Genomic DNA, 72,089 nt, shown 5'->3' with positions numbered 1-72,089 from the left:
AACCAATTAATGGCCATTGTGATCAAATTTTACCTCAGATGAAATTCTGGCAGTGCCAGAAGATTTGACGGACAGTCCTGCAGTGTGACTTCTCCTACGACATCCGTCAGACCAAAAACCAATAGGAGCGCCGAACCTGATACCACAATTAGTGAGACAACAACAAACCACTTGCTCCAAACACGTTTTTTTTTTTTTCTTTCCAGTTTTCTTTCCAGTAAAGCCATGATCAAAATCATTGCTAGAGATTATTTTTGTTTGCTAGCTACCATTTCTATCCCGCATGTATGCAGCTCAATCACCGAACGTGTCACGGATTGATGATGTAAAACTCTGGACGAGTCTTCTTGTGTGTGTCAGACTTTACTGCTGTATAGTCTGCTGTGATCCTACAGTGTAAGATGGCTTACAGCGGGCATTATGTTCATACACTGTGACAAGCAATAGTCATAAAGGACTATTATAAATCATACAGTGTGCAGCCAGCTTAACACCAGGTTTTGTTGGATCCATGTGTTAACCCCTTTGGATTGTTTGGCCAGTGTGAACATTCCAGTTTCCTATCATTCTCAATCCAACAGCCAACTTGATAATGTTTGAAATTTTGCCATTTTTCTTGAGCCAGTATGAGCCAGCCTTACACATTTGAGTAATGTTCGTTTTGCCATGGCTGTTGCAGATGACTGTGGATCAAATTACCCCGCCTCCCTGATCTCTGAAGGATACAACTGATTCCCGTCAGAAAGATGGCTATCGGTGATGTGTCTCCATTAGCTCTATAGCAAGCTCTGGGACGGTTGTCTCCCTCTGGGCGTCTCTGGGGCAGAGCTCAGAGTTGGCTCACAGACAACACCAGACAGCCAAGAGGGGATTGTGCCACTGCCATGCCAACCGTCTCTGCCAACTGAGCCTTCTCGCTGCCAGGCTCCTGTCACACAGCAGATACGTATGGCCTGCACAGCCTCATTCCTCACAGGCAGGCCAGAGCCCAACATTGCCAGGGCTAATTGACGGCAGGGTCTCCCAGCTGCCTCACGTAGATAGAATTGTGTGTGAAAACTAGGAAAATCTGAGAAACATAAGCTTTTAAGTGTTCTTTGTGATTTGCATTCATAGACTCGTGATGTAATTTGTACCTAGATACAAAACAGCTGCTAGTTATATGCTACAACTAATCCTGTAGAATATGGAATGACAATATATTGCAGGTAATAAGAGTAATTTAAGATATGCTTAACTCAACTTATATTATCAGCACATATATCATTTTATCATGGCGGTCACTTATCTAAATCACTTATCAGAGCCCTGCCTTAAAAACGTTGCAGATTGGAGCATGTATCAAACTGCCAAAGTCACATGATTTCAGTAAACGAGGCTTCGTTACGTCATAAGTGTTTTGAAATTTCAATGATTCACCACTGGGAGGCTTGACTTTGGCAGTTTGATACACGCTCCTGATACACGTTTGATTTGAAACAAAAGATTCGTAAAGCTTCCCATATGGAATGTTCTGTAAAGTTTGTCTGAGTTAGTAACAGAAACCAAAAGGAGGCAGGGCTTAGTGAAGGATCAATTGTATTACAGTTATATAATAAAAATAAATATTACATAATGTTTTGTTTAACTACACTTTGACTAGTAAATCTGTACAATGGCAAGGATATATTGATATAGATATAAAAACACTGGATGACATTTATGGATGACATTTATTACAAGATGGTGTTGCACCACATCTGCCCATTTTCTCCTAATCTACTCATTTCTCATGCACTGCTTTCAGGTTATCAATATATGCACAGTTTTCATGGCAAATCTGGGACAAAATGGCATTAATCTCATTACTGTGTCACAAATGGCTGCTAAATTCAAACAAATGTTTTCTGACCACTGTGGTTTTATGAACTGAAAAAGCCAACGCGACTGTATTCACAGTCATGAAACTGGCCAAGAAACTTTTCTATGATTAAGCGCTTCCATTTGGCTTCTCATCTGCCGTGACATGCTGAGGATGTATTTTTAGTACTCTGTGGGTTTGATGTGACCGATTAATGAAGGCCTGTGATGCCAGGGCATTTTCAACACTCTGCCAGTGCACTCTGTTTGGAACGCCTGCATAAATAATGGGAACATCGTGTTCAACAAATAGCCTGGTGCCAAAATACACTCATACATAGTAAATTATCCTGAAATACAGACAGCTCTAAACTTCACCATACCAGGGCCCTTGAAATCACAGTTGTGAAATGGCATTACTTCCACATTTGTAGTTCACTCACTAAAAGAACTCCCATGCTAATTGCATAGCTGTTGGATTGTTTCAGACTAGTGAGGCAGATCATGGATCATCTGACAGGATCCATCTGGATGGTTATGCGTTTGTAACATGTACACTTGCAGCAATGCCACAGAAGAACCATTTTGGGTTCCCCAAAGAACATTTGAGCAAACAATTCTTAAAAGAACCATGTGTGTAGAACATTTTAATAATCTGAACAACGTTTTTCCTTTTTAGAACCTTTTATGCATTGGTTCTTCATTGAATCATAAATGCCAATAAAGAACCGTTATGTGTCAGAGTGTATGATGTATTTTATACCTAAATACAAAACAGCTGCTAGTTATGTTGCAACCAGTCTTGTAGAATGCGGAATGACAATATATTGCAGTTAATAACAGTAGTTTGAGATATGTTTCACTCAGGTCACTGTAATTTTGCCAAGTAAGATGTCTTTTGTTGATCCTGGAACAACATTCCTGACCAAAAACCCTATCCCTACCCCTAAACCTAACCCTATACACACAAATTATTCACGTATCATTTCCCTCAGATTTTAGGGATAAGAATGGTGTAGAAGCCCCTAACCCTTATTGTAAGCCTAAACTAGACATTAACTATAAACCTATCCCTCAAATCTGATTGGATGATTGGAATTTTATTCCAGGATGTTGATCCAGGAACATGTTCTACTTGGTGAAATAACGTACACCATTTCACTCACCTTATATAATCAGCACATATCTTTATGTCATGAAAAATACTTGATACTCCACTCAGCCCTGCCTTAAAAACATTACAGATCCATTCTTTATTAGCAACTGTTGCCATTCGCCATTTTAAAAAAAAATCAGAAATATCTGTGGAGCAACCGTGTGTTTGGATCGTTTTAAACACATTTTTTTTTCCAAATTCCAAATTATCCAAAAATGTGATAAAATGTTGAGTCATGTATAATACTGATACAAGGTATCCAAACATAATACAAGTAGTATTTTTTTTTTTTCTTTTCCAAATTTTTAAAGAACTTTTCCTGCAGGCTTTCTGTTGTATGAGAAATAGTGTGCTTGCATACTCACTTGTGGCACCCTAAACATCCAAACAGCCCAATGTGTTTTTACACAAGAGAATACCCAGCGGGGACAGAGATTGTCTGTTCCCACAGGCTGAAGCTCTTCACAAGTGCCCATGTTTCCCCAGGAGACCCTGCAGATGGAAGAGGTGGGGTCAAAGGACCACTGCTACACGCTTACGTCATTGAATGAGTATACTAACACCATTAGCTAGATCAATCATGCATGACAGCCTATTAGATCATGCCAATTTCTGCATGGGTTTTTCAGTTCAACCTCATGCTCACTTTTTGCCTTGCTGGGGGAAAAAGTGCTTAAAACAGCCTAAGGTTGTTTGTTGGTCTTTGCTAGTTTAAGATAAGCTGGTCTTTGGGTATTGTAGATGGCATATCTGCCTGGTTGACAGCTGACATGGGCCTAGAACTCATCTAAAACCAGCAAAATAGACCAACTAACCACCTTAGGTTGGTTTAAGCTGTTTTTTGCCTTGTCACTCAAGACTACACTGTGCACATCAACCAGACCATTATGTCAAATCTTGGCTTGTCGTGGTAGACCTTAATCTCATTCCTATACAGACTTTTTCCACACATTCTCAAGGGTCTCTGACCGCTTCGAAAATCTCAGACCGCTTCGAACCTGCGGTCATCAATCACCCCACAGCCAGACAAGCAGAATATCAGAGCTTGAATGTGTGACCAGCCCTCTCTTCTCTCACCCCTGACCCCCTTCTCCCTGCCAGCAGGGTGATGCAGGGAGAGATGGAGATCACTGAGTGTCTCTAACAGTCCCTGAGGAGCGGATAAACATCCCTGTGTGGGTCTCTGTTCTGAGCTTTCTCTGGCTTAGCAGCCGGACCCCGTGAGCCCCATGAGTAAGAGAGGGGTTTGTAAGGATATGAGAGTCAGGCTACATGGTGTCCACTCTCTGGACTAGAAATGAGCAGTGGAGTTTTTGAGTTTTTGTTTCAAGTATATCAGTAGGTCTCCACACCAGCTATTAATCAGAAGCAAAAACTATTACTGTAGTTATTGTGGCATAGGTTTTCTTAGCCCAACAAGCTCTTGACATTAGAGAGGTAAATATGTATGTATGTGTATATATGTGTGTAACGGTACACAAACATGGCAGTTCGGTACATACCTCGCTAATATAGTGCATATACGAAGTTCATTTCTCTAGTGAACCAACATGCTGTTGACACTAAATACCTGAGGTAAATATAATGCTACATGAGATATTATTCTCAAGATGTGTTATTGATGTCTTTACAGTCTTTCCGCAGTTTAAACACTGGTCGAGAGATTGTCTCTTCTTCTTCTGCGCTTTTTACTGGTAGCAAATAGCGTTGCATTACTGCGCGCCCCCTTCTGGATTGGAGTGTGGGTCGCTTGTGACTGACTGTATTCGTTGTGTGACTGCATGAACCTGTTAGGGACGAATACATGTACTGTTACACCCCTAATATATATGTATGTATCTGTATGCAGGATAGGTTAAAAATATTGATTTCTCGATTTTAATTCATTCATTCTCATTTTGATGAACCAATATCCCAATAATTATAGTCTTTTAGTCTATGCTGTTTTCAGTTGATCCATGAAGAAAATGTTGCTGTGCCTCCCATTCAATAAATTGTAATAAGCTTTGTGCTTTGTTACTTTTGAAAAGTCTCAGCTTTCAAATTCTGTAAATTTTATTACAAAACTCAAACAATACATGTATATTTATTGTCAATTTTTTATTTATACAATAATTAAGTAAATACAAAAAATTACAGCTAGGCCTATATATTTATATTTATATATATATATATATATATATATATATATATATATAAAATAAACAAGTACATATTATACAGTTCCACATATGATACGATAAATCAGTACATATAAATGCTATAATATATATTGTATCATTTATTTATTATTATATTTATTAGATGTATTCACTCTATTCTACCTTATACAAAAAAGTACATAAATGCCATTTTCTTTATTTATTTAGAAAGTGTAGTAAAAAAGCTAACGTAAAAATGAAAAAGGGATATGGGAATGGGATAAGGTCGGTAAAGTATACAACTGAAAATATAGTATAATAACAGAACAGTTGGTGTTATTGACACTCTTCTTAGTATCAGTAAAGTGCTCTGGTGAAATAGTTGGTAGAAAAACAAGGTGCCATAGTGCTAATAGAATATTGGCTCAAATTAAGATTGTAGTAACACTTTATTTTGATGGTCCCCTTTAGACATTCTGTTGACTATATGTAACGTTGCACCTACATATCAACTACCAGGCTTTAGAGTATTAGTAGACTGTCTGCTTAATATCTGCTAACACTTTATTTTGATGCTCCCCTAACAGGCATTCTACTGACTATAAGTAACTTTGCAAGTACATATCAACTTATTCTACCAAACCCTAACCCTACCAGTCTACTAATACTCTAATGAGAGTTAGTTTACTTGTAGGTGCAATGTTACTTATAATCAACAGAATATTTAAAGGGGACCATCAAAATAAAGTGTATCCAAGATTTTGACATTTTGGATATTTTTGAGCTGCATCTTACACTTTTATGTCAGTGTGATTTAATTATTTAGATAGATAGACCTAATAGTTTAGTATAGTGTAATATTATTTGGGACGTTCATTCCAGATGAATAATAGCTATATGTGTGGTTAAACTGTATAAAAGCAGCACCCAAATGCTGTCAAGAAATTGATGTTTTCACTTGAACTTTCACTCGAAATGTTCTTTAATCTTGTGCATTCTGCTCTCATTTGTATAAACTCATCGGTACAAGTCTTAAATGATGCAGATGAAATTTCCAATTTTACTCTGACAAACCCTGATTTGACTTTATTTTTTATATCGCTGTGTACGCACAGTATGTAAATAAGAACCTTTCTGTTTAAAGCCATTTCGCTGCACCACAGCATCTTTTTCCCCATCTCGGAGATGACATGTCAGAACCTTAATTTGCACCTCCAAAATATTCTATCAGCACCATGGCACGGTGTTTTTCTGAATGTCATGTAGGAGCCAAGACGAAATGTGCAGCTAATTATGGGGGAATATGCAGCAGTCCAACGTGTAGTTAGCGTGGTTGGGCTGTAGGAATAGATTCAGACAGCCAAATCCATCACCAGCCATCTGGTTACCTTAGCGCCATTACTGCTCTGACATGTTCTGCTCGGGACCTGTCAGCACCAATTGTGTAGCCCTCAGTCAGACAGAGCAGCTCATTTGACCAAGCAATTTTTAATTTGCACAGCACCCAGCATTTGACGGAATATCACTGCTTTTTTATCGTTCTGTCTCGCTGTGTTTTTTTCTGACAATTAGATGGAAACTCAGAAGAGTACGTCTGGTTCAAAATGGTGATTCAAAATAAAACACTACTACACACAGACGCTGGCAGATATCTTCTGAATGGTAATGTCTCGTTCATTTGTGTGGAAGTAAATTGCAAGTTACACTGAAAGTGCAGTTTGTAAACAAACAGCTCCCTCAGGACTGAAGTCTGAGCTTGTGTATTGAAGTTATTTGTACCATGCAACTTAAATGTTCTCTAAAATCTATGTTTTCAGAATCAAAGAACAATCTAATGTTTCAGTCTGTTACTGTTGACTCTCTTACAATCTTGCTTTAGACTTACAACTATACATTAGATAACACTGAAATTAGCCTACCAGAACTAGCCATCCTTGCTAATAAAAACAGCTTAAATCAGCCTAAGTGGCTTTCCAGGCCAGTTAGACTGGTCTGTTTTAATGGTTTTAAAGGGGTTCAGGTACTTGTCAGCTGGCCAGGTTGGGACACCAGCTAAACCAGCTGAATATCAGCTTGACCAGGCTGGGAGACCAGCTAAACTAGCCTAAACTAGCAACTAACTATATTTGTTATAACTTTAGCTATGGTTTCTCACATTATTTATCACTGGGTTTTTATTTACTTATTTATTTCATAAAAATATAAAATCTTCCCATTTTAATATTTAAAATCAGTTATTGCTCTTTCAATAGCAGAGTTAATGAAGCATTAGCATCACAGCTAAATTTAATGTTAGTGTGATCCAATCCTTTATCTGCTTTTACTACATAAAATGTCTATTTGACAACAGCTATATTTGTCTTTAATTATAAATATATTCATAGTTTGAAATGACACATTATCATATTTTAATTATATAGCAGAAACAAGTTTGCTTGTCTGTTCTTTGACCAAAGCCTTGTGTGTTTTTACACATACTGGCTCTCACGGCAAATCTGGCCTTATCTACCCACACTGTGTTTATAATGGAATCTAAGAGAGCGTCTCATGACAGGCGAGAGACAGGGACTGATATAGTTGCTTAATCAGGCATCAAAGTCCCACGCACTCCCTCCCAAACCTCAGCTGTCATATTGTAGTCGTTATCTTTCACATTGTCTTTGCACATTAATATTGTATTTGTCATTAACCAGTTACTGTAGACAAATGTTAAAAGGGTGGTACTCCTCTATCAGACAAGAACACAAGCTACTTTAAATATACAGCGATTAATTAAAGGTTTGTGTTAATTAATGAAACTGAAAAGAGTCCCTACGACTCTTAACATGTCTTATGTAAATTCTGTGTTGCACTTTGGTACATGTGCTATAAATCATAGACTGCACAGCTTTGGTTTCATGGGGTTACGTCATCCCATGCTGTCAGATGGCTTCCAGTTCTTAATTATGAAGTTATAACACCTCCGTCTTTTGTCTTCGTGCCTCCGTAATGAACCCCGCTGCTTGATTCATTGTCAATAGTGTGACAGAACAATAGAGGAGCCTTCACAGAGAGACAGCAAAGACCCACTGTTCTTCTTACATTGATTCACAGTGTTAATTTAGGCCTAGCAGAGGAACATTAAGCCTGCTGTACGTTACTCAATACGGTACACGAAAGCACATTAAAGTAATTACAGCCTTTAAGCGAGAATGGAGAGATCAAACCAGGATGTATGAATCTGCATTTATATCATGGCCATATTGACCCTTGTGTAAATTCAGTGACTCAGCGTCTCTGGTATTTTACTGAGAATATACTACGCTACTATTTTCTTCAGGAAAGAGTAACAAGGTGAAAATCACTGTCATTTGGGTGTTTCTTTAATTATGACCACTTTTGGCCCTGTGCACATTTAGAAAATAAACTCTTAAAGCATTTTTCACACTCTCCTGTGATTCATGTATAACAATGTGCAACAGTGGACATAAATCACAGGAAAATTTGTTTTTCTTTTTTTTTCTTTTCAGAAAGTGATAAATTCCCACAGTGTCATCGCCACCACATTTCAAATTATGTATTGTTTAATAGCATTCTGTGATGGTAAAGGTTAATTTTTTAAAGCCTTTTTTTTAAAAAAAAAAAGATTTACACAATTTAATTAATAGTAAAATTCCATGAAATTGAATTGAATTATCCTTATATATATTAATTGAATAATCAGTTATTCAATTAAAATACAAAACGTAATTTCAAAACGTAAAAAAAGTAATTTTACTATTTATTAAATTGAGTAAATCTTTAAAAAAGTGTAAATACACAATTAAATATTTTCACTTTTTTTGCATAATTTGACAATTGCAGTTTGAATTTGAAAACGCTTTATTATTGGCAAAATTGTTTGTGATCAAAATTATGCCTTTTTTGTTTTGTGTTTTGTTTTGTTTTGTTTCGTTTGGTTGTTTTGTTTTACCCATGATTGTCTGGGACATGGGTAAAATTATAAAATCTGTACATTTGGCAAATATAAATGATGAGTGCATAGTAAAAAGTTTCCAAGTCAGTTTTGTATGACCTTCATACAACATGTAAAAAAAAAAAAGTTGTTTGTTTTAGCAAAAAATCAATCCCTGGGAAATTAAAGTCTCCAAAGTTGAAGAAACACCGCTTTATGTTTCTAAGATCATAGAGTGTAAGGGCCGGTTCACACACAACAGCAAAAACGTGAGATGCGGGTCAGTAGAACAAAAAAAAAGGTCTGGAGATGCATTTTTTAAAAACTGAACTTATTTTAACTTGAGTGCTGCGTTTTAAAAATGCCATGTCATGCTCGAGACACTGCAAAAGACACAAGACACGAACGCAACGGTTAAAGACATCCGTCTAGATTGTATTTATCTAGAGTGTATTACATTTAAATAATGGAAAAGTAGCGCAGTGGAATGGAAAAACGTGTTCTGTGTGATCGGCATCTAAGGAGGCCCTTATGGTGCTGCCATGAGGAAGTTTCTGTGAATAAATGTAATTGCCTATATTGTAATTACAAATCTGGGCAGTAGCAGGGCTATAAACTAAGCATTGAGACAATGATGAGACTGAGAATAGGTGATAGAATTTGGTGTGTGCTGAATTGACAGGATGTGTGTTGCACTCATATGTTCTGTTTTCTTCATGGACCACATAACAAGCCACGCTAAAAAAATCCCAATGTACCCTTTCAAAGGATCCTCTTTATAGGGTAGGTCATAGTTTTTGGTGCAAAGTATAAACAGGTTTCACACTCCACACTTAGATGACATTAACACACATGGACATGCTCAGAGATGTTTCCGCTATCTTCCGCTTTATCTTTGTATCATATGGAAAGATCATCAGCATATATAGATTTAAACAGACACAAAAAATTTCTGCTAACACAAACATAAGTAAACATAGATTCATATAGCAATCATATGAATGATATACAATCACTCAAAGGCACACGCACTCACACAGAATAGCTGATTTGATTAAGTCTCAAGCCCCCATTATTATGTTAGGTAGGTGGTGTAGAATTTCAATGATAATCCATAATGCATGACCAGCTCTGTTGCCGTGGAAACATAAATTCAAGGTTACCGGCTTGCAGACACATAACGGGCTGCTCCAAGGAGGCGCTGCTCAAAATTCCGCTCATGGAGGTGGAGCATCAATCAAACTGTCGCAGATTGCAAAGTACTCATAATCAGATGGAATGCCTCAGAGAGAGAGAGAGAGAGCTCATATGTTTGGGAATATGTAGACAAACAACATCGCTCTACATAAGTAGGAGGGGGGGAAAAAAGACTACACAGTGTTCTCCGTAGACACTGTCCATCCACAAACACCTACAGCTTTGGAATTGGTCAATTTGAGGCAATATCACAGTTTTTTTTTTTTTTTTTTTTTCATTTCCAGGCGACTTGCTCTCACTTTATTTGCCGTTATCTTGCTCAGGCAGGCTGGGATGTGACCTGAGCCTTCTGCTGTGGGGGGATGATGGAAATCAATGCTCCGTAAGCCAGCCACGGGCCCCCTGCAGAGAGTGAGAGAGAGAGAAAGAGCTCTCTTTGGGCCATGACTAGGCCCGGGCGGACTGTTTTTCACATTTTCTGCACTGATTGTGGAGCAAATGTTCACAATTACTGATTTGAATATGATAAAATGTGTTAAACAGAGCTGGAAGTACTACAGGCTTGCTGACTATAGTAATCAAACATAATCAAATTAGCCAAATTATTTAATAAACAAACATGCAATGGGTGATTTCTGTATGCAGTCCCGTATAGGCCTAGTCAAGACTTTTCAGTTCTTTCTGCAAATTTGTCTCAGACCTGTAGTCATTTTACCCTCTACATGCAGGACACCAGACCAAAAAAAAAAAAGAAAAAAGATTTAAAAAAAATTGGTCCTGTGACAAATTTTATTTTATTAGGTGATAAATTGCTTGATAAAGATGGTTGTTCAGAAGTGCTTCATTTCATTATGTCATAGCTTCTTACTTAAGCTTTTAACCACAGTCACTGGTATATAGTACATTATTATGATGATTTAAATCAGGGATTCCCAAACTATTTTGTCAGCTGAACCCTTTTGCCCTAAAATATTTACTTGAAGTTCCCACTGAAATTTTAGGTTAATATTTCAGTAATTTAACATCACATCAAGGTTCTCTGATGTTGGTTACAAGAACACATGACTTGCAGATAAACAACTAAAATACCTATTTCTTCTTTTTAAGAAAATGTTTTATTTTGGTTGTATTATTTTTAAATTGTTTATTTTAATTTTGCATTTTTATGACTTAATTGTTAGCTGTTCATCAACTCACAAACCTTCTGCAGTTCCCTTATGATCCTCCTGGGAAACTGATTTAAATTATATAAACTTGTTTATATATCCATATAGAACCCAGTTAGGTAAATCTTGCTGTGTTTAGTTTTAGTACTTTCCAATTTGATCGTTACTCCTAGTGATATATAACAATATCACTCGGTTTTCTAACAGTATTGTCTGACATATAGATTTTGTCATCCAAACAAACTTTCCCTTATAGATTAAATTTTGGAACTGGACCTAAACAATAGGGATGTCACGGTAAGGAAATTTTCACACCAGTATATAAACTTGTGATAACACCGGTATTAACGATTACACCATATGCTATGGGATTAGATATTGTAGGCTATATAATTTGCCAGCATCAGGGAGCGCTATCACTATGGTAGGGTATTGAAATCGAATTTGCGGTTACGCGTATATGCCTATAATTTGCAGGCATCAGGGAGCCACTATCAATATGCAGAGTACTGAAATTGCTTTTGAATGCGCACTCACTTTTTACTTTTGCTTTCGAATTCGTTTTAATTTTTATAAAAAAGCAAAACGACAGTGAGGACGGTGCCGCGGTGCCCGAGTAATGTAATTGGTATAACAGCGTGTAACACAGACTACCACAGCAAGCCTACTAAGCAATATCCAATTGTCTTTTTTTTTTTTAAATATTTTATTACTTTTGGAATTTGAGTCATTAATTTATGCAACAAAATTCTGTTGTGAATATGCTTTTTTAATGTCCCTCTTCTCCTGGTTCTCTAAAAAGAACCGCTTAGTAAGAGTCAATTGTTTGTGAATCGGACATCATGGCTCATGCTGTGTTTGCTGAAATGGAAATAATGACAGGGAATTAAGGGCAGTGAATCATTCGCAATGAATGTTTAGAAATGGTTTCATTCACACAGGTCATCACAAAATGTAGGGTAGGCTACGTTTTACTTTTCAAAAGAATAACATTTCAACTGAGTGGATTCTTCAGTTGTAAAATGGTCTAATTCCCAGTATTTCCCCAGCATGAGACATTGGCACATAATTTGTGGCATTTATGTATATGGCAGTGTTTTACACGATTGTAGAAACTAAGGTTCTTTCTCACACATTCTCTCTTCATTTAATTCCTTTTTCACTCTCACACACATGCTGCATCTGTCTGGGAAGGACTTCAGTAGTAGTCATTGAGAGGAGCTGGTCTGGCTCCCAGAACTGTGATTGTGTTCAAGAGGGGGGATTTTGTTCCGTATTTCTTTCAACATATCAGGTTTCTTTTAAGCAGGTCTGTGAGGGAGGCGGGGCTTTGCAGATGGTAAATATATATGTATGGTCATACATGTATATGGACCTGATACCTGACCTACATACCTGATCCCAGATCCATGAAGATTTCTCACTACCACTTGTTCATGGTTGAGTTTTTGAAACTGAAAAGACCTGAACCTGGTGGTCTAAAGCCATTGTGAACATGTTTCGATTATTTGGAGGGAATCTGGCATGAGGAATTCAGGTGGTGTGCTGAGAGACCGTGACTGTATCCTGAATTTGTATTCATAAGGTTGTAAATCCAGGGCAATAGGGGTCAGCTCACTCAATTGGTCAGTGGTCTCTCTTGATAAAACAGAGTCTGATGAGAGCCTCATGGTCTGTCACATTGTTTCTTTTTTATCAGAAACTGAAAGGGAAAAAAAACATTGGTTGTGGCTCGTTTCTCTCCATAAATATTGAACATATAGTAGTGGATAAGACTGGCCTGGCCTGCTTCACAGCAGATAAGCTAAGAAAGAATTGTGCAAGCATTTGGAGGGTCCCATTTGCATGATGTACAGTGGGAATTGTCTCTACGGCTTGAGGAGAGAAAACAAAATAAATCCGCATTTGATCATATCTTCAATAAGGAACCGTTTCCGAATCAAATCAAAGAGCTGAGCACAGAACTCTTGTGAAGAAGTGACGCTCTTATCGTAACGTGAGCTCTAATGTGTGCAGGTTTCCCTAATGCTCATTTTTCTTTGGATGATTTACGAGATGATCAGCCAGTGATGTTGTTTATCCAAAACTCATTTTATGCATTTGTAAAGAAAAATATGATGCCTTCTTGATATTATTTGTCAACCCTACTTGCCACTTACTTATTCACCATTCTGGATGGTTATTTTCACACTCCAAGGTCATATAAGACAAATGCTGACATACACACCTTTACTCATAATTGAATTGAGTAAAATATGATGTAATAAAAGCATACAGTTGGTAGTTTGTGATCTAAAATTGTTCCATTTTCAGTATGTACAAAAAAATGAATAACATAAATATCGCATAAATTAAAAAAGCATCACATTTTCATGTGCTATATAAAATTAAACAGCCTAAAGTGCCTCAAAAATATTTCATTCACAGTCAGGATCAGGTTGTGAGTGCATGTTTGTGTGCTTAGCCACCTGGAGTAACTGTGGAGTCATAAAATAATTGGCAACTACTGTTATGAGTATGTGTTCGGTTGTTTACAGCTAGAAATTGTAATTGCATTATATTTGCTAGACAGGATTAGAAGTTTCTTTAAAGTTCTTTAGTATTTTTTTTTATCTGATTATAAAAATACAGGGTGTTTTTTGTTGAAATGTTTGCGCATAAAAATAGTTAAAACAGTAGTATTGTGAGATATTATTACAATTTTAAAAAAAGGTTTTCTATTTACTCCCTTTGGTGCTCAAGAAAGAGTTATTATTATCAATGTTGATATTTGTCCTACTTAATATTGTTTTATTTTTCCAGGATTTTTTTTTATGAACAGAAAGTTCAAAAGAACAGCAGAATATCTAATAGAAATAGAAATATTGAACTAATTTTTAATGATTTTTACACAGTTATTGAACAGAACTGAATCAACACTGAACTAGGTATGTGACGGTATCACATTTTCATGTTGCGATAATTGCTGAAGCTTTTATCACGGTATACGGTATTATCACGATATTGAAATAAGTTGCAAAAAATAATTTGTTATAGTATAACAGGTTTAAGAACCCCTTATAACAAAAAGTACTGAACATTTAAATACAATAACGCAATACACAAAAAAAAATCAAGTAAAATGTTTTAAACAGATTAAAGTGCAAAAGAATTATAAAGAACAGGTAACGCTTTATAATAAGGTCTCATTATTTAGCATTATTTAGCAAAGTATTAACTAAGATTAAGAATGAGCAATAGCTACATTTATTACAGAAGGTATTATTTTTGTTAATGTTAGTTAAAATACAACTGATCATTGTTAGTTTTAGCTCATGTCACTAAGTGTTACTGAACAATAACAAATAATCAGAACATTTTCAATCATTATAGGGCATGTTGTAGTCCAGATTAAAATATAAAAATGTTTAAGTTTGAAAATAAATAGCCTTTTAAGACTTTAAGTATTAAGTATTTGGTGCTGTGATGGACAATATTGCAAATACAAAAAACTGAATGGCTATTTGAAGCATTTTAAATAATGTTCAGTAGCATAACTGCTTTGTTTATGGGTTTCCGGGGTAACCGTTGCATTTCTGCTGTTCCATCAGCGCCCTCTGCTGTCAGAGAGTGAACGTGCACTTTCATTCAGTGCGTCTCCTTCGCTCCTTCCACCATGTGCTTCTCATGTTGGGCTTGTTTACATCTAAGTGCGCGTCAATTTGACGCAGCATACAGCGGTGTTGTGCATTTTATACGGTTGATGGGGAAATTATTCTTAAAATGTATTATAAAAATTTGAATAATTCGTATTAAATAATTATTCACGGTATTTTGAAGTGCCCACGATAACAATATCGTTCATATTTATTATCGTGATATATCGCATTACCGAATATCGGCACATGTCTTCACTGAACTGACCTCAGCTAAACAATGACACGATTTTCTTTTTAGAGCTGCTTTACAGCAAAAGTGACCTCGGTTTGCATCATTGAATCATTATTTTCCTGTTTATCATTGTAAAGCTGCTTTGAAACAATCTTTATTGTATATAGTGCGCTGTATAAATAAAGGTGACTTGACTTGCAACATTATAAATGTTTACTGTCACATTTGATCAGTTTAATGCATTTCTTTTTAAAAAATGTACTGACCCCTTTATATATAACATTTAATACAATTATAATGATCTTATTGGCTATAGTTGTTCAAAAACTGTGAGCTCTTCATACACCACTTGTCTTCTGTTGTACCGATTTAAAAGGCTTTGGCAGGAGTGCTCAGGGATAGGCTTAACAAAGTTCAGTGTGGTGTGCGTCTGAGTGCATGCTGGCATTGTGCTCACCAGGACCCCTCTGCAGGACACTGAGCTCACGAGGCCACAATTGATTGTTTGCTTGGCACAATGCCTGGAGTTACCTCGCCTGTTTCACGAGATATGACTAAGCATGCCCACTGAATTGATATCAAATATTTATTCACCACCTCACAGTAATTAAGCGAGTATGTGTGTGTCTATGAAGGACTGACACGTCAGGTTTGAAAAAGCTGAATGCATACGTGGTTTATCTGTCACCTGCAGCTGCTCTTTTTTCCCCCAAATGTATATGCATGTATCTGACCAGCAGGAGAGGCCTTTGATAGCTGTGGATTTCATTAGTACAAACTTGATTTCCTCAGGGGTATTTCCTTCCTGCTTGCAAATTGATCCAGCGAGCTTTCAAGAAGGCAGGAGGCCAATCAAACCGGTCAGAATCAGAGTGGCCGCATGTGGACGCAGCTCGTGTTCCAGAACTTTCTGGAGACAAGCTTTGATAGGTCACTTCTGTGAGAGTCGTAATAGTGGTAAAGCAGAAGGAGCTGGATTCAAAATTTTTGATTGATGACTTTCCGATGCAGCCTGGAATCATAAATCACAGCATGTTTGTTCATTTGGCCAGAGGAGAACTGGCTCTTGACTGAGCCTTTTTTGTTGTTGTTTTTTTTACCCATTTCTGTCACTTGATGGAGTATAGGTTTCTTGCCATTGTCGCCATTTAGCTTGCTTAGTTGGGGTTTGAAAGACACTTAAAGGGTTAGTTCACCCAAAAATGAAAATTCTGTCATTTATTACTCACCCTCATGTCGTTCCACACCCATAAGACCTTCATTCATCTTCGGAACACAAATTGAGATATTTTTTATCAAATCTGATGGCTCAGTGAGGCCTCCATTGCCAGCAAGATAATTAACACTTTCAATGCCCAGAAAGCTACTAAAGACACATTTAAAACAGTTCATGTGACTACAGTGGTTCAACCTTAATGTTATGAAGCGACGAGAATACTTTTTATGCGGCAAAAAAAAAACGAAATAACGACTTTATTTAACAATATCTAGTGATGAGCGATTTCAAAACACTGCTTCATGAAGCTTCGAAGCTTTACGAATCTTTTATTTCGAATCAGTGGTTCGGAGCGTGTATCAAACTGCCAAAGTCACGCCCCCAGTGGTGAACCATTGAAATTTCGAAACACTTATGACGTAACAAAGCCTCGTTTACTGAAAACATGACTTTGGCAGTTTGATACTTGCACCGAACCACTGATTCGAAACAAAAGATTCATAAAGTTCATGAAGCAGTGTTTTGAAATCGCCCATCACTAGATATTGTTGAATAAAGTCGTTATTTTGTTTTTTTTGGGCCGCACAAAAAGTATTCTCGTCGCTTCATAACATTAAGGTTGAATCACTGTAGTCATATGAACTGTTTTAAATATGTCTTTAGTAGCTTTCTGGGCATCTGAAAGTGTTAAATGTCTTGCTGGCAATGGAGGCCTCACCGAGCCATCCGATTTGATCAAAAATATCTTTATTTGTGTTCCGAAGATGAACGAAGGTCTTACGGGTGTGGAATGACATGAGGGTGAGTAATTAATGACAGAATTTTCATTTTGAGTGAACTAACCCTTTAATATTATTGATTTGACTGCACTGACACTGTCGGATAAGGACAACTCTTGAAGTGAATTGAGTTGGATGATGGCACTGTTTTCTTCTGTAGAACTGCTTTATAGCTGAATCGGATTTATTTCATAGTTGATGAATTTTGCAACATCGACACTGTTACTGAACTGAATTGAATCATTATTGAACTGACTCATGCTGAGTAACGACACTATTGCGTTCTGAACTTGATTCATAATTATTGAACTGAACTGAATCAACACTGAACTGCCTTGAGCTGAATAATAACACTATTGTCTTTTAAGGGCTGCTTTACAGCAGAATTAGAATTTCTCATATTTGATGACTTTCGCATCATCGATTCTGTTATTTTTCTGTTTATTAGTGCGAAGCTGCTTTGAAACGATCTGTATTGTATAAGCGCTAAAGATGACTTGTCTTGGCTATAGAGACTTTAGGTTTTAGACCCTTCTATCCACCTGCTCCTATTTCTTTTTCTTTTTCCACATGAGCAATGAAGACAGTGCCTTTTTTATTTGCGCTCTCAGTTCTGTTTGCATTTCTTATTACCATTCAGATAAGTGAATCCCAAGGCAAAGCTTTGGCCTTTGGTGCTATCATTCAAGTCATTCTCTAGGTGTTTATCTATGCCCCCTCCTCCAGAACTGAATTGAAGCACCAGCAGAGCCCAAGCCACTTTTTGTATGCACAGCCATTATTAAGGTGACAAGATACCATCTCTCCAGTGGGGGGTCTGGAAGAGGCCAGGGCGAAATGGATGAGCCATTCCCTGAGTGTTTTGCAAATGAATGCACCCCGGAAGGCTTCTAGGATAGCCAAGGTTCAATCCCCCACCCCACCCTTCTGTCCTCAGCTCTTTCTGCTACATTGTGCTTCTATATGGTAACTATAAGACAGTGGTCAGCATTTTTTAAGCACAATCCTACTGCTTATCCACATTCGCACTGTTCCTCAGGGCCAGTTTATTTATGAGGTTTTGGGTACATCATTGTTTTCAGAGTCCGCTTCTGTAAAACAACGCAAATATATAAATGCTGTGATGGTGGATGGGATTAACTGATCATTTGCATGTCTTTAAAACCAAATTCTTTTTAACACATTGAAAATGCAAATCCCTGGCATATATTTAATGGGTGATATTCCTCTCTGACTCTAAATAATATATGTAATGCTCATGGGAGTAACTCATGACATATTATGTAACTTCTGGCCTACTTTTGCCTCAACATGCAAGTGACTGGTAATTAACAAGTTCCAGACTGGACAGTTTTCCTGAAGTATAGAAACAATCTACAGAATTTTATTTTTTATTTTATTTTATTTTATTTTAATTGAGTGGCACTGTTAGTAGATATTCTCTGTAGTACTTGCTTTTTAATTAAATTTGTTAATTACATTTTTTTTTTTTAGATAAAAGAGACAACTACTACAGGGAGAATCTTGAAAAAGAGCAGTCCACTAGATAGTGCGCACAAACTCTTTCCGCAATGAATAAAATGAATAAAAACATTTTGGATTAATAAACCTAAAAATATATATAAATAACTGCAGAAAGGCCACACTGCAGATTCACATGTCGGCAAATCAAATTAAATTGGCTAAATTGCCTGTGCGAGCAAGCTTTAACTAGTCTACAGCGCAACATGATGCACCAAAAAAAAACAATCAAAAATTAATTAACAGAATTAAATTAGAACAGAATATACCGTTCTAATAAATTAATACTAATAATAATAAAATGAAATAGCCATAATCAAGTCACAAGTGCAAAATGCCTAAAGTGCAGGAGAACATATATTCAAAACACAAGCCACAAATAGTTAAATTAGATAACCCAGAGTGATCAGTAAATAAATTAAAATTAAAGAAATTATTAAAATAACAAAAGTATAGGCAGAATTGCCAACTTTGTCTTTTTAACTGCAGAGACAATAAACGCTAAACTGGAGTGGCAGTCTTTTTAAGTTAAACATTCACAGCATCCAAAAATCAAATTAGAACTGGCTGAAATGTTTTGAAAATCACTTGTACCCTACCTGATTGAGAGAAAAAAATCCAGTCTTTCACACGATCTGCCTGTGTCTGCTTGAGTCTTTTCAAATAGCACGCTAGTCAACTCGTTAATGTTTGCCGGCAGAAGTGCGCCGCAATGTCTGTCGTTGTTGAGTGGTAGGGCATGAACTGGCACAACTTGCATCTTACTTTTTTTGGATCTTTTACAATTTCAAAGTGCATCCAATTCTACTCTTTAGATTTTCTTATTCCAGACATTGTTAAAGATTTAATCCCTGCCGCCAAGATGCTCCTCTGTCAGTCACGGATCATGGAAAGTGAAACTTAAATCTGTCACAGGGGTGGTTGGATTTATTCACGCACATTAAAAATATTTATTAAAAGATTCTTTCTTTTCACATTTTTATTTATAGCATTATCATAATAGGCTGTATATTAACTTGTATATAAACTGGTAGGTCTGTGTAAAATCAGATATTGAACACCCCTATATCTCGTCTCATAACACCTCTGCGAAGATTCGACCGTGAGATTGGTAGTCGAATCAGGCTCCTCCTATCGAAGCATCAAATCGTCGACTATTCAGGGTCACCCCTAAAGGAATTCATGTAAAAATTAATTATTTTTATTAAAATAATGCATTGATGGTCATTTTAGTGGGTCTAAAGGAACAAAACACAATTGCTCAACAAAAAATTGCACAAATCATTTACACTAACCTACAATATTTCTGTAAAGTCCTATTAACTGGCTAAAAATTAAATACAATAAATGAGATTACACACCTAGAAGGTTCAAGTGCCTAATATGAGGCCCACAAAACATCTTAAACCCCTGAAGCAAGATCCAGATGTTTAACGAAGCAGAAACCTAGCCTAAGGTAATGGCCAGCTGTTGATAGTAGATACATTCTGATAGACAGAGTGTGAAAACAGAGAGGGGTGACTGGTCAGAACGAACCTCTTTTCTTTTTCCCCAGCTTCTGTAACAGATGGCTGGCCTGAGGTGTGGATTTTTGCAAAGCCTGTCTCGCTTTCCCTCACTCAACAGGATTGTTATATCTTCACAGCTAAAACCTCCCCAAAAACAGTTGGATGGACACTTAAAACTGAAAAACAGCTAGTGTTTGGCATCAACACATGTGGTGAGATTTTTTTTTTTTATATAGATAATCCAACCTCTTTAGTTCAAACACACTTATAACAAACCCAAAACGTGTGTCAGTTCATTTCCATTCCACCTTTGATCCATCCTGTAAAAGTTCAGCAAGTAATTAATGATACTCTGGCCCATGGAAGGTCACACAAAACATGTCAGAGAGCCAGAGGCTTCCTACCGGGAGAAACTAAATCACCTGCATCCCAGACATGAACCTAACCTAACCCCTTCTTCAGGGCTTTACTGCACACTAATAATCACCGGCATCAAAGGCACGCCGCCTCTCAGATTGTAATGTCTCTCTAATGACTTTTAAAGGGTCTTTTTATGCTTATTTTACAGTTGCCTGTTGATGTTCAAGCATGCAGAGTTTTTAAAACAGCCTGCGCTGTTTTACGGGATGCGTAATGACAGTTTTTGAACTTCCTTCTCTGTTTTGGGTAGTTATTCTGTGTGTTTGTGTGGAGATATGCAGGTCTGTTACAGGAAGAGTCTCAGAGGAGGCCAGAGCGGAGATCCAGGTGATGACAGGCATGATATCAGCTCAGAGGAAGTGCTGACGGATCCTGAGCTGGACAGACATGAGGGCTTTCAGGATGAGGGTGAAGGCAAGTGAGATAGACCACCTGTTCAGGACAACTATCACAACACTGCCAGATTCACTATAAAATACGAGTAATTATATTTACACTACCGTTCAAAAGTTTGGCGTTGGTGAGATTTTGTTTATTTTTAAAAGAAGTCTCTTATGTTCTCCAAGGCTGAATTTATTTGATCAAAAATACAGTAAAAACAGTAATATTGCAAAATATTATTACGATTTCAAATAATGTTGTGTAATATGACGTCAAAGCTGAATTTTCAGCAGCCATCACTCTAGTCTTCAGTGTCACATGATCCTTCAGAAATAATTCTAATATGCTGATTATCCTGAAACAATGGAAATGTCACTTTTGATCAATTTAACGTGTCTTAGCTGAATAAAAGTATTTAAGGGTTAGTTCACCCAAAAATGAAAATTCTGTCATTAATTACTCACCCTCATGTTGTTCCACACCCGTAAGACCTTCGTTCATCTTCGGAACACAAATTAAGATATTTTTGATGAAATCCGATGAATCCAGCAAGATCATTTCCTTTTTCAGATGCCCAGAAAGCTACTAAAGACATATTTAAAACTGTTCATGTGACTACAGTGGTTCAACCCTAATGTTATGAAGCAAAGAGAATATTTTTATGTGCCAAAAAAAAAAAAAAACTTTTTTCAACAATATCTAGTGAAAGGCGATTTCAAAACACTGCTTCATGAAGCTTCAAAGCTTTGCGAATCTTTTGTTTCGAATCAGTGGTTCGGAGCGTGTATCAAATGATCTCAAACTGCCAAAGTCACTTGATTTTGTTTCGTCATAAGTGTTTTGAAACTTCAATGGTTCACGTGACTTTGGCAGTTTGATTCACGCTCCGAACCACTGATTCGAAACAAAAGATTCGTAAAGCTTCGAAGCTTCATGAAGCAGAGTTTTGAAATTGCACTTCACTAGATATTGTTGAATAAAGTCGTTATTTAGTTTTTTTGGCACACAAAAAGTATTCTCGTCACTTCATAACATTAAGGTTGAACCACTGTAGTCACATGAACTGTTTTAAATATGTCTTTAGTACCTTTCTGGGCGTTTGAAAGTAAATGTCAAAAAATATCTTAATTTGTGTTCCGAAGATGAACGAAGGTCTTATGAGTGTGCAATGACATGAGGGTGAGTAATAAATGACTCATTAATGACTCACGAGTAATTCATTTTCATTTTTGAGTGAACTAACCCTTTAATTTCAAACAAATAATTTCAAGTAAATATTTCAGGCTAAAAAATGTTTATTTTATACTGGATGTGTGATAAATGATGCATAAACATTATGCAAATGATCATTGTGGTGGCTATCAAATACAGTCTAAATGTCATTTGTGTCAGTTCACGTTCCTTAGATCCAGTTTCAGCATTACAGGTTGACTAATACAGTTGAAGAGCGATGCAGGGACTGTGAGATCATTCTTGTCCATTGTTTTTGGTCAGCTGACAGGAAAAACTTTAAGGTCTTGTTCACCCAAAAAGGACAAATTTGTCATCATTTACTCATTCTTATGTCATTCCAAACTTGCATGACTTTCTTTCTTATGTGAAACACAAAAGAAGATATTTTGAAAAATGTCCCAGTTTTGTATCCATACAATTAAAAGGAGTAGGGTCTAAATAACGTTCTTCAAAATAACATTGTTTGTGTTTTGCAGAACAAAGATATACAGGTTAAGAGCGGCATGGGGGTGAGTAAACAATGATAGTAATTTCATTTTTGGGTGAATTATCCCTTTAACAAAATGTAGTCATACCAAAACAGGAAGACAGTTTGAAGCACAACAATTGAACTTAAAAGTGTATGAACAAAACAACAAACTGACCTTTATACTGGCCTATTTGCTCAACTCCAAAGTTATCTGATTTCAGAATCAAGTGATTATTTCATTTCCTGAGATAACTGTGGCAGTCTTGCAAGCTCGTTAAAGCCTTTTCGTCATATGCTAATTTTGGAAAAGCAAACACAGTGGCTGGAGGGAAAGATCTATTGTTGCCAGACTAGAACCTGTTCAAATGCAAGGAGTCAAAATAAAATGAACTGGTTTATTATCAACACAATCTGGAATGTGAATGGAGAGTTCAAGGCACCGGCCATTTACACAACATTTACACTAACACATTAGCATTATGCAGAGGCTCATCAAAAAAAACTGTTTTATATATAACCGCAGTCTACATATGGTGTAGATAAAGTGTCAGAAGACATGCCAGCAATAGGAACAAACGTTTATGCAAGAGCTATTTTTAGGTTATCAGTATGCAAAATATAATGGGATAAGTGCCAGCTAGCTCTCAGTGTTCTAGTTCAAATGGGTAAAACATCCAGATTTGTTGATGTTATCTCAGAACACACTTGAACAACCGTGGAGTGGCTCCTAAACTTTCTTGTCCAGGTCTCTGTCTGTCGCCATGAACTTTTATCTGATGGTCATGGCTCTTTGGCTATTTGCATTTGGTTCCTATTTGAACATTACAAGGCCACAAGGAGAACCGAGTCCATTATATGAAGTCAGACGATTCATGCTCAGGAAATGAGGGTCCAATTATAGTGACCTCAGGGGGCAGCCGGGAGACTTAAGTAAAAAAATATGGAGAATAGAAAGAAAAAGAAAGAGGAAATGTAAGAAATTGTGCATGAATGATAATGGTGAGAGTGTTTAGGTTTAATATGTGCATTTGTGTAGAATGTTACTTCCTGTTGGCTTCCCATTATAAGATATATAAGGGGGTTGAGAGGGAAAACAGCCAGTTCTCCCTGCATGCCCTTCTCCAGATGGGATCGTGTCAAACCTGCTTCATAAAATCAAAGAGCGATTTAAGCAACGCTGTAAAAACTAGGTTGCTCCTCCTATAAGTCTGGGCTGAAACTAGAACTGGTTCATAATCCCTCTGCAGAGCTAATGATATTTATTATGTGGAATTTAATTGAAAGTCCAGACAGTGGTTAAGCCATCTGATGACAGGGGTTTTAAAGCTTGTTTAATAGGATGTTGTCTCTCACTAAACTGACAGATACATAACATTCACACCTGATTGGATGTTTAGCTGTAATATGATCTTTAAGCTTAAAACATGTGGTAAACATGTGGTAAAATCACTGTAAGGAATGAATCCGAGGAGCTTTTGGTTTTATAAAACATATTTTACAACATATTATGTATGCCTATATAAAATACAAATATTTTATATATATATATATATAAATATATATATATATATTGTTGCACCTAATTGTACATTCCACTGGTAAATCCATCAGCATCCACATGGAAAAAAATTCAACCATTTTTTTCCCTCTCTGAATACCAGAAAATTCATTTTCTGCACCGCATTTCCAAACACACACTACAGATATACTCCCTCTAGTCCCCCTGCTGAGCTGGTCCCCATTCTGCATTTGCATTACATCGAGTAGATCTCATCTCCGCCTTCACTTTTGTCTGCCACCTCCATCTAGACACATAATGAAATTGTCTCGCTTGTCTACCTGATTTAATGTTGTTTAACAATGCTCCAGTCAAAGACGAATGCTGAGAGAAGGGTGCTTGAGGTGAGAACTAAAAATGGAATTCAGTGCAGCCCTCACCTGGTTGACCTGGGCTCTAAAGTGCTGCTTAGAAGCCTTTGCTCTGGTTAAATATGGTGGTAGAAACCTGATTTAGGATGAATTGGTAAATCAAGCATCACAGTCAGCTGTGTATGGTTGGGAACTGTCATTCGGATTCAGGTTTTTTTTATTATTATTTTTTTTAATTTAAAAAAAGATTGGAACTGAATGATGTTGTGTTCTGTTAACAGTCATCGCACATGCATTTGTATCTAACAGAAATACAAAGTTTCCTGCTTTCATCAGCACTGCGACACCACTAATGATTCTACATTGTGAAACAGACAGCACAATCAGTGTTGTCTGATTACTGAATGAATAACTACAATGAGCTGGTTATTTTTAGTGAATTAAAAACTTGCATTGCAATGAGTGTAGTACGACTCTGAAATAAATTACTCTTATGAGCCAGTTATTTTCACCTAGAGCTCAACCAGTGTAGATCGATTCCCGAACAAACAACTCTAATGAGTCAGTTTAAACACACACTTCTTAAATCATTGTAGTTACTGACTGTTTATATGTGTAGTGTAGCTAAAAATGCACATTATTAGTTTTGTCAGTAGTATTTTATGCCAAAATTAGTATTTTTGAAGCCAAAAATAATGCATCCATCCATAAAAAAAAGTATCCATATGACTCCAGGGGGTTTATAAAGGCCTTCTGAAGCGAAGCGATGCATTTTTGTAAGAAAATATATTCATATTTACAACTTTATAAATTCAAATAACTAGCTTCCGGCAGACGACCGTACGCAGAATGTGGTAGTCGACTTGCGCCAAATGAGTAACCACCTGACGCGATGTATGACGCAGGATGTAGGAGTATTGTAAGCTTAGACGTCTCTCGCGGTTCAAACAAATTTGTGCAAGAAATTTAAGCTCCTCTTCTCTTATATTGAAATCCTCCAACATTTCTCTTCAAATTGTTTTAGACTTAAACCGTGACCGGTGATTTGTTTCGCTCTATCCTCTGCGCCTCCACATTCGTCATTACGTTGTGCGTCAGGTCAAAGGATACTCTTCCATCGCAAATCGACTTGCGCATTCTGCGAACGGTCGTCCGCCGGAAACTAGTTATTTGAATTTATAAAGTTTTAAATATGGATATTTTTCTTACAAAACACATCGCTTCGCTTCAGAAGACCTTTATTAACCCCCTGGAGCCGTATGGATTACTTTTTTTATGGATGGATGCATTATTTTTGGCTTCAAAACATGCCCCCGCCCCCATTCACAACCATTATAAACCTTGGAGGACTAAGGATATTTTTAAATATATCTCCGATTGTGTTCGTCTAAAAGAAGATAGTCATATACACCTAGGATGGCTTGAGGGTGAGTAAATCATGGGATAATTTTCATTTTTGGTTGAACTATCCCTTTAAGAATGTAACTAGAATCGTTCCCTTCCCTTAGTCATGCATATCTTTAGTGTGTGTGTGTGTGTGTGTGTGTGTGTGTGTTTTGAAAATGCTTGGTAGGTATAATAGTAGACAAAATGTGTCATTAAATTGCACTATAAAGTGTTCTCCGCTTGTTTGTGACACCGTTTTATATGCTGCAACTCTGATTGTGTGACTACACCCACGCGCTTCCCTTTTCATTCACTCCAGGAAGCCTCTCCACCATGTTTGTTTGGGTTACTGTAGAACCACGCAGCCACATGACCTGAGGTCAGATTCAATCTCCAACTCTGATCCACCCAAGTCTTGCCCAAAATAGAGTCTAATAGTATTTGCATTCTGCCCAGACCCTGCTGTATGGGTCAGTGGTGCTGGACGCAGTGAACTGAACACTCCCTTCTGGCCTGGACATTTAACAGTGCTTAGAATTTGCATTGGGATCCTATTGTGATCCAGATTCGTGCTTTTGCAAGGGGGCAAGTCAATAGGAGGGACATTCACACACACTGGAGATCAATATACCTATTATTCTTGTGGCTGCTTGCTCCACCGTCTAACATCTCAGTTGTTAGATAAGTTCAGATTACAGGAAAAAAAGATGAATGCAGCTGTCTGCTCTGAAGTTTTATGTTATAAAATTATTTTAAAGTTTGCATGCAAATATTTGCATGAAGTTGACTGGTTTCTTAACCCCAGCAATGAACAATAAATGAAACACACTCCTGTTCTGGGGAATTGTTGCATTGAATTTAGGTTGTCTTGTGATATTTTTAAGCAGTGGTCTATTTATTTGGCCACTAAAGAGCTAATTCTGTTCTGCCAGGTTTTTGTTTTAATTTGGCACTTTTCTCTGAAAAAAGAAACACTGTTTCCTCTGAACCTGCCTCTCCCTCCTGCATTACCCGTGTTGTTTCATAGTTCAGTACGCTTCGCCTCAGTCTATTCGGGACATAGTATTGTTTTCAGGAACGACTAGAAAAAGACAGAAGTGTATCATATAGGCATACACAAAAGTTTGGGGAGACTCCCTCACTAAACCACCAGTCATATTCTGATTCAAAATGAAGAACTGTTATTGTGAGGTACACTTTGTGGGACTTCCATCAGTCTATTTACTGATCTGTTTTTTTTTTTTTTTTAAGTGTTTCATGTTCACCAAGGCTGCATTTGTTTGATCAAAAATACAGTAAAAGTGTTATACTGTGAATTTCAAATAACTGTTTTCTATTTGAATATATTTTGTAGAATTTATTTCTGTAATGAGAATGCTGAATTTTCAGTCTTCAGTGTTTCAGTTACCCATAGCAGATCTATACAGGTGGAGCTGGGGAAGGTGGAGGGTTTTAGACAAACTCTGAAAGCGCGTTGCAAACTGCTATGGTAACCAGCCATTTAAATGTTGAGCAAGCAAGCTCATTGGCTGCAGATGCGACATAAACCAGTCAGCTTGTGCCAAGTAGTTAACGCTGTAAATATCACCAGCTTGCGTTAAGGACCCATCAGCCTGCGCCATCTAGAGTTTCATGACAGAACTAGGCGTGCATCCTTGCTGAATAAAAGTATACATTTCTTTAAAAAATCGTACTGACCTCAAAGTCAAACATTTGAACGATAGTGTATGTGGTAAACTGATCTTCATTAGCAAGTGTAAATTTGTTTTTCACAGCATGTTACTGTTAATGTTAATGTTTTCACACCCAATGTTAATGGTTCAATGGTAAAAAATTGTCCATTTGTATATGGAAATGAAAATTCTGTCATCATTTACTCATGTCATTCCAAACTATTGTCTTTACACACAAAAGAAGAAATGTTTAATAATTTACTTCTTACTCTTTTGCATGCAGTTATAATGAATGTGGACTGAGGCATTCAAGCTTAAAAAAAAAAGTGTCCTTTTTGAAGTTTGAGGGCTTCACTCCCCATAAATGATGACAGAATTTTCATATTATGCCATAGTTGTTGTACCGCTCTCTAAGTACTAAAACTTGCATTGAAATTTATTATACTCGTTTATTATAATCAATTCCGAACCAAATCGAAACACCTCACGGTCCTCTCGCCTCTGTCATTCTCTCTTCTCAGACTTGTTGCAGCTGTGGACCTCTTCACCTCAGCCTGGCACTCGAGGTCTGCACCCCTGCATGACAAACAATGGAGGTATTAGAAGGCCCTGTTAAGCTGCAGCCCTCTTCAAACAGGCAGCCAGCATGGTACCAGATCCAAGCCCTCAGCAGCTGTGCTAACCCCCATTCACTTCACTGACAGAAATCCCTGCTCTCCATCCCAAAGACTGCTTAATGCAGGGCTCTCTCAAGTGAAAAGAGTGTTTCTTATGTCTTTATTATCTCAGAAAAAGGACACACAGATTCTTTTTGTGCCAGTACACTTTCATTTGCCAAAGGCAAGCAGTCTCATTTTTTGAAAAGGGTATCAAAGAGAGAAAGGGGGTTTTATAACAAGCCCGTAGCAGAGCGAGCAGGTCTCGTAGCCTGAAACGTCTTATGTTTCACTGCCTCTTTTCCTGGTATCTGACGCTGGGCTGCCCAGGCTCCACGGTAATTAGACTGAAAATCCGTCAGTACAGGGCCCCTGCATAAAACTCTCTTTGATGGGGAACTTGATTTCCTCAACATTTTTTTTTTTTTTTTTTGGCTAAGTTGGCTTATGCCCATATCGGTCACCCCTACCTCGTTCCTTATTGGATTTTGACCTACTGTACCAACACACTTGTGACACCCTGCCCTGTGCTGGTACACAGAAACCAATTGGACATGCTCTATAAATCATCGCCCACATCCTTCTAGTGGAGAATGGAAAAATAAAATAGCAGACAGGCCTGTAGCCCTGAGAGGGAGGAGGCACAACTGGAATGTATTCTGCCAAAGGAACAGGGGATATTAAATACATATCAGCAGCTGGAAGTGTTCAGATACATGGAGGAAAGGTGTGTGTTGCACTGGATACAAGTACAAGTTACAACATATGAAGACTGTATTACATTGACGTATCTTTCTGAAATGATACTACTCAATATACAGTGTGTGCAGAATTATTAGGCACGCTGATTTTCTGATCGTATTTTTTTTTTCCAGGCAAATTTTACCAATTCCAATTTCAACAACTAATCTTAATAGTAGCTACTATTAATTTTGTATTTAATCATTTATAAGTGATATATAATTTTTTATGAAGGCTGGAAATGAAAAACTCCTTATATTCAGGTGTGCATAATTATTAGGTACGTTTTCTTTTACAGATAAAATGAGCCAAAAAAGAGATTTAACTCAGATTGAAATGTCAAAAATTATTTGATGCCCATGAAAAGGATGCAATACTATGCGAGATCTCTGACATGGATGACATGCATTTTTAAAAACCCAAATGGCAATATATTTATATATGTTTATTTCAAAATATACTGCTAATATTTACACAAATATATTTTCAATGTGTTTTAATTGCTTATTTTTACTCATATTTTTGGCCATTTTTTAATATAATGTTCAATGCCCCAAATCTATTTTAAAATATTTTATATTTTTCAAATAGAAATTTATATATATATATCTATAAAATATATATAAAATTAAAAAAAAAAAAATATATATATATATATATATATATATATATATATATATATAATGTGTTGTTGTTGTTGTTGTTGTTCTTATTATTTTGCTATATAATAATTTCAGATGTCTTATGGTTTTTTTTTGTTTTTGTTTTTTTTGAAAATTCCAATTAGAGATTTTTTATTTAATATTGGATGTGTATATTGGACACTGAATTAAGCATAACTTTCCCATTTTCTAGTGCTCAATTAAAGTTAATCTTTAAAAACACTAATAATTTAATAACACTGTTAAATGTAATATTTAGCAAATCTCAAAATCTCATACTGTAGCTCCATTATAATGTATGTGATGCCTAAATTCACTTTAAAATGATTGATAGCATTTCAAATGATTGATTTTAGTTTAGATTTTAGCAAACAAATTCCAATTCCAAAAATAAGCAGAGAATCTCAGATATGTGCCTGAGAAAATCTTTCACATAACAGACATTCCATTGTAGAAACCTCGCTGATCGTTTCATCGTACCTTTCTGCAACTCACTGGGGCAAGAAGGATGTTTGAGCCCAGCATGACCTGGCATGTAGGAATGATTTAATTGGGACAGTTTTCAGGCAGTGAGCCCAGCAAACGGTTAACTGTTTTAGCATAGGCCTACACAAAAAAGCTTTTGAATATTGTCGAACCGCTGCTCTTATCTGCCATTGAAGGAGTTCACCTTGAAAAGACCCCCTCTTGGTTGTGCTTTCGCTCCTCTTTCTTTCCACTCCATTTTGGATTCTCTGATGTGTAAATCTGAATACAGGATGTAGCCATAAACCTCTGACTCTCACGACCACGCTTGCAAATTTCAAAACTGAGTGGCTGCCATGAGAAAAGCACAACTCTTTTTTCGCTTTCAATCTGAACTTCCAAACAACCGAGACGTGATCAGCAAGGGCTCTTCTGCCTTTTCATCTTCAAAGGCATGCTATTAATAATCTCCATAAATAATAACAGGTTGCCAGGAGTATGACGTAGATGAGAATGTCACAGTATCTGCCCCCGGACACTTTGTCTGTCTCAGAGGGCACAGTGTATAAAGCCTGAACTCATTCATCACTAAACTGCTCATAGATAAAATATATTAGGGTCCATCCTGTTATGAAGTACATTTTTATTGCCCCTATTATATATCTTAAAATACACATTTAAATGGAAATAGAGGTGAATTTTATGTTGTTGCCATAATGTTATGATGTTGCCATGGATTATCATGTGCTTGGGTGCTATTCACCATCTTCTAAAATGAAGATGTGAAGATTTTTAGTGTAGTTGGTTTGTCTAACTTTGAAACATTCCATCCTGTTTGATATCAACAGGCTGAAAATAAAGAGCTCAACTCTATTTCCATCCTGTGAAGCATCCTATTTAAATAATCAAGCTATACTTACTAAGTTGCAATTGACAAGACCAACTCAAACATTCATTTTTAAGAGTCTTGCAAGGAAATGTTTAAAAGTAGTGGTCATGCCAGTACCGGAGAAGTAGTGCACAGATAGATCTCCAGGAATATGTCTTTCTAGGAATGTCAAGCTACTTTTTCTTCAATCACAAGCCGTTTCTTCTACGTCTCTCCTTCTGCCCCACTTTATATCTCTAGTATAATAAATTAAGAAACTGTGTCCAAGTTGCCACTTTGAATAATTGGCACTAATAGATTAGTGAATAATATGAGTCACTGAATATTGTACCATTCTATCTCTCTAACTACCTCACACATTTTACCCTCTTCGGAAATTATAAAGCGCTCCTCTCCCGTCTTTCTTTCTGTGCACATGAAAAATGTACACATGTAAGTGTAGATGACCTGGGGAAATTACTGGTGTGCTTCACACGAACATGCAAGATCCCCATCTATCTCTTCTCCTCCGCTATTAGACACTTAATCTGTCATCATGTCAGCTTTTTTTCTCTCATAGCAAGATCACTTGACACACAGCTGATTTTACCAGCGTAAGATCAGATATGTGGAATGAAATGATAGCTTAACGTATTGTGGTGCAGGGCTATCACCACCACAACCACAATGACACACTGCTGGGTGAATTTCAGCTGATGTCATATAATACTTTTAGTTGCCTTCTAAGTTTCCAGCATTGACATTGACAATATACAGCTTTATGTTTTTGCATGAATAATATGTACGTAATTATATTTAAACAATTTAATATAAAAACCAAAAACTTTGAAAATCAGAAAACCCCTTTTTTTTCATATTAAGTATGAAAATATAAAAGCTCAACTAAACTGTATAGGTGCCCAAGTGTTACATGGCAAGATTAGAAACATCTAGGCCCTGTTTATGCCTGTTTTTAAAGGGTTAGTTCACCCAAAAATGAAATTTCTGTCATTAAGTATGTCGTTCCAAACCCACATGGCCTTCGTTCATCTTTGGAAAACAAATTAAGATATTTTTGATGAAATCTGAGAGGCTTTGACGCAGTGAACGCAGTGCAGAGCTTCTGTGTTCTACGTCAGAACGGCGGCTCAGTATTGGCCGGCTCCTGCATCAGCATCCCACATATGCGTCGTGAACAGCATTGGCCAGTACTGAGCCAGCGTTCGGACATAAACACGGAAGCTCTGCACTGTGTTCACTGCGTCAACTGCATAGGAGAATGACAGGGAAGTTATTCGTTATTTGTGTTTCATTTTTGCGCACAAAAAGTATTCTCATCGCTTCACAACATTAAGGTTGAACCACTGTAGTCACATTAACTATTTTAACTGTGACTTTACTACTTCTCTGGACTTTAAATGTGGTAATTTTGTTGCTTTCTATGCCTCTTGGATTTCATCAAAAATACACTATATTGCCAAAAGTCTTGGGACACCCTTCCAAATCATTGAATTCAGGTGTTCCAATCACTTCCATGGCCACAGGTGTATAAAATCAAGCACCTAGGCATGCAGACCGCTTCTACAAACATTTGTGAAAGAAGGGGTCGCTCTCAGGAGCTCAGTGAATTCAAACATGGTACAGTGATAGATTGCCACCTGTGCAATAAGTCCATTCGTGAATTTTCCTCACTACTAAATACTCTACGGTCAACTATTAGTGGTATCATAACAAAGTGGAAGCAATTGGAAACAACAGCAACTCAGCCACGAAGTGGTAGGCCACGTAAAATCACAGAGGGGGGTCAGCGCAGGCTGAGGCGCACAGTGCACAGAAGTCGCCAATTTTCTGCAGAGTCAATAGCTACAGACCTCCAAACTTCGTGTGGCCTTCAGATTAGCTCAAGAACAGTGCGTAGAGCGCCTCATGGAATGGGTTTCCATGGCCGAGCAGCTGCTTCCAAGCCTTACATCATCAAGTGCAATGCAAAGCGTCGGATGCAGTGGTGTAAAGCACGCCGCCACTGGACTCTAGAGCAGTGGAGACGTGTTCTCTGGAGTGACAAATCACGCTTCTCTGTCTGCCAATCCGATGGACGAGTCTGGGTTTGGCGGTTGCCAAGAGAACGGTACTTGCCTGACTGCATTGTGCCAAGTGTAAAGTTTGGTGGAGGGGGGATTATGGTGTGGGGTTGTTTTTCAGGGGTTGGTTTGGCCCCTTAGTTCCAGTGAAAGGAACTCTTAGTGCTTCAGCATACCAAGACATTTTGGACAATTTCATGCTCCCAACTTTGTGGGAACAGTTTGGGGATGGCCCTTTCCTGTTCCAACATGGCTGCGCACCAGTGCACAAAGCAAGGTCCATAAAGACATGGATGAGCGAGTTTGGTGTGGAGGAACTTGACTGGCCTGCACAGAGTCCTGACCTCAACCCGATAGAACACCTTTGGGATGAATTAGAGCGGAGGCTGTGAGCCAGGCCTTCTCGCCAACATCAGTGCCTGACCTCACAAATGCGCTTCTAGAAGAATAGTCAAACATTCCCATAAACGCACTCCTAAACCTTGTGGAAAGCCTTCCCAGAAGAGTTGAGGCTGTTATAGCTGCAAAGGGTGGGCCAACTCCATATTAAACCCTACGGATTAAGAATGGGATGTCATTAAAGTTCATGTGCCTGTAAAGGCAGGCGTCCCAAAACTTTTGGCAATATAGTGTATCTTAATTTGTGTTCCAAAGATGAACGAAGGTCTTGTGGGTTTGGAACAACATGAGGGTGAGTACTTAATGACAGAAATTCAATTTTTGGGTGAACTAACCCTTTAACATCAGCCTCACAGTCCCCAATATACTCACAGCAAAGTTCTTTTTCATTCTTCACTTAGAGGTAAAAAGACGTTCAAAATACGTGAGCAGTGGTATACTGTCATTTGAACATGTAAAATATGTGCTGCGTGCTTTCCTCTCAATGACAAAATAACCACACAACAAAAATGACAGCATTGAGAAAACAGCAGTTAAGAAAGCATCTGATCATCCATGTCGTTATATGTTTGCACCAGCTCTGCAATTCAGCACTCCAGTAAAGTCACGCCACTTTTATTAATACAGCACTTTATACAATAGATTGTTTAAAGGCAAGCAGCTTTACAATATTAAACATGAACAGACAGTGTCAGTGTCTCTTTCAATTAGAACTACAACTTTTTTAGTTACTATACTATTCAGTTTTTACTATCAAGCGGCTCTCCAGTGTGTTCGTGTTTTTACTCGTGGTCGTCTGACCTCGACTGACTGAACACAAGAAATTAACTGGAGAAGATCTGCAAGTCATAAAAGGCGGAGCCTCAGAGCACACCTATTACATAATGGATCAAAGGTAGTTTGACGGTGTTTACCAACCGGAGCAAAGTTGGCTTTGGCAAGCTGTTTCGGACTCCTGAAACGAACACCAAATGAACTTAGTTTTAGCCTGATTTTGTTCGAAATTGTCACACAAGTTCATTCTTCAATTTTGCTTTAAGTATATCAGGGCCTAAGTATATCACAAGTCATCATGCAGGTGAGACAGACCGTTCACACCTGGTATTACCATGTGACTCAAACATATCTCCTGTGACCACTTGTGATCAGATTTTATCAAGGGGATTTCAAGAGTGCATACATCATTGTGTTAAAAGATGTTGATAAAACACAAAATGGCAGCACAAAACATTTTGGACCTCGTTTTACCGCTGTTCACCGTTCAAGATCACCCAAGACAGATGTTAATGCCAGGTGTAAACGGGGCCCTAGAGCTCCAGGAGTCTTCAGTGTGCCTAATCAGAGTCAATGTGCCCACCTCCCCACCCCCAAATGTAATGGGCTAGATTAATCCCTGCCTCTCTGCCTGTACTGAGGGGTAGCAGGAGCTTTGCCTTATAATAGCGGCCATCCATCATTGATGTTCGCTTTGTGTCAATAGCTGTGAGGGAATACTACTATCTTCACACCTAAGGATAACACTGAGTTTCTTATGTGTTCTGAGAAGAATAAAGACATATTGAATGCTGTTTCCAAATGGAAGGAAAGCACAGGTTTAGAGTGGATGCAGGTTGTATGAATTGCATGTTGTGTTTTTGAAAATGAAAAGGATTTTTTTTTTTTGCCGAGAATTGAATGCACTTCACAAATAACACAGAGTAAGCAGTCATGGACCAACTGGGGCCAATTTAGCTCTCAGACAGGCTTTTTCATTCAAGAACATCTGTTACAAAGGTATATTGAAAAATGCTGTTTTTTTAAGACTAGGAAACAGGAAATAAGATTAAGGGCCTTCTAAATATAAGTTGTATAAATATAAGATCTTAGGTATTCCACAACATATAATGTTTCAAGAAAAGCGGGCTGTTATTCCAGAAACACTTGATATTCTGAGCAAATGCGTGGAACTATATACAGTATTTCGTTTCTTGACATTGACTTGCTATGTCATTCTTGCAGAACCTCCTTTCCTCATAAATAAATGTGAGGCTGTTGAGATTATGTGATAAGACAGAATGACTGACATTTGTAGAATATAGAGGGGGAAGACACTTAAAAGGCAAAGGAAGATCTTTGATATGGAGAGGTGGAAAATAGCGATCTATATGTGCATATTTTAAGGTCATGCATAGAATATCTACCAACAGACCGATATTCATATTCCTTTATCTGGAAATGCCAAAAAGACTATTATTTAATTATAATTGTGGAAGTAACATATGCAAATCTGATTTGATCTGGAGGATAAACATTATTGAGAATGTCTAAATGTCTGAGACAAAAAATACTCTTATTCTGAGGCAGTGAGGGGACAAAAATTGTCATTCTTCTTGCTGTCAACATGACTTTTACGTTCTTTAAACTCTCTCTGAGGTAGCACTGTACCTCTACTTTGATGAGACAAACAAATAAATAACAGTTCAAACGTTTTTTTTGTTTTTGTTTTTGAAAGAGGTCTCTTATGCTCACCAAAGCTACATTTATCTGACCAAAAATACAGTAAAAATGGTAATTTGTGAAATATTGGTACTATTTAAAATAACTGTTTTCTTTTTTAAATTTAATGGCAAAGCTGAACTTTCAGCAGCCATTACTCTACTCTTAAGTGTCCTTCAGAATTCTTAAGAAATATTCTAATATGCTGATTTGTTGCTCAAGAAACATTCCTTATTTTCTTTAAAAAAAAAAAAAAAAGAAAACAACCGTTTCAGCTAAATCCCATAAAAAGAAGACTAAAGAGCACCTCAGTGAGATGAATTCTCTGTGCTTGGGTAGGTTTGCAGCAGTCAGCCACCCAACACCTCAGAGCCGTGTCTCAGTCAGGTTCATCAGGTTCGTTTCTGGCTCATTAGGGCAAGTTGATGGGAGCATGGCTCTTTGGACATGGGGGTGCCTGTAGAAAGAAAACTGCACACTCACACACAGCATCTTGCTGAATGATGTGTACTTCACTAGAGGGATGTAAGGGACATGGGGTCTTTTCCATTTTTATAAAGATCAGACCAAAGATCAGTCATAGTTTAGTCAACCTATGACCATTTAGACCTGATCGAGAGAGTTTAGCTTAGGTAAAGGGTTAGTTCACCCAAAAATGAAAATTATCTAATTTATTACTCAACTTCATGTCGTTCCACACCCGTAAGACCTTCGTTCATCTTCGGAACACAAATTAAGATATTTTTGATGAAATCTGATGGCTCAGTGAGGCCTCTATTGCCAGCAAGATAATTAACACTTTCAGATGCCCAGAAAGGTACTAAAAACATAATTAAAACATAATTAAAACATTTTGTTATTTTTGGCACACAAAAAGTATTCTCGTCGATTCATAACATCAAGGTTGAACCACTGTAGTCACATGAACTGTTTTAAATATGTTTTTAGTACCTTTCTGGGCATTTGAAAGTCTAAATTAACTTGCTGTCAATGGAGGCCTCACTGAGCCATCAGATTTTATCAAAAAATATCTTAATTTGTGTTCCGAAGATGAACGAAGGTCTTACGGGTATGGAAAGACATGGATGAGTAATAAATGACAGAATTTTCATTTTTGGGTGAAGTAACCCTTTGAAGTCAAAATGAAATCACTTTTAGCCCTATTTCCTTTCTTAATGCGTGCTGATGGTCTAAAAATGGTATGATGAATGAATCTCTCTGGTGTATGTTATTCCAGAAATAATAATGTACTCTGAAACTACTTTCCCCTTCTGCTGACTTCACTTGAGCAGCTTGGGCTATTGGATATTGTTAACCCATTGCCAATTAACTATTTTGCTTTTTAGCAAACTTTATGTTATGTCCACTTTTAACTACCCAATCAAATCATGACCTTCGAAATTAAGTCATGTCCTATATTTTTTAACATTTAATGTAACATTATGCACGCAAAACAGTGTTGAAGTGCTATTCATGTTGACTTTAAAGTAAAACATGTTTAAAAATCAGCAGACAGCAGTGATAGTTGTGTGTATAATTGAGTGTGAAATTCACATCACTTTAAGACTGCATTTATGTGCTGCTTTGTAATCGAAAAGAGCTTTGTAATCATCGTATTATTCACTTCAACAGCCATGGGGAGCATGACTCCCTTGGTGTTTTTTAAAAAACGCGAGGAAAGAGCTCTTCACAATTCACTCTAATTTTGTTAAATACCGCATTTCAACAGCAGTATTTGACCCCCCCCGTTACTCATTCGTGTGGCGTCTCACCGTTCATTAAACGGCGAGGGAGTGTGAGTGCTCTTAATGGATGTTGACGTGGTGCCTCAGATAAAGTGCAAGCTGTGGATCTTGTTACGTGCAGGTTGTTCTGAATAAGCCCACCTGCAACCTCAACTTTAGCCTTTCTGTGTTTGTCATGCTCGGGCTCAGCGCACCTCTCTCCCGCCGCACCAGGTAATTAACTGGAATGTCAACACGAGATGAACTGCTGTGAAATAATAGCTTCTTTTATCCAGGAGTCGTGATCGTTATCTTTGTTTTTGTTTTTTTTCTTTTCCTACCCATCTCCAGTGCTGTCATCCACCCCTCAACCCTGGCCCCTCCTCACCATTGTCTTATTTGTTCACAATTGATGACATCCTCTACTTACCTTTAAATTAGTCTGCCCTCAGGATGAAGTGCTCTGAAGAGGCATGCCGAGGAAAGGAGAACTTCAATTTTCAAGTAGCTGTGAGCAGTTTGCGAATAAACCCGTGACAGCTTACTAATTCCGTGGTTTTCGGGAACAGCTGGAGTTTCAAGGCTGCACTGTAAAATTTCACACAAAGAAGTGTCGAGTGTTAAGGAAGAAAACATTTCTTAACTACTTGAAATCTTGTTTGAGCTGAACTTCTCTTCAAGGAATAGTTCACCTCATGTCGTGCCAAACCTGTCTGGCTTACTTTCTTCTGTGGAACACAAAAGACTGCTGGGCTTTATTTTCTATGCAATTACAATGTATAGAGATTGAAGCCTTTAGGCTTCAAAAAACAATGCAAAAGCACCTGAAAGTATCAAAAAAGTAGTCATTTTGACTTGTGCACAATATGCCAAGTCTTCTGAAGCATATGAAAACTTAATGTGAGAAACATACTGTAATTTGCTGATAATCTTTAGCCCAAGTGGCAGTTAACATCTGCTACTGTACTATGAGTTTTGTAAACTGAGATTTGTGAACTGTATCAACCAATTCACAGAGAAGATTCAACTTCTAAAATTTGATTATTGGGAAAGTAATTTATATAAGGAATTCTTTTTACTTTCTCAGTACTAATATAGTTATTTTTCTCTAATTGTGTAATTGTATTTAAATGTTATTCTTCACAAAAAAAATGTTATAGAAACAATTTTCACTCAGAAATTGCTAGTAAATTTCACAATTACAAAAAAACAGCAAAAATTGTGAAGCAAAAAGAGTGAAATAGTATTTTCTTGTAAAACATATTCCAATAATTTTTTATTTACTTTTTTTTTTTTTACAATGTTGTGGGCAAAAACACAAATTTTAAAAAGATTTGATTCAAAAGACTGATTTATGTATGTCATGATTTTCAGTGAACAATTGAAAGCCACAATATGTAAATTTTCGCCACTAGAGGTCGCTTATTCAAAACATAAGCATAGCTTGATGACGCCTTGATTTCACGGAATCATGGGAGATATTGTCTTCACGTCTACAGCTTGTGGAAAAGAATCGGGATGGGACTCGGGCAGAAATCATGTTCATGGATGAGATTATTAACGTTACTGTAGTATGAAGCAGAGCAGGGCCGAGTGCTTTGTGAGCAGAAACAAGGCCGCCGAAGCGATTGCTAATGACGAGAGACAAGCGCAACATGCGTCTCGAGAGCAGCGGAACTTTTATTATGCCGTAGTCGCCGCTTCCGTGTTGCACACTGCAGTAAGCTAGATCAATATTAGGCATGGTAAAACATGGTACTCGCTGTAAATCAAGAAAACGAGATTTAAACAATAAGACTTACTGTGTTGAGCTATGTAACATAATTAGTTTTCTGTTGATAAATGTATCCATCTAAACAGTTGCTCACCTGTCTAATAAAATGTTTCCATGGTTTCTACAAAATAAAACCGGAAACTGAAGGTAAACATTCTTGGAAACATTTGGGATAATCCAAGTACACAAGTCAACAAAATATATAACATTGTTCTAGTGTTTTTTGATCTAGTGGTTGTGCCTTTAAGCCATGGACCCCTTTTATTGTGTTTTTGCATTGTTTTTTAAACTCGAAAGCTCCAGTGTGTGTACATTGAATGGAAAGCAGTCTTTAAAATGTCTCTTCTTGTATTCCATGGAACAAATGATGACAGAAATGTAATTTTTGGGTGAACTATTCCTTTAGAATAGTTGCACACAACACAGAGGAAAGCAGCTCAGCTATGGGGCACTAAAAACGGCTGCTCAGTCAAAAGCAAGATTGTACTTCTGATTCTGACAAAGGCCTGGACTGATTCCAGTCCTTGTAAATCCGTAAAACTAGGTCAAACATTCTCTCATCACAATTTAACGATACAACTCAGGTAGTGATTTGCATTTAATAAAATGCCTGAGGCACAACATAAACAGATCAGCACAAGTATGTTTATTATTTACCCACCTTGCATGTTTTTTTGTAGCGAGATAATAAAGCAACATTGTCTGATTGATGCCTTTCATCTTGCCCTTTGCCACCACATATGCATGAGGCCTGTAGCTATGACATGAAATCGGCTCCAGTAATCGATAGTTTGAAAAGGGCACACACACACACAGAAATCTATGTCCACCCTGCACCTTGTCGAGCCTTCCTGTGGTGTCAAGAAAGAAAAAAAAACTCTCCCTCAGGCAGTGCAATCCATCAACACAGGGCCTGGCCTTCAGACTAAACACACTCTCATTATAGTGGGTCAGGGCCCCACGAGAACCTCTGAATACATGTTTACTATTACTGCAAAAAGCAGAAAACAAGTGCACCGTACGTACCAGTGATCAGCTTTACGCTGCTGCTGCTTCAACAACCAACTAGTTGATTAGTAAAATTGAGTAGTTTATTTAGATTTTCCCTTGTATGCGTTTTTTGGTGCTTTCATTACTGACATGTTTCATTCCAATCCTTTGCATCCTGTCTAGCTGTTTGTTTTTAAATGCTAAGAATACATTCAATTGGGGTCAGATGGACCTAAAACATCTATTTATGCAGCTATTCCTTAAAACTGATGTTTTCTGTCAGGTGACCCACCAACTAGACTTTGAACGTATTTAGTTTTGCACGTTCTTTGCATGTTTATGCATTATTATTAGAGTAGTTTTGTTAGAAGATGGATAACGACTGCTTGATTTTATGCTGCTTGACAATATAAAGCTATAAACATGCAGCTTTTTAACATAAATTGAGTAAGTAACTTTTCAAAGTCAGTAGTTGAAAACTCTAAGTTGTTTTTGGCATTTATCTTGTTTACCTCACTACTTTCATCATTTTGACACAGAGGCACTGACGAGAGTGTTGTGAAATCCTGTAAATAACTCCAATTCACATGGAGATGTTTTTGTAGGAATACGAGAGCAAGGTTACGGTGTTGGAGTGTAATCCACCATTGCATTTGCTGCATTGACAACGTCTAACACAAGCACACACCAGCGTGTTAAGTATTCTCTGTTTATCTTCTCGTGAAGTCACTCCTGTCTGCCAAGCATCAGACCTTGAAAGTGTGGAGACATGGGGTCAATTGCATTACAGTATGTATTCCACTTCAGAGGCTTCTTATCTAAGACTGATAACAAAATCCTTTACTCTCCCCAAATCACAGCGACAGTGGTATTTTCACTAGAGAATAGAAAACAAATGCTTTGGAAATGACAGAATTAGATCAAAATACCATGCATGGTGAATTGAGGCAATGTGCATAAAAAAATTCAAAATGACAGAAAAGGATTCCACTACACATCTTTGAAAATCATTTTATACAGCATTTGTTGTGTTTGGTCTACTGCTGACTTATGTTATGAGCTTGAAAATAAAGACCTGTTTATAAATGAACAGAGAATTGTTTAACCAGTTTTTTTTTTTTTTTTTTTTTTTAAACCGGGGTCTGCAGGAGTTCTTCTGTGAAACATTTGTATTAATCTAACATTAATAGTTGGTAGAAAAAACGGTTAACTCAAGTAAATATTGTTTTTATAGTATCACACAATATTATGTACTGCTTAATAATGGGTACATGAAAATATATAGCTGTCGGAAGAGGGTACATTATAAGTCATCATATTTGTGGGTATTTTGCATCAAAAATTATTAAAAAAAACCTGGTTCAACCTTCAGTGAATTTAGTAAAAATGTACACAGCTGTTGAAATGTTTGTGGTTGGTAAGATTTTTTAATGTTTCTGAAAGAAGTCTTACCAAGACTGCATTTATTTGATCAAAAATACAGTAAAACATATTTATTATTATTATTTAAATGTAATTTATTCCTGTGGTGGCAAAGCTACATTTTCAGCATCATTACTCCAGCCTTCAGTGTCACATGATCCTTCAGAAATCATTCTAATTTGATGATTTGGTGCTCAAAAAACTATTGTCAATGTAGAAAATAGTTGTGCTGCTTAATATTTTTAAAGATAATTTTTTCAGGATTCTTTGATGAATAGACAGTTCAAAAGAACAGCATTTATTTGAAATGAAAATATTTTGTAATATTATAAATATTTTACTGTCACTTTTGATCAGTTTAATGTATCCTTTCTAAATAGAAGTATTTGTATTATTAAAAGTATTTGACCCAGTTGTGTATTTAGACTGAATATTTCCAACCAACCTACACAGCTTCACAAGTGTTGCAAAACAATCACAACAGTCCGTTTCCACGCCTACTCAACAGCGCTTTGAGTTCACACATCTAATGGCAGCCGTTAGGTAAGCTACGGCCCCCAAGACCAAAGCTAGCTATTGCATTCCAATCAATGGCCAGGATGCTAGGCTTGTTAACTCATTTATGTGAATGTGGCACTCCACCCATTGCAAGTGTCCCTCCAACCCCACAGTCACCTAATCTGACTTTGGCCTTTTGTGTGCTGTTGAGATTGAAGGCATATTGAACGGGCCCATCCAGGGGCCATTCAGATGGTATACGTTCCTGCATCTTCAATATCAGATAGCTCCTAGTCAGGACTGTCTATCGATCCAAGGCTTTAGCACTTCTCTAGCGGGTGAGTGGCAGCTTCTAGTCTAAGGAAGATAAACGCCATGGAGGAGATGAGTCATTCCTGTCTGGTGTGCTCTTCTCTGTCTCTCTATCATCTTCTGTTCACTTCTTCTTACAGCCAGGCCCTTCTTACCACTGTACAAGCCTGTCTTGGTGATATTATAAAAATAAAATGCGAAGTTGCAGCAAGAATTTTTAAATATTCTTGGCTTGAAGCTTAAAGGAATGTTCTAGGTTATACTCCATTGACATTATTTGTGACAATGTTGATTAAAAAAAATAAAATAATTTTGGCTCATCTCTCATTTTCTTAAAAAAAATGGCAAAAATCGAGGTTACAGTGAGATACTTGCAATGGAAGTGAATGAGGCCAATTTTCAGAGGATTTATGTGAAGCATATCATTTATAAATGCACTTACATTAACTCCTCTGTTAAAATGTGTGTATTATTTGAGCTGTAAAGCTGTGTAAATCATTTTTACAGTACGGATTTTTTTTTTTTTTGCGTTGTCAGGTCGGCAGAGTAATAATATTGGATATAACTTTACACAGAAAGGGTTAATAAGCAATTTCCACACTAAAATCATGTTAACACGCATTTTGTATACATCTTATGGTTATACATTTGAAACACTGAGTATTTTAATGTTAAAGGATTAGTTCACTTTCAAATGAAAATTAGCCCAAGCTTTACTCACCCTCAAGCCATCCTAGGCGTATATGACTTTCTTCTTTCTGATGAACATAATCGGAGAAATAATAATAAATATCCCCTAATGCATCTGAGCTTTTTAATGGCAGTGAGCGGGACCCAAGAGTATGAGCTGAAGAAAGTGCTTTCATCCACATCCATCCATTATAAACATAGTCCACGTGGCTCCGGAGGGTTAATAAAGGCCTTCTGAAGGGAAGCGATGCATTTGTGTAAAAAAAATATTGATATTTAATAAGTTATGAAATAAAATATCTAGCTTCCACCAGACCACCTTACGTATTCAACGTACGAAGAAAGTGTAAAACTCTCGCAGTTCAAAAAGCTTACGCTATGTCCTACTCCTTCCATATTCAACTTACGGAAAAAACTTAACTGACGCAACTCCAGTTCTGCTTTTTTTGTAATTTGAATACAGAAGGCGGTCAGGTGGACGTTAGATATTTTACTTCAAAACTTGTTAAATATGGATTTTTATTTTTTTTTTTTTTACACAAACTCATCGCTTCGCTTTAGAAGGCCTCCCCGGAGCCGTGTGGAGTACACGTTTATGATGGATGGATGTGGATGGAAGCACTTTCTTCAGCTCATACTCATTGGTCCCGTTCACTGCCATTATAAAGCTCAGACGCATCACGATATTTATTAATATTTCTCCGATTGTGTTCATCAGAAAGAAGAAAGTCATATACACCTAGGATGGCTTGACGGTGAGTAAAGCTTGGGCTAATTTTCATTTGAAAACTAATCCTTTAACGGATTGGCCCCATTTACTTACATTGTGCAGTGCCTCACTGTAACCTAGATTTTATTTTTTTAAGAAAACAAGGGACAAGTGGAAATTATGGTTTGCATGATGGATGAAGTGCACGATAAGCTCATTTTGTTCCTTTCGTACATTATCAGCATGTCAACCTTTGGTGACTTTAGGTCTCGGGGTGACATTGTCAGATTTAAATTAGACTATACAAAGTAGCTGAAAAGGCTGCAGAATATTATGATCCATGGCTCAGAGTTGGAAAGACATGTGGCTTGTGGCAGGCAGCCCTTGAAAGCAGCCAGTCTCAGCGGGAAGACGTGACGGGAGGGAAGGGGGTGGTCTGGTCTGTAGGAGACACTGCCTGTGAAAATTAATCTTAGGCTATATCTCAATATCTCAATGCAAAACTGCCCAGCAAAATCCCCTCACTGCATTTCTAATGTGTCACTGCATGAGCATGAGGTGGGGGAGGAAGTGATGTGTGGGGGCAGGGCAGGACTGATTCAAAGGGGTAAATGATTGCCCTCTAGGGGAAGGAGAAATGAGAGAACGGCAGAGAGGTTTATCAGAGACAGAGCTGGCTGTCAGCCAGAGCTGTGGCTAGGGTGGTCTACAGACAGAGAGAGAGAGAGTTGCTCACCTCCTTGACACAGCAAATCTTTGCACTCCCTCTCCTGTCTCCTGTCTGGATGCATCATATTATAAAAAGAAATATGCATGGTAAATATGTAGGTCAAGACAACCGGGTTGTATATAACATCATTATTCTATTATGAGCTCAGGCTTTAGAGTAATAACCTACATACATTTTCCTTGCATAATATATGGTAAGTGGGACAGGGGGGTATACATTGTCAAGAAGTGAATCAATTAAGTCACCAGCAAATTTTCCTAAATGCAGTGTTAAAATTGTGTGGGGCTTATGAAGGGACCCAGACCCCCTGTAAAACTGGAGTTTATTGCATTAGATAAAACTCAATTAAGTATTTGTTTTTCCCATCTCTGATTATTATAGATTTTTGGTCTTAAATTGATTTTCTGTTTTAAACACCGTTTTGTGACGCGTTTACAGACTGACACTGCAGATCCTCATCTTTACATGATAAGATACAATTTTATTATTGTTCTATATTAGTTACACTAGGTATTTTATAGGTAACGCTTACATAGTGCATGACAAGGACATGCTCTGATTTTTCAACAGATACACTAAATGTTTATCCTCTCACGTTATCTCTGTCCCCTGGTGTCTCGCCCTGAACGGACTGGTGTTCATTCAATATGCCTGTCTCGCACACGTAATGAAAATCCCACCCACAGGCGTGCGCACAAATGAAATCTTGGGCTGTGCGTGGAGGTAGGATGGCAACAAGGCATGTCCGAATCCAGTGTCTGCATAGTAAGATGCCTGGATCTGGTCAATTTTTGAAGGCAGCATAGATGTATCATTCACTATTATATAAAACAATCGTGTACAGGCAGAAAAGAAGAATAATAATTAAAAAAAGGAATCTGACGGAGCATTCAATTCATTTATAAATGCCCATTGTTCATTTTTTTAAAATCATAACTCAATTTGTAATGAGAATATATAAGTGTAGTCACTTAATATTTGTTTAATTGATTATACAGCGGACTTGAATTTGTTTCAGATTAGTAAACATGACATTATGGTGCCATAGTAGCCTGTCATTTGCTTATGAAGGCACCACTTAAATCATAGACTAGGCAAGGTCTAGCTCGGACGCAAGGGGTTAAGCGAATGTCTAGGGTTGTGGGAGGAGCCGCGTCACCCTATTGGATAATTATACGTGACGTAATCGATATGAGAAACCTAGGAACTAGTTAAGAAGGCAGTCGGTAACTTTGAAAAGAGGTTTGGCTGGAGTGCGGCAGCTGCGAGTTTTTCAAGGGGGATAAGTATCTTTGAACATGGTGCAGCAGACGGAGCACAGCGAGATGGAGAGCAGCATGTCGCGAGAGACCACAGACAGCGAGGAGAACGAACTGATGGCGTGCAGCCCTGTGCCACCGAAACCGGACTGGTGCAAGACAGCCACCGGCCACATTAAACGACCCATGAATGCCTTTATGGTGTGGTCAAAGATCGAGAGGAGAAAAATCATGGAACAGTCTCCGGATATGCACAATGCTGAGATCTCCAAAAGGCTAGGAAAGCGGTGGAAAATGCTGAAGGACAGTGAAAAGATTCCCTTTATCCGCGAAGCCGAGCGGCTCCGGCTCCAACACATGGCTGACTACCCCGACTACAAATACAGACCCAAGAAAAAACCAAAGCTCGACAGTTCTTCAAAACCAGCGGTGCAGTCGCCGGAGAAGATCGGCAAAAGTGTCAAAGCTGCAGGGAAGAAGTGCGCAAAACTCAAGCCGAACAAACCGGGGAACATTACAGCGAGAGCTTCTTCACAAGACTGCAGATTCAACTATGTTTTCACAAACTTAAAAGTGACCAAGTCTATCAAAAGGGAACTTACTGACGACGAAGACGACGACGATGATGATGACGACGACGAGGAGGATGACTATGAGGACGAGGAGAACATCAGGCTGCACAACGTCCCCGCGAGCCCCACGCTGAGCTCTGCTGCGGAGTCCGAGGGCGCGAGCATGTACGAGGAGTCCAGGCACACGAGCGCAACTCCCGGCAGCAGACTGTTTTACAACTTCAAGAACATTACCAAGCAGAGCGCAGCTTACCCTGCCTCGGTGTCACCAGCATCATCTTTCAGGTCCGTCTCTTCTTCGTCCAGCAGCTCCAGCGAGGACTCCGATGACTTGCTGGTAGACTTCAGTTTGAACTTAGCGGCAGGCTCTCACGCGGCGGACTTAGGGAACACTTCAGGAAACCTTTGTCTCTCTCTGGTGGATAAAGATTTGGACTCTTTCAGCGAGGGCAGCCTTGGTTCTCACTTTGAGTTCCCGGACTATTGCACTCCCGAGCTCAGTGAGATGATCGCGGGAGACTGGCTGGAGGCGAACTTTTCAGACCTTGTTTTCACTTACTAACTGACGAACTCCTCCAGAACCAAGGAGGCATCTCGCATCTTCAGGTTATTTTTTTGACTCTGCCTCTGTGGTTGTCCCGGTTAAGACGGCGGAACCTGTGTTACGAGACTTGCAACGTAGAAAAAAAGTGACAACATGGTCAACATTGACAGGGCTGTGTGTATGGCAAGCGCTTTTAACATGTATTTCTTAAAACTACATGGCATCTATTTTTATCTGACTCACTTATTTTTATCCTAGTAAGTAATTCTTTGGTTTCTTTTTCAGTTCACTAGAACTTCACTAGCAATATTACTTATTCTGTTATGTTGACAAGTAACTATTCTGCTGTTACTGGTAACAAATTGTATTTTTTTTTTTTTTTTTTTTTTTTGTTCTTGTCGTCATTGCCAGATATGAATTATTCACTATGTATTGAAACTGTTGCTGGTATATGTTCCAGTTTTACTAGTACCTAACTATCAGGCACTAGTGTGTATTCCAGTTGGTATAGGATAGTGACTAGTAGGAATAAGTAATAGTGTGTTATATAAATGATTGATTGCTAGTGAAATTAAGATACTAACCACCTCTGAATTGCTTACTAGTAACTAAAATAAGTGCTAGTCATGAAAATAGATATTTAGTTTAAAGCAATAAATGTTAAAGTATCTTGCCATAGTATGTGGTTATTCTGTGGGGTTGCAGTGAAACTGCTTAAACTGTGGTGGAGCGCAAAATGTAAAATCTGAACTATGCATTCCCATCCCACCCATATCTCTACAGGGAGCTGGCAAACGGCCACTGGACCGATTGGAGGCAATTCTGAAACACCGTTCAGGATGGAACTTTTTCTGAGGTCTTATGAATTTCTGTATTCCACAAATGTTTGTTTGCTTTTTTTTTTTTTTTTTCTTTTGTAATCGGTTCAGTTTCCCTCCAAGTATGGGAATATTTAAGCAGATAACCACTCTAGAACACACAGGTATGGCAGGAAGCATTTTGATACATGACCAACATACCTCATCTTTTTAAAAAAAAAAAAAGTAAAATATTTTCTGGCATATTTTTGTACAGTTAAAGGGAATGTTCTTACTGTGCTTTAAGTGAGGTTTCTTCAGGCACTTCAACCCGGTTTCATTTGTAAAAGCATGCAAGAATTAAACTGAGAATTCGACTTGCATTTAAATGCCTGGTTATTTTACTCAAGGCAAATGTACAGCTGTAGATCTGAAGCGTTTCTATAGGGAAGTGTACAATGGAATTGGGGGAACACATGAGCCTCATTTCTGGTACTAGATTGAAGATTGTATATGTTCTGTAATATAGTAAAGCTAGGAGTTTATGTATATCTGTGTGAATGGGTCCCAAATAGCAGGTGTAAAACTGGATTTTTTTTTTTTTTTTTTTTTTTTTCTCTCCTTCATAATGGCACATTTGTTTTTCATTATTTTTGTGCAATATACTCTCAAAATGGACCATCTGCGTTTTGTAGCAAAGGAAATGAGTTACATGTCGTCATGCTGAAGTCTGTATCTGACACAAATAAATCAGCTGGAACTGATAAGAAAATGTTTGTCTGGTTAATGGCATGTGTGTGTGCATGTGTGTCTGAGTGATCAAAGGAAGGATATTTGTGATCTTGCCATTGGGCTCCTTCAGAAGGGTTGGTGTTTCCAGATGCATGCAAACATTTTCCCACCCCTTCTCTCAAATTGAATAATGCCTTTATTTTCCCCTTTCTTTCTCCATTCAACTGGAAAAATCTGCCCCTTTAAGAAATCAAATCTTGCGCTGCCAGATGAAGCTCATTTTGATTGGTGTAACTATGACCCCCCCCTTCCCCAAGTGTCCAAAAGGGTTCTGCCCCTCTTTTTCCCTTCTGAATTGCATTCATTCAGCAAGCCCTCTCACTCTCCAGACTAACTGCACAGCCTGGTAAGAAGAATTCAGCTTTGAATGTGCATAAACTTTGTAATCATTTGCACAAGCTGAATTTGAGCTTGTTTTGTACTAGTATAGCACATTGAGGGGAGGGAAACAAGTTTATTTAGATCAGTGTTCTGAACTTATTTCAAAGATTATTCAGATGGAGAGCCTCCCACGTGGATAGATGCTCCAGCACAGCAATCTGGCTTTATATGATGCAAGCTTACCTCAGCTTTTATTTCAGTGAATGGCAGAGGATCTACTAATAGGCGATAGGAACTGTCATGCTTTTGGCAGTCAGTATCTATTTCTGCATAACTCATGAGTTGTGCCACCCAGCCCAAACTGAAGGTATGTGGGTTGTAAGATTAGTTTACAGTTAAGAAAATGATAAAAAAAATTGTCAGCTCCAAAAAAAAGAAAAAAAATCAGCATTGGCATGATTCTATTTTTTATATATATATATATATATATATTATATTTACACACACATCATATCACGCTTTCATCAACTTACAGGTTATAAAGTTTAATGTAGCCGTGGGTGCTCAGTTTTTTCTGTCATTTGTCCAAAATCTCATGTTATAAAAGACGAAGTGCTACGCACAGGCTATTTAAGACAGTATTGGCTGTGACTCGACGAACCTCAGCAATTATCCCTTCTTCATGCTTATAATTAAATATAATGATTTATACTTAGATTATTATCTCTGCAAACTCTCTGAGTCTCAGTGCATTGAGGGGAGGGAACAAACTGGTGGGATTGCACTCTATAGCTCTCTTATTTGCCCCATATGTTAATCTACAGGAGGAAAGTCATTCACGAGACAGCTGCCAAGATACATGGGTTTGATTATACATTCTCGTGTTCTGTTCAGGGGTGTGTGTCACCATTTTGACCTAAAAACACTTTTCTTCTCCTTTCTCTGTCTACCAGGCCTATCGACGTTAAAAGAGCTTTCTTTGTGGCTTCTGTGATTTAGCTTTAAATAATAAGGAATATCGATCTATGATGTCCACCTCATCAAAGTTTATGAAAATTTTTTCTGTTTATATATATTTTTTGACACATCCACTCTCTCTTTTGATCAGGAAGTGGGGTCAAATATGAAAGTTTATCCAACATTTGGCCTATTGCTTAATTCACATGGTTAATGATCATGACTTGAATGCAAGTTTTGAGTTGAATTTCTGTGTGCTGCATAATAGGAATCTTTCCAACAATCTCATGCAAAACATCTTTGTTAAATCACAGAAGGCTTTCACAACCCTTTCCTCTATATTAAGGAACTGAAAATGAGCATTTCAGATTTTAATGATTGTGTTTGATGTATAATCTCTCTGCAGCGAACATCACCAAGGTGTGACTTCCATACGAGGCAGAACACCTATATCTGGCTCTATTTATGGCATTACAAAGATGAGAATAGACTTCCTGAATTACAATCTTTAAAGGTTAATGAATATGAACAGTCATTTGTGTACTAAGCAGGGCATCCATAGCACATTAAGTCTTTGTTAGTTGCGAACTGTTTTACTTCTCTGTATTCATCTGTAATATTATTAAATAGTAATGTTTAAATTTAAGGACATTTGTGTTCTGTTTTGTAAGATAAACAATTTTGGTACACTGTAAAAAGTAACCTGCAATTGCTACTTTAAGGAGCTATTTCTTAAATGTACTTTTGTTGGTGTAATCAAATTTATTTAGGTTGATTCAGTGATGTTAAAGAATATTTTCTATTTATTTTATATCATTTTGTTTTATATATTTTGTAATATGTTTTATATTATTCAAACCTGCAGTCAGTAAGTTTTGCCTCTTTGCCGCCATCTCTGTTTGAAACCTGCAATTGCAGTTATTTGCGGAATTATCATCTTTAGCATCGGCACGGCTCCTCAGCGCGGATGAATCTAATGTTTGCTGTTAGTCATCGCACCGGTGTGGATACTGTACTTCAGAATCACAGATTGTAGTTTTGGAAGTATGACCAAAATAAGAACTTTAGCCGTAAAATGTCAAGTAACATTGCCACTTTTGTTCTGACCAACTGAGGAAAAAAAAGCATTACAATAATACCAGTGGTGATTAAATCTAACGATAGCTTAGCTCATATCACGTCAAACCATGCAAATTATTATTATTGTTATACTTTGTTCTCAAACTGTTAATGTTAACAACATCAGCATTGCGTGACTATGTGTATTTAGTGTGTATTAGCCTTACTGTATTTAAATTTCTGTACAGTCTAACCTCTAACGTTAATTTGTCATACCATACAATCTTCCATCAAAATGATAAGTTTAATTATTGCAGATGCTGTGAGAAAAGGCTATAAATGATCCGCCACCTGCAGCATCCTCACATGCAGTATAGCCTACTAGCTGGGGCTTGTTCTTTGTGTTTACAGACATTACTTAATGACGCAAAAACGGCAGCATGCTCGAATTTCCCGCGGAAACCCACCAGTACCACTCAAATTAGAACACATTATTACAAGCCATTGTGAATCAGGCTAAGGTAAGGAAATAGTTTTGAACACTGGCTGGTTATGTATTTGCTCAAAAATTGATTTTGGATCATTTTTAACCAAAAAAAGTTACGGACTGCAGCTTTAAAATTATTTTTGACTTCAGTTAATTTGATGTGCACATTTTTAGGATTACATTTTTTAAGTGCACAGCGTTGGTTCACTAAAATCTGGGTCGTGAAGCGAAACCAGTTGAGAACCACTGAGGTAGAGTTCGGTTCATCCCTCAGCTGGATGCCCCCACCATCTGCACCCCGCAGATCTTTATTTATGCTTGTGGTTTTGTTGGTCTTACTCAATTGCTTTGGAGCCGTATCTCTGACAGAGAATAACAAGCAAAGCAGCTTATACATACTCATACTACACAAAGTATGTGTCTGTCAAACCGTTCGCCTCCCACCATCACAGATGGCAGTCTGGTGTGAGGATATACTGTCATTTATGTCTCTGTCATTAATTAAGGCCAAACAGAGACCAACTGGATTTGCAGCTTAAACCGTATGCCACTGCTCTGCATTGATTTAAATAAGGATCTATACACTTTACACTTCTACTGTACGTGTTTAGTCTGGACTAGAACTCAGAGGTTCTCTGGGGTGTCAGTTATGGGTATGGGTCAGTATTATTATAATATTTTATGTATATTCACAGTGGGAGGCTGTTGAAAAGCCTAAAATTAAATTCACACTCTTGAGTGCTAATTTGACAGTCTGCATAAATGAATGAATACATCAAAGTTTAAACATTTTGGCTGCATATTAACTGTTGTTCTTCTCTACATTGCTTACAATAATCTGATCATAACTGGTTTAATAGGTAGTGTCCATCATGCATTTATCACAAAGGACTTGAGGACTTTCTAAAAGCCCGAAGCTACAGGTCTCCACAAGATTTCTTCAAAACAACATTCCATGGTACAAAAATGATCTGAACAGAGTATTATTCATTAATCCCCAAATGAAACTTTTCAGAAGCCATGTAGAATTAAGCCAAAATTGTCAATTTTCCTAATGGGCCTATGTCAACAAATGTGCATGTTGTTGGTGTAGTTCAGTGTAATATTGTTAAATCGAAAGTTTGTTTTTAAGAACATTTTTCACCAGTCTGTTAAAAATGAATAGACATTAAAATGACAATGCTTGGACATCATTAAACTAATAAGAAAAAAATATATACATTTATTTATTTATTTATTGTCATTTTAATTTTATTTTACTATTTTAAACAATGGTGAATTCTGTGCCATGACAGTTTTGCAACATGTGATGTTTATTAACATGAGTCTGCTGTACCTCTGACCAACATCGTAATATCTAATGGCAAATATATGATTTTGACAGGTGCATAACCTTCTCTGAATGGCAAGGCGCCCAGACTTTACCTCCATTAAGTCCCATTCTAGATATGTTAAAATACCATTTGATGGAATGCGAGAGTTGTGGTGCAATTGAATAGGCTGAGGATTAATCTGATTTCCCCCCCTTTTTGCTCTTTCCGTGGACGCCACACAGTGTCTGCACACAATTTGCTTACACCCTGGTAATTTATACTCTTCAGTGTAATAGTGTGCTCATTTGATACCTAAAACATGCTGTTTTCTTTTAGAAGAGCTGCTTTCCTCTGAAGATAAAGGACATCATCCATTTTGGATGAAGATACGGAGTAAGTTGTCCATGTTCTTCTTCCATTCCTTTATGAATCTTTTGATTGACACTTGACCCTGAGACACATACCACTGGACTTTATTTTTCTAAGTACACAGACATCCTGGTCTGTCATTGGTCACATATGTGGGATAAATGTTCAAAGGAAGGTCCTCCAAATAACACATAAGACTGGAAGAGCATGACCGCATGCTATCAAACTATTTATTAGTCCTATATGATCTTCTTTTCGGCCTGTGAGATTGTTTTTTGTTCAGCCAGAAAGCCTCCAGAAGTTATTTGATTAGTCACTAACCAGCACTGCCCTCATCTGCACTGTCCCTCATTCTGTATGTCTGCATGTCTTGGCTTCTCTCTAACTGACTCTCAGCAATTTCTGTTATCCTCAATTTCCTGTAATTGAGCTTGTCATGTTTGTGCAGAGAGATGTCATATCAGATCACATAGTGCTTTTTGAGTAGTCTGAAAGAAAGAAGGTCATTGGTCTCCCCAACTTGAGGATCTGCCTCATATGTAGTTTCTGGCCCAGTTTTTTAATTGCTCATTTGCATAGCATCAGTTCCTTCTGTCTGTCCCTCACTCCACCATTTCTCAAGAAGTCTCTGCTGTTCACAAATCCTCTGTCATGTGTTTCCACACAATGAAGACTTTTTTTTTCAGTATTGGCAGTGAGTTGGGTTGGGAATTGTATCAATGGTTTGACCACATTATGTGTGCATGGGGCGTTACATCAAGTTACAACAATTGACTTTGCATGGGTCGTTTTAGAATTGTGAAATAATTTTACACATGCTACCATTCAAAAGTTTAGGGTTGGTTAGATTTTTAAAAAAGTGTTTTGAAAGCTATCTTATGTTCACCATGGCTCCATTTATTTGACATTGATTTGGCATTTTTTCTTTACTTCAATACATTTTTAACAAGTAATGCAATTACACAACATTTTGCATGCCACCTAACTTTTTCTGCAGCAGTTTATTTCTGCTACAAAAGAAGCGATACTGCCATCTACAGGACATTGAAGGTACAATATCTTGTGCATTTCGCCCTTAAAGGTGGGGTATGTATTTTTTCAACAACACTGTTTGGAAGTTAGTCGGGCCGACACCAACAACAAATGTCTAACCAATCAGCATTAGGGGGCGTGTGACGGTCGAGGAGACAGAATGAGCAAGAGGGAGATTTGAAAAAGAAAAAAAAAATGCAGAAAGAGAGATGATGAGACACAATACAAAACAGCTCAAAAGAATATCACTGGAATGAAGGTTTATGACTGGGCAAGCACTTTAGGACCCGCGTTTATATTAGAAAAGTTAAGTGGGAAGGCCTGAAAACAGAAGCTGCTTTGATTCCGCTTCACATGTGAGTAAAACTTGGTTTGAGTGTCATACTTGTCTGGGGCTGCTGTGCTGTTTGCGACTAACAACAAACACTTGTTTGTATTTACTCGTGTGTACTGTATGTTCATTTTTTGTGCTTCCTTGTCGTTCGTTCATCATCTGCGCTTTATTTTTCGTGAAGCATTTTGTTGCGCGTCAGCTGTGATACACAGACATCCACTCACATTGCGTGTGTAACAGCGGCCAGATAGTGAGACTTGAGCAGGTAAACCACTGCACACTAACGACCGCTACAGAATGCATTGTTTAGCGTCATTGATAGTGCACTCACCTTGCCTGCCAGCAGCAGACGGGCCGGGGTTCGAGACCTACTCGGAGCAGGGTGATTAGGATTGGAGGGTGAGTTTTGGGGGCGGAGCCATGAAGAGAGGGGTGGGTTTGTTTGGGCTGATTTCAAATATCAACAATGTCCAACAGCGTTGTTGAAAAAATACATACCCCACCTTTAATCACCCCAACTTGTCAACAAGGCTACTTTACGTGACTATTAGCAGGTAGTTGTGAATCGCAGGTGTTTCATATATAAGATGAGGACATGCAGCTGTAAACCAGCTCGTCTTGTGTAAATAGGCTTTGACTTTTTTAGGCTTTAAGTTAATATTATTTTATTTATATCAAAGAGACCTTTTAGAAGGATATTGGTTTACTTGTGCCCTTTTTGAGCACTTGAGCTTAACTGTCTGTAGATGTTTAAGAGGCCGCTTTGTCAATTGCAATGTTGGGGTGTTCAGTTTAATTTCGACTTTAAAAAATAAACATGTGATTGCTCTCCTTACAAATCAACTGTTTCTTGTTTTTCACTATCTCTTAGGTGTTGAGGACTAGTGCATCTTTGAGTCTACATTCAGTCTGAGTAATACTTAAGTACTGTTAAAATCAGATATTCTAAGAGCCCGTCCACACAGAGATGTGTTTAGGTGCATACGTAAAAATTTTATATCGTATCGGCGTTTTGTCCAGACGGATCCGGCATTTTGGGAGCCTGAAACTGCTATTTCTGTCAGGACTACTATCGTCAAATATAATTGATAATTGCATTGCAGTTTGTATTGGCGGTATGGTTCTGTTCTGGGCAAGAACTCCTTGCGCATCCATGCAGCCTAGCATGGATAAGAGCAGTGAGAGCAGCAATAACCCCCCTTAGGGTGAACAGAACAGAACCAACATATGCAGAAATAATTAATGTCAACAATTTAACATGTACACATTTTTCAAGAATTAGTTTGATTCAGGGGAATCATAAGGCCAAATCTTGACTGACGAGAGGAGGAGCTGGGGATGGGGGAGGGTATTTAGCTCCTGAGAAAAGCGATAGCTGCTGATAATACTGAGGAGCTTATAAATGGATGCTGTGATAGCCGTTGTATTCCTATAGGTAGACGTGAGTCACCTGGGAGTCAGCTGATGCGAGCTTGACTGACGTGACCTGCCAGAACTGATGCTAACGCTGGATTTTTTGAAACTGGGTCCCAGAGTGGATAAATCTGAAAACAACATCCTTGCATTTTCATGTGTACAGCCAATCGGTATATTTTGTGAAACGATGACATAATCACCCCATGTCTCGACCTTAGTCAGACACCGCTACGTCACGTAACAGCAACAACAACAACAATCGCGGACTACAAGCTTGTGTTTGTGCTGCAGAAGCTACTGAGCCTATTAATTTTACTAAAGTAAAGCTTTATTACTAAGCTGTACTAAAGTTTGTATACGGCATGCAACGCTTAAGCGCATAGTCCAAGTCTTCTTCTCCGTTTTTAGTGTATATCTGTGGCAGAATTACAGCGCCACATACTGGTCTGGCATGTATACTACATCGTTTTGAGTCGGTTTCAGTGGTTTTGTGTGTACGCAGATATTTCTTGAGACGCAGCCGTTTTTTTTTTTTTTTTTAACGAGGATAAAAGATCGGACAGGGAAAGCTCTGGCTTTGTGTGGATGTGGCCTAAGACTTTTGCTGAAGTGGTATTGGAATTGGTGGCTTGTAGCTTGTAGTGGAGTCATTTTCGCTGTAAGGTATATGTACTTTTACTTAAGTATGGTTTCATGTACTATTGGAAAGTGGCATACAGAACTGAGAAATGCCATGAATAAAAAAGTTAAGTGTGCAACCTTTATCGCATAAGCAACTATCCAGTATTACTTTCATTTACTTAAGACAAAAATTATTCTGCAAGTAATTCCCATTTTTACCAAAAAAAATAAAATATATATATAGTCAGTGATTATGTTTTTTTATATAACTGCATGTTGGTCATGTAATGCCATTACTAGTATTCCTTTACTCCACAAGCCTGGCGCCCTGTGGCATGTTTCCACACCAAACAGGACGACCAACTCCAAACCTCCTCCTCATCGCCTCCTCAGCCCTTCCCCCAAAGCTCCAGACCAAAACACAGATAAGCCTGGCTTTCTGTTACTTCCTGCTGATCCCGTGGACTGATAAGTATTCAGTGCTGCTGTAAAAGCACTAAGCTACTGAGAAAGATGTCATTACCATTACTGGCCAAAGCTATCGCTGTCAATCACCTAGGTGTGCTTTTCCTTCTCACACTGTTGCAGTGAATAGCTCTTGTATTTCTTATAATTCTAAAAGAGAGCAAAGGTCTCTTCTTTTCAAACCAAGGTGTTCAAAGCAAGAAATCAGATCAACCTGCAGCGTCTGGCCACAAAGCATATTTTGCAAAGCTCTTTTTTCTGATAGGCGGATGTTCTCAAATAAACATTTTTGTATTTGAATGGCTCTATAGTGACGATGACACCAAGCTTTCAAAGATGGCAAGACATTTAACCTAGAAGTGTGTGCTTAAGTGCGGCCCTCAAGTCAGTCTATTCCTGGCAATACGATGGGCCGGTGTGCCTCAGATATGACAGCTCTGTGTTTTCGTGCTTAGCATGCCTATTAAGTGTAAACATTGATGTAAATATTCTTCTCGCATAGCTGTACTTAAGCCTTAATAGGTTTTTGATACATCTGGTGTTGTGTTTACCATGCAAGTCACACAATATAATGGCCGAATGCTCTTAAATGAGTACATGTATTACCCAGCTAAAGTTTTCAGGCACTTATGGATTCGGGTTATTTGTTTTCTCTGCTCTCATATCTAACAACATAATTGAACAATCTATATTTCCTCTGCTTTCCCCTGCCAGAGAGCCATTGTGGTCCGGTGGATTGATTAGATTGATTCTGCTGCAATATATGCTTCGTTCTCCCGCAATGTAAACTTTCTTCAGGTCCTCAGTGGAGCCGCACTGCCACGAGTTTGCAGATAAATGCACTGTGAGAACAATCATTTGTCCTGGTAGCACTGTACATTGTTATTTTTCTTGGTGAAACAAGAGCTGATAGCTGACTATTAGGGGAATTCACGAAGAATGAAGCGAATCTGCTGGTGCCATTGTTTATTTGCAGTTGTTTTAGTAGTACCTGAAATGAATTATGCACTAAACTAAGTATGCAAATCACTAAATTCAATAAACAAATGAAGTATTGGTCCAAAACAACGACAAAAATATCAGTTAATGGAGTATGTTTTAAAAGAAAATACTATTTCAGTTTAATTCTTGTTCGGTTATAATTTTCATTGATCATCACTGATGAATTACTGCTGCCATAATGACTAAAAATGTACACAAATGTCTCTTTTAAATGATATTCAGTTTAACGCCCAGTTTCTGCAACATTAATCGCATTGGGAAATCAGTGCTGAGTTTTGTGAATAAGGTGCAATCTATAATGAGCCTCATTTGCATAGAAAAGAGCTGTGTGACTTAATTTAAATACTGTTTAAATTAATTTCATGCTATTTTAGTGTACTTAGAACCTGATTAAACTGGATTGTGAATGGTTAGTGAAAAAGATGATTTTTGCGGTGAAATACTGTCTGTAGCTTTATGTGTTGCCTGAGCTATACCCAAGAAATAAAATAAGAGTTTAGGTGGAAAATATAGTTTTATTCCTGTGCTGTTTATTCTCATTAACGTAACAATATAGTAGAGAGAACTCTCCGTGTTTTGATACGTCATGACAGTAAGTCGGAGCTTTAGAGTTAATTAGATGCCTGCACATGCACATATATAGGAACATACAGAGACAGGCCTGAACACACAAATGGTTGTGCATACAGTTAAAAATGCATCACAAAATCCCTGCATACAGATCACCAGATTCCCTGTCAAATTAGGAGAAGTTGAGAATTTACTTGCTGTCAAATCCTTGTTGGAGCTCTGCTAACAAGAGCAAACAGAGAGGCAATGAAGGACATTCAAAGCTGAAGAAAAGCCTGTCAGTTTTTGGGTGAAATATGCAGTGACAGAGGAGGTGAAATAGAATAGAGGGGTTGGAAATATGTGAATTGCAATTCTGCTATAATTAAAGCGGCAGTCTCTCTCTCCACATCACCAGCTTCCACTTTTCCTGCTCATTTCTCAAATTAATGTGTGACCTGCACAATGCTCCCAATGTGTGAAACGACTAATTGGCTGGTTTAAAGTCCAATCTTGTGAAAGGAGCTGTCTGCCATGTTCCCCCTTTCCCCCCTTACGCTCCCTCTTCTTCTTGCGCTACAAATCATCATGTGCACACATGCTAATGGCTGAAGTTTTCCAGAGGTCTTTCAATAAGTGGCCCAAGCGCTCTGCATGCTTCTCGAGCGGAGATTGGCTCTTAATGGAGACTGTTATAAACAGCCGTGACTGGTGAGTGAGTCAGGGTCACATGCACTTACGAGGCCTCAGTGAAGAGGTGTTTTAGTGGGCTATACTGTTCTGATTGCACTGCAGTATTTAATTGCAGATGATTGACAGACCTGTTTTTATTGTGAATGTTCATAAACCTTCACATTAAAGGGTTAGTTCACCCAAAAATGAAAATTCTGTCATTAATTACTCACCCTCATGTCGCTCTAAACCCATAAGACTTTTGTTTATCTTTGGAACACAAATTAAGATATTTTTGATAAAATCCGTGAGCTATCTGGCCTCTGATAGACTGCAACACAATTATCACTTTCAAGGCCCAGAAAGGTAGTAAAAGACATCATTAAAATATCTTAATTTGTGTTCTGAAGATGAACGAAGGTCTTAGGTCTTGGAGCGACATGAGGGTTAGTAATTAATGACAGAATTTTTATTTCAGCCCACCAATCATGCCTGCCTTGTTTTATTAATTTTTAAATATTCTACATACTTTTTATTAATGTGGGGGGAAGGTTTACACAGCAATTCATTTAGATTCATACACTGTAAAAATGTTTTTAATTGAAAAAAAATGTAAAATAGTACAGTAAAAAGCTGTTATTTTGTTATCTGTAAGTTACCTTACCATATATGGTAAAAATCTGTAAATGGTTCATTATATGTAATTTTATATATACAGTAAAATTATATGTAATTTTACTATTAAATGCTATCAAATTTATGAATTTGACAAGTAAAATCTGTAGAAATAACTGTAAAAACTGTGAAATATATGGTTATAAGTGTAATAAATATACAGGCACCAATATCTTGTAATACTTGAAACATATTTTTTATGGTGAATTTCTGGCAACCACAGCATTTATTTATTTATTTATTTTTTCTTTTGCCATTTAACAGGATATTTTTTACAGTGTATAATATATATATATAATATATATATATATATATATATATAATATATATATATATATATATATATATATATATATATATATATAATATATATAATTTTATTATATATAATTTAATTTTTTATATATATATATAATTTTATTTATTTATTTATTTTAGGTAAAAAATTTAAGGTTTGACGCTTTGGGTTAATTTGAACCCTCAGAATTGGAGCAGAAAAAGTGGAATGTTTTTGCTGGAGTTTTTAGTATTTAAGTTAATAATCATTTCAATTTAAGTTCTTTTTTTAAATCCATAAATTATTTTATTATTTAATAATTCACGATTTTCAATTTTGCTATATGACAACTAAATTAGCATATATTTCCATTTATTTCCATGTATATGCATCATCATGTACGTGCTAAAGTTGTCTCAGCGCAGCACTTTTCGTCTTGCCCTAAATAAAATAGTCATCGAAATTGTGTCTACACATAAATTACATCGAACTAAACATTACCATATAATCATCTGCTTTGTATACAGAGAGACAGTATATGACAGCATGCTAACAGTGAAAGCAAAATATCAACATTACGGTGATTACCATTTTGATCGCTGCTTTATTGACAGGGTGGTGTTGGGTTGAGACCGTTGCTGTTAATGTGAGTGTATATATGTGTGTGTCTGTCTGTGCATTTTTGTAAATGAAAGAGTTGGTGAGTGATTGTTTTTGTGGGTCATTGTGAGGTCGTCTGAATGAGTGGCAGCATTCATGCATGTGCATGTCTATAGGCGGGTCGGACCCGTGCTGACGTCAGCTTCTCCGCCAGTACGCACTCCCCCAGTCATTGTCTTCTTTATCATATCTTTCATTGTCATCCAATTAGCTATAAGAAGAGAAAAACAATAAACATTATTGCGAGGCAGGAGATTACAGGCTCTGATGTTTTGGTTTAGTGGTGAATACTTTCCATTCCAGAGTCTTCTCAGATGTAGGCCCTCTCCGATTCCTTTCCTATTATGCCATCTTATTATGACACGATCGTAGCCCATATCAAAGCCGGCAGACATGTTCGGACCAGGGAACAAGATGCCATAATAAGATACTTTACCAGCATAATTCGAACTATAAAGGCACAGAGGGAAAGCATTCCTCATTTGATCATGCAGCAAAGATGACCCCGGTGAACTTGCATTACGCTGCCCCCAAAAAAACATGGCACTTCTTATTTCCCAGTCACAAATGCATTCTTTTTCATGGTTGTGTTGGGGCTTTGACTTCTTAGCCAAATTGTTTTTCAAAGCTGTTTGGATGGGTGAGGTCAAACTGGAATCCAGGAGGCCGGTGCCTGACTGGAAATCAACAGATGCATTATTATAAAAGCCTTTTTTGTTGTGTTTTTTCGCAGCATCTGTGTTCTGAGAAATCTGATCCAGAGAGAAAACGAGCTGCAGGCTGTAATACGTGGTTCTGCAACTAACATACAATAGCAAAGTGTGAGAGAGGGTAAACGGACAGACAGGAAATAAAGGCAGACCATTGAACGAGCCAATAGTCACAACAGTCTCTCACACACACATACACATTTTTCTCAGGGAGTCTTAAGAACTGGGTTTAAACACAACAGCTTTGCTATCCTTCACACAGTAGCTCATGTATGAAAGGATTAAACATCTCAAGTTCCTGACCGCATCTGCAGAGTGTCATAAAGAGACTGAAAAAGGCACTTTTCTTCCAGGTGTTACAACAACTCAGACACCAGCACAACTTTCAGAGGGGTTACTTATGATGGTGAGACTTATGTGATAATTGATGAAGTTCTCTAATTGATGTCACTCCATAATGTCAGTGTTGGTAATGTTTATGTGTTTATGTTTTTTTTGTTTTTTTTTTCTAAAGTCTTTTAGGACCTGATGTTCAAAGATCATTTTTTCCCCCTCATGTTCTGTTTGGGGTCCCAGGTCTATGTTAATAGCTTTAAAAATATTTAATATTTTTTAAAATTATAAAATATTAAATTATAGTCTATATGAATATTAAATATGTTTTAAAACATACAGTATATATCGGGGTTTTATAGTTAAGTAAAACCATTTTTGTTACTTGAAATAAAATAAACCTGTTCTGAAGTAAAATATAAAACAATAAAATAAAATAAAACAATTAAACAACTTTAACTTAATGTACTAAAATAACTAAAATTAAATATTATAATATATATATTTAGCTATATATATCAAAAAATGTTTTTACAGCATATATAAATATACTGTATATAAAATATATGTAAAACTTTATATATAAATATATATATAAAAAATATACAATTTTATATATATTTTATATTTAGCTGTGAAAATATTTTTTAACTCTCTGACATTCTAACTATAAGTAACTTTGCAACTACATGTCAACTAGCAGTCATTAAAGCATTAGTAGACTGTCTCCTTAATATCCGCTAACACTTTATTTTGATGGTGCCCCAAGAGACATTCTACTGACTATAAGTAACTTACATGCAACTACATGTCAACTTATTCTATTAACCCGAACCCTCACATGTAACCCTAACCTAACTGTCTGATAACAGTCTACTACAGTCTACTAATACTCTAATGAGAATAAGTGTAGAGACATGTTGTTGCAAAGTTGCTTATAGCTAGGAGAATGTCTAAAGTGAACCATTGAAATAAAGTGTAACAAAAAATATTTAATATATTATTTACAATTTTAACCCTCATTGTTCTGTTTGAGGTCCATGTTAATAGTTTCAACAAATAAAAATTGATTTTTATTAATTTGCTTCAGTCATCCTCCATAGAAATATTTTATGTCTGAGGTTCATTAAATAATGCAAATATGTCATTTTGGTGCCTGGGACACCAAAATGAAAAACAGTAGTCTCAACAGAACATGAGGGTTAAGAACTGTCTGTCCTGAGGGGCCATGGTTCTTTCACTTCCTCTCATTCTGGTGTCAAAGAATTGAAAAATTTGTGTACTTTGACTGTAGAGGTTTCTGGGCATGTTTAGAAACAAAGAACACAGAGTTTTTCATGCCTTTTGATCTCCTCAGCACCTGTGGTCTCCCAACCACCTACACAAAACACACACAGACCAAAGGCAACCGACATGTTTCTCTGTTTGCCAACTCAGAAAAAAAAGGTTGATGAGTGCAACTTGTTTCTGTCTTAAGAGTACATGTTGCCCGTTAGTGCATGTCACTGTCGTGGCGGAGTATGCGTGAGTGATATCTTTCATCTGCTGAGTCATGGAGCTTGTGTGTTTTTTGTTTGCTCAGGTTTTAGGGGCACAAGGAGGGAGGTACCCTTTCCCTGTCATGCCAGACCTGTGTTTATCCACAGTCAGGCTGTGGCTTTTCAGATCTGTAATGGTTTAAAATTTATGTTTGGGAAAGGAAAAGTTACTGGAATATTGAGTTGATAGACAGAAAGAAAGAAAGAAAGAAAGAAAGAAAGAAAGAAAGAAAGGAAGAAAGGAAGAAAGAAAGGAAGAAAGAAAGAGACAAGTTTCAGCAGTAATATGAGGATAGGCCCATTACTTCTCACAGATAAACATGTTTTTCACTCCAAAAGCAAGAGAAAGTTTGTCTACCCTCACAGGCGATTCAGCAGATGTCAATGATAACTTTCAAGACTTGCGTGTGTGTGTTCCTGTAGCAGGAAGCTAAACGATCCACCTCACAGACAAATTAAACTGAAAGGAACCTAGAGATTATAGGCCACCAGTACAGAAACCGCAGTTTAAATGAAAAGACTACAGCGCAGGGTTTTAACACGCTTAAACACGACAAGGAGTCATTCTTCAACTCACTTCCAGTAAAGTCTTACAGTGACTGCATTTACATGCATAAGAATATTCTGGTCATAATATATACCAATTATGTCATGAAAACGTCTGATTGCCAACTCATTCGGAATACTTATCTCAAGAGCTTTTTCACAGGTTCTCTCCTTTTATAACGTTGTGTGTAGACTGATAGGTGCTACAGTGTGCTGAGATACTGTGGCTGTATGTCTGTGGTTGTGGTTGTGCAGAGGTTTTTTTTATCTTATCACCACATATCACATCCCTGTTTTATCAGATTGTGGCTTCTGATGAAGACTTGTCACTGAGCTGTTTGAATGTGCTGTACTCCTGATGAGACATTTCTATGAGTCAGATTGATATGAACATTCTTTGATGAACTGTTCTAGATTATCATCGGCCTCATCCTCTTCTTGTTTTGAAAGATTTAGAGAAATAATACTGGTGTGGAGAATCAGGTACCTCATGCACTGCTCTTTTGAGGCAAGATAACATCTTAGTATTTCATTATTGATTGGCTATGTAAGATATTTTAGTCTAGTGATACAGTTTCAATTAGCATGTAAGTGGACCTGGCTTCAAATCCTAATCTTGTATATAATTTTCTTAATAAACCAAGCAAAATTGCAACTGAACTGGAAAATAACATCTTTGACAAGCAGGGTTTTTTTCTCTTTTTTAATAACTGAAAACATTTTTCCCAGAGGAAAAAAGCTGTATGTGTTTTGAACAATAGATGATGACAAAAATTTTCAGTTTAAAGCAAATTATCTGCTAAAATGTGGCTTGATTTGCTTGATCTTTTTTTTAATCTACATAATTATAATCTAAATTATCAAATAGATAAACTCTGAGAACACTGACAATGTGTTTATTTATTTATTGACGTCAATCTCTGCTTTTAGTGTCCAACTACAAATGTAATACCCATTTTAGCATTTCAACTCTAATAAATATACAGAGCACATCAAATGCTCTTCTTTAACAGTAAAATTGTGTTAGTTTGTTTAGAACTGTGGGTAAATTTGTTTTGATCTTAACGTATTTGATACATGAAGCAACCAAACAATTGCAAAATTAGGGTTAAAGCAGATCATTCCCCCATGGACATGGCTTTCCTTCCTGTTCTCTTGTCATCAGACTAGGGGAAGGAAGCTTTGGATCTGCCAGTGGTTGTCTCTCTGTGGTCCGTACAAGCTTGTTGTAACGCAAACTAGCATGTTCGTAAAGGTCAATGGGTACAGAGGCATTACTGTCAATGCAGATAAATTGTGATGATCATCTTCATTAGCTTCATCTATAAGACCTGAAGAGAGAGAAAGAGGAAAGATCCTGCTAGCCAACTGTTTATGGATTTCTAGCTGTGCTTCGTTCACAGAGAGAAATATTGATAATATAATACTTTACAATATGCATGTGTATGTTAACATTAGTTAAATGCATTTGTTAACATTTTATAATGAACTAACCAAAAATAATATACTGTGTAGTGTTTACTATAAGAAGCTATTTCTAGCTTGTTTGAGACCCTTAAAATGATTTTATAACAGTATATATAGTATATATCAATACAAAAGTATTTTCAACATTGATACTAATAAGAATCATTATTGATAATTGATCATAAATAATAATAATTAAGCGCCAAATCAGCATATTAGAATGATTTGGAGACTGGAGTAATGATGCTGAAAATTCAGCTTTGCCATCACAGGAATAAATTACATTTTAAAATATATTCAAATAGAGAACTGTTATTTTAATTTTCAATAATATTTCACAATATTACTGTATTTTTCATCAAATAAATGCAGCTTATGCAGGTTTTTTAAAGATTTATTTTTGGCGTTTTTGCCTTTATTATGATAGGACTGTAAGCAGACAGGAAGCGAAGTGAGAGAGAGAGAAGGGGATAGGATGGAAAGGTCTGCGAGCCGGGACTCGAAGCATGCTGGAAATTACGGAGACCCGGACATGACATACAGGAAAAAAATAATGCGCATGATTTATAAATCGAGGGAACGAAATAGTAAATCGTGTGCACGTTTTAGTAAATCGTGTGCACGATTTAGTAAATAGAGGGAACGAAATAGTAAATCGTGCGCACGTTTTAGTAAATCGTGTGCACGATTTAGTAAATCGAGGGAACGAAATAGTAAATCGTGCGCACGATTTAATTTGTTTTCTTGCATGTCATGTGCGGGGCTCCGTAGGAAATAGCCCAGTTTCAGGTAAATTTAAGTTTGTCTAAATTAAAAGAAACTAGTTCATAGAACTCAAAACAGTGAAACAATTCAGATTACTTAAAATGTGTAAGTTTTGTGAACTCAAAAGAAAAAGAAAGTTCTAAATACTCATAAAAGTTAATTTGATTGAACTAATTTGTTTAATTTGAGTTTGCCCTATTCAAACCAATTAATTATTTTGAGCGTTAGGGTTTACAGTTTTGCAGAAAAATTGAGAGAGAGAAAGAGCATCCATCCTCCCTTCTGTGCTACTTTTCCTCTGCTAGTCGTACCCTCTGCAGTGGCATTAACCACAAATGGTGATGTCAGCATGTCTCAGGTGTCATCAGAGACTCAGACAGATAGAGAGGAAGATGGGCAAGAGAGAAAGCCAAAGGATCAGAAGTCTGACTCTCACACCAGCACATCGGATCATTTAACACACACAGGCTAGACTGAAGCTGAATCATGATGCGACTTCAAATCACAATATTCATATCTGTGTAATTTTTTTCCATGATGTAGCAGACTTGTAGGTTTTACATTTTCAGCAATACTGTCAGTATCCATAAACTGACATTTCTGCAGATTCAAATGATCAAAGACAGATGAGAAAACAGCTTTAGGCCTGAGATCAGCGCTGGCATTACCTCAAGCTAAAGCGTTAAATGCGCCCTACAAGCCTGAAGCTCATCAACCTATGATGTTTTAAATCTGCGAATAGTCTGCAACAAAAAGCAAGCATGCTCTTGTATTAGTAGCACTTTAACAGAAAAATCAGCATATACACAGGACCACTTAAAGACATTTACTTCCTCTGCACGATAACAGCGGTGTTGGCTGCTTATTTCGATGCAGGTCAGGTCAAAGGGTGCATTCATCTGCACCTAAAACATGATCAATAACAGCAGTTCGGTCAATAGAAACAGTGAGGAGAAAGAAAGGAAGATATCTCTGTGTTCAGGGAGTGCTGAAAGAGAAAGAAAGAAAGAAAGAGAAGCTCATTCGGTACAATCAATATTGTAGTCAGAACCCCCTAATGATCTGTATCTAGACGTTTTTTTTTTTTCACCTTGTATTTGCATTTATTGCATCTGTGTTCCTTTTCTCTTTTTAATAAAAGTAGGTCTAATTTCCTCTTTCCTGCCCACTACATCAACAACTCTCTCTTTCTGTAGCATGACGTATGACCTTCAGTGCACCATGGGAGGCTGTAACAAGTGAGAGGTTATTTTGCACTTAATTGCCGTGGTGACAGTGCTGCTGAAGGCTAGTCTTTAAGATTCTGCTGTAACATCATAGGTCAGTGACATGGCATTTCATGTCTCCTAAAGCTGTCATATTACTACTGCAGGCTGCTTAAGACTCCAAACCACAGTTCCTAGCCATTCTCAGAGGGAAAACAGGATGATTTGGTACCATCACATGCCTTTACTGAGATATCCAAACATTATTTTATGCTTTTTGGTTCACACAACGGTTCTGCTCTGTTAAAGGGGTCCTTGATTATGATTTCACTTTTTTAACTTTAGTTAGTGTGTAATGTTGCTGTTAGAGCATTAACAACATCTGCAAAGTTACGATGCTTTAAAATTTAAAGCAAAGGGAGACATTTTCTTTTAAAGAAATCGCTTTTTAAGGACTACAACAAATGGCTGGTAGGGACTACAACAAGCTTCTTCCCGGGTTAGTGGCATCACTAAACTGGCTCTGTAGGCATCTTACAACAGTTCCCACATGAGCAATTTATAGATTATCATGACAGAATATGCTAATCAATGACTTTAAGATAGTTAACTCCACATCAGCTACATAAATTCATCAACTAACCATTCAGAAACGTCCTGTTGCATTCTACATGTTGTCACTTCTTCTTGAGTCTCTCCATCATTGTCTGACTCTGGTTTGAACATAAAAGGCTGAACAGTTTCTAACATTTTCAGTGAGTCTGTGTGAGGTAATCGGCGCTGCTAACACGAGCTCTTGAAACTCCGCCCTCTTCTTAAGAGCAGCATCATTTGCATTTAAAGGGACACACACAAAAACGGAGCGTTTTTGCTCACCTTCAAAAAGTGACAAATTTAACATGCTATAAAAAATGATCTGTGGGGTAAAACTTTTTGAGCTAAAACTTCACATACACACTCTGGGGACATCAGAGACTTGTTTTAAATCTTGTAAAAGTGGAATTATATGACCCCTTTAAACAAACTTAAAGTACTGTAGAACGTAGTCTTATTTAGAAAGGATTTTGCAAGGAACATCAATTTGCACTTTTAAAACAACCTCTAGATTATGATTTATCATGGTGCATTATAATGAACACCAAATACACCCCAAGAGTATGGTGTTATCTCAGTCTGAGTTTGCCTTCTGACAACACATAAAAGATGTGTTATGGAGGCTAACTGCTAGCAGACACACACACACACACACACACACACACACACACACACACACACACACACACATACACACAAAGGGATAGTTCACCCTAAAGTACTCACCCACATGTTGTTTCAAATGTGTAGGGCCTGTGACTTTCTTTCTTCTGTGAAACACAACTGTTTTTAACTGGTTTTATCCATACAATGAAAGTCATTGGGTCAAACCCTTATGAAAAAGAAGTATACTTCAAGTTCATTTTATGAAGTATACTTAAGTAATGTTCAAGTACATTTTAAGTATACTTTATATAGTAAGTATACTAATATCAATGTGTACTAGTAGTAAAGTTGTAAGTGTACTATTTCAATACTGCTTGGGACTAAATTGGCCCACTTTTAGTACATAAGAGTATACATTTAAGTGTAAAAGTAGTAAACTTTAAGTGCACAAATAGTTCACAACTACATTTCTCATTTGTACTACATCTGTACCACAAGTGAACATATAAGTATACTAGTAGTTTACTATTTTAATAGAAGTAGTAAATATTTTGTTTATGAAAATACACTTTGAAGTGTACTTTCAGTAAACTACTAGATTGGTAGTTTTATACTGCAAGTATACTTGTAAGTTTTCTTTAAGTGAACATAACATCATACTTTATATATTATTTTTGCACTTTCAGTATACTACTATGTTCCAATTTAGGTATTAATTTTTTATACTTGAAATATACCTTTAAATGTATTTTAACTAATTAAATAAACATTTTATTATAGCTTCATGCATCCTTTTTATCAACACTTGAATGTGGGTAAGTTTCATAAAGAAAGGCAACATTGTAAACAAAAAGTTGAGAAAATTGCATTTTTGTCAAAGACTGATTTAGAATGATAATAATGTAAGTTTATGATAACAATGTAAGTACTGGCATACAGGTTTTGAATGACATGAGATTGAGTAAGTGATGACAGAATTGTAATTTTTTGGGAGAACTATATTTTATTACAACAAAATAAAATCAAAACAGTATTCAGTAAAGTAAAATGTAGATGTAGAGGTCTATACTAATGATTGATATCAGTATGAGGCTTATTTTCATTCATTCCTGCTGTAACCTTGATCTTAAATCTCGATTCTCCTTGAAATCTTAGGAATGACAAGTCATTACAGAAAAGCTCAGACTCTCAGTAATGGTTCAGTTCAACTTCTGTGCTTTATATTCAGTAGAAAAACAGCTGTTTCTACTGCTAGTCTCTTGTATTGAAACTCAGATGAATTATGTGCATACCTTAGAGCCAACCGATCCGTGCTGTGCCTCTAATTGGACTGAATTTCACTGAGAGGTTATCAATAGAGGTATTTCATGCACATTTGTTAGCAACTCTGTGAGACAGTTTGAGAATTGCTGCTTTATACTTTTGCCAGAAGTAGAGTCTGGAGTTCGAGGGGGGATTTTTTATTATTTTTATTAAAGTTATTGGTTGGTTATGGTTTGATCGGACTCTGTAACGTTATTATCACAAAATATTATCACAAACAGATTCAGTGTCTCTAAATGAATTGTTCTGGAATTTGTTGATGATATATGTTTAATACAATGCACAAGTTTACAAGTCAAAAGGTTATATTTATATACAGGAAATATGCAGAACTTGTTGGCGGGTTTTCAGTCTTTGCAGGCTGAGATGGAGAGAGTTGATTAAGCAAAAGAAACCTGATCTCATTAGTATTCATAAGTATTTGTACATTATGTTTACACATTCGATTTTGTATGTTTGGATATACACTAAAACGTACAATATGGACTTACTGACAGCATAGAAAGTGTACGTGCACATCTATAGACACATAACAATATTTATGAACGCTTGTATATTGTATAGTTACATTTTTTTAAATTTAAAAAGTAAAATGATTAAAGATTAATTCATTTTAACGTTCAAAAGTTTAGACTTTGGTAAAGTGGTGAAAACAGCACTAAAAAATTACACAGAACATAAAGAAACTGTTATAATGTCAAATTAGGTAAATGCAATAAATAAATGTGATGACATTGAACATATTGTATTAATATCATTGATTAAATGCATTACAATCAACCTATTAATTCCCTATTAATCCATAAAATTCTTAAAGGATTAGTTCACTCGCCATGACATACTACGCTACGTCCTACGTTATACGTCACGTAAGTTGTGCTTTAGACGAAAGTAGAATCTGTTTGGCCGGAAGCTAGTTATTTATAGTTAATATGGATGCTTTAAATATGGATATTTTTCTTACACAAATGCAACACTTTGCTTCAGAAGGCCTTTATTAAACCCACCGGAGCCGTGTGGGGTACGTTTATGATGGATGGATGCACTTTTTTGAGCTTCAAACAGGTGGTTAACTTGCACGGCCGTTATAAAGATTGATAGCGTCAGGATGATTATTAATATAACTCTGATTGTATTCGTCTGAAAGAAGAAAGTCATATACACCTGGCTTGTGGGTGAGTAAATCATGGGCTAATTTTCATTTTAAAGTGAACTAATCCTTTAAGTTTTAGATCGTGTCAGTATCTTAATGTGAATTTCAGTGTCTACGCAAGCATAAAAAAAAATGTATGTGTATGTGGTTGTAGATCTAAGATATTTTCTAAACAGGTTTGAAATGATGAAAGAATTTTTGTTTGTTTGTTTTTTGTGAGAACTGTCCCTTTAATAGTCATTCCCTTCATAGTGACTATAAAATGCTTGACTAATGACTCTTCCCAGAAGTAAATCAGCTAATGTGATAGATGCAAGTAGCTCTCATATGCACAGTTGTTTCACAAGTACAACCTCAGATGTCACAGGGTAGACTAAAAGCACTCCAGACAAACACTAGAGAGAGAACACGCCAGCCATAAGTCTGTGTATTGAAGGAAATGGATAGACATAAAGCCTAAAGGGAGGAAGTGGAAGAACTCTGGGTTTGATTCTGCTTCAGAGGGGCATGTGGTGCCACTGACTGGCGGGCCGGCGATTAATGAGAGTTTGATTTAAGGGCTGTTCTCAGAGCAGCCGTCCCCGGCGCAGACTCTGGCTTTGGTGTGGTTGCTCTTGCAGACATGTTAATCATGCCTACAGATGATTCTACCATACACTTCCAGCAAGGCTGCAGTCTGCAAGTTGCTCGGCCCATTAATAACCTCAGAAGGCACGGCTGCC

At 37.2% G+C, this 72,089-nt stretch overlaps 1 protein-coding gene and 1 long non-coding RNA gene across 2 annotated transcripts; one reads left to right on the top strand and one right to left on the bottom strand.

The window, feature by feature from the left end:
• Nucleotides 1-25,979: 25,979 nt before the first annotated feature.
• LOC127502940 (uncharacterized) lies at nt 25,980-45,008 on the bottom strand. The gene is made up of 4 exons (XR_007926967.1): nt 44,961-45,008; nt 38,260-38,417; nt 36,413-36,562; nt 25,980-28,334 (listed from the first exon to the last, which is right to left on the bottom strand). It is a non-coding gene; the product is annotated as an uncharacterized LOC127502940 (long non-coding RNA).
• Nucleotides 45,009-46,170: 1,162 nt separating this feature from the next.
• sox11b (SRY-box transcription factor 11b) lies at nt 46,171-48,898 on the top strand. Its single transcript, XM_051876202.1, has one exon. It carries the CDS (start codon nt 46,253-46,255, stop codon nt 47,345-47,347), a length of 1,095 nt encoding a protein of 364 aa, XP_051732162.1. The 5' UTR covers nt 46,171-46,252; the 3' UTR covers nt 47,348-48,898.
• The last annotated feature ends 23,191 nt before the right edge of the window (nt 48,899-72,089 follow it).

Source organism: Ctenopharyngodon idella, chromosome 20 (assembly GCF_019924925.1).
Source record: "Ctenopharyngodon idella isolate HZGC_01 chromosome 20, HZGC01, whole genome shotgun sequence".
In the NCBI taxonomy this organism is placed as follows: domain Eukaryota; kingdom Metazoa; phylum Chordata; class Actinopteri; order Cypriniformes; family Xenocyprididae; genus Ctenopharyngodon; species Ctenopharyngodon idella.
Note: the sequence above shows the minus strand (reverse complement) of the source record. Positions and strands in the feature narration are given on the sequence as shown.

Excerpts from the sequence above, each read along its gene's own strand:
- sox11b (XM_051876202.1), top strand. The coding sequence starts at position 46,253 with ATGGTGCAGCAGACGGAGCACAGCGAGATGGAGAGCAGCATGTCGCGA.